Source organism: Anabrus simplex, chromosome 9 (assembly GCF_040414725.1).
Source record: "Anabrus simplex isolate iqAnaSimp1 chromosome 9, ASM4041472v1, whole genome shotgun sequence".
NCBI classification, from domain to species: Eukaryota; Metazoa; Arthropoda; class Insecta; order Orthoptera; family Tettigoniidae; genus Anabrus; species Anabrus simplex.
The window spans coordinates 118,735,209-118,807,297 of record NC_090273.1 but is presented as its reverse complement, the minus strand read 5'-3'; the positions used below and the strand labels follow the sequence as shown (position 1 = coordinate 118,807,297).

The following is a 72,089-nucleotide window of genomic DNA, read 5'->3' as shown; positions in this document are numbered from 1 at the left end:
TTCCAGGAAAGCGGGTCAGCAGTTCTCTGTGATGGAAACAAGGATGTTACGTTGCATGTCTTGTTTGACACTTCTTGATCATGGGACGGACGATGAAGTACGCGGGAGATGTGGAGTTTGCTCCTGTCATGGAGAAGATGAGGGAAGGCACTCTGGGATAGTACGGTCACGAACTTCGAGCAGAGTAATCAGCTGTGGAAAAGAGATCTTTCGCGCCGTAATTCGATGATAAGGGATCGGTAGGAAGATCGATGTAATGTTGACTTCATAATCTGAAAAACGACCTCAGTGTTGCAGGCCTACGCAGAGGCCAGGAGCATGATCGTACGAAATGGTAACACAGGGCTAAAGTAGTGAACCCCAACTCAGATTGGCATAAACGATAAATCAGAAGAAGTATTTTAATAATAATATTATAAATCGTACGTGCAGACATTTTGATTTTTCTCCATCTAGACTTCCTGTGTGTAAATTTGAAGTTCCACTTTGTTTTACCAGATGACAGGAAAACGGGTCTATGTTGGCTGAACTATGACTGGCTTTTAATTAATCTTGTTCGATAAAAACCAAATCCGTCACCAGAGATATTTCACATGCCGATATCGAACGGAATGGAATGTCGAATGGACTTTCTTTCTTAATCAATCCGTTTACGGTCCAGCATTGATTTTTCCTCGGACTCAGCGAGGGATTCCACTTCTACCGCCTCAAGGGCAGTATCTTGGAGCGTAAGAATTTGGAAAAGGGATGAACTGGGAAGGAGGACCAGTACATCATCCAGGCTGCCTCACCTGCTATGCTGAACAGGGGCCTTGTGGGGAATGGGGAGATTGGAAGGAGGGATCGACATGGAAGAGGGAAGGAAATAGCCGTGGCCTTAAGAAGTTAGGTACCATCACGGAATTTGCCTGGAGGAGGAGTGGGAAACCACGGAATACCACCTCGAGGATGGCTAAGGGGGGAGTAGAAACCCCCCTCCCTCTACTCACTTGACTTCCCGACGCTGAGTGGACCCCGTTCCAGCGCTCGTACCATGTTTACAAATTTCGAGGCAGAGCCGGGAATCGGACCAGGGCCTCCGGGGTTGGCAGCTTATCACTCTAACCACTACACCACAGAAGTGGACAAAAAGCTAGTATTGCTGCACTTAATTTGGTAGACCGTCGACCTTTACCTCTCTGTCTAAATGCACTCAGAGTGCGTCGAAGAATTTAACTTTTTGTAGCTCTATAGCCGCTATATCCCTCAGTCTTGTTTACTTTTGTTGTCCATACATTTTTCTAGAATTGGCTTTACGTCGCACTGACACACATAGGTCTTATGGCGACGATGGGATACGAGAGGCCTAGGAATGGGAAGGAAGCGGTAGTGGCCTTAATTAAGGTACTGCCCCAGCATTTTCCTGGTGTGAAAATGGGAAACTACGGGAAACCATCTTCAGGGCTGCCAACAATGGAGCTCGAACTCACTATATCCCGGATGCAAGCTCATTGTTGCGCGCTCCTAACCGCACGGCTAACTCGCCCGGTCAATTCAATTTTGCCCCCCACCCCGCGCTTTTAATTCCCAATCGCCGCTACTGCTGTTAGGCGAATTCATTCTCGTCTCTGCGAAATACCCGCGCAGGCTCGACTCGCCACTCTCGTCCTGTGCGCGTATACTCGCCAGATGTCGACTGGTTTGCGCCGGCATTGTGCTCATCACGCACCAAGGCTAAATGTTTAGGATGCTGCAATACACGATCCAAGAGGCCCTGAGTTCGGGTCAGTTACTTTAACTTTCAATAATTAATTCCTATGCCTCGGGGGCTGCTCACATTCCTAAAGGAGAGCCATGTTTCCATTCAAAGAAACAGTTTCCGGGTTCCTGAAGATAATTTTAAATCTATGTATCGAGCACATTTATAACATTGCTTGTCACTTCTGTACCTGTGCCACAAATGGCGCATGGTGGTAGGCGGGAATGGCATTATATCGAAACAGGTACTATACTGTCCACCTCTGTGGTGCAGTGGTTAGTGTGTTTAGCTGCCACCCCTAGAGGTCCCGGTTCGATTGTTGGCCTTGCCACGAAATTTGAAAAGTGGTACTAGGACTGGTACGGGGTCCATTTCGCCTCGGAAGGTCAACTCAGTAGAGAGGATTCGATTCCCACCTCAGCCATCCCCGAAGTTGTTTCACGTGGTCTCCCAGTTCTTCTCCAGACAAATGCCGGGATGGTACTTAAATTAAGGTCACTGCCTCTTCTTTCCCTCTTCCTTGACTATTCCTTCCGATCTTTTCATCCTCCACAAGGCCTCTGTTCAGCATAGGAGGTGAGGCCACCTGGGTGAAGTACCAGTTCTCCTCCACAGTTTTATGCCCAGACCGAATGTCTCACGCTCCAGGACACTGCCCTTGAGGCGGTAGAGGTGGGATCCCTCGCTGACCCAGGATTAAATAAATAATAAATGGAAGCTCATGTCACTCAGTAGAAAAGAGACTCCGTAATAATATTGTCAATTCAGGCTATACATGATATCATATTTAGAAAATTGCATCTTTTAACAGTCTGATATTTCATATTTTTTATACTAATAACAGTTACCCCGGGCTTCTCTCCGTAAGGTATCACGTTGTTCATGTTGCAAAGTTACACATTCTCGAGGTAATGGAATAACATGCATGATCTCTTGTGGTAATAGAATGTAACATTATATCAACAAAAAACCAAAAAACCAAACTCCATGGCACAATACAGCCCTCGAAAGGCCTTGGCCTACCAAGCAACCGCTGATCAGCTCGAAGGCCTGCAGATTACGAGGTGTCGTGTGGTCAGAACGACGAATCCTCTCAGCTGTTATTCTTGGCTTTCTAGACCGGGGCCGCTATCTCACCGTCAGATAGCTCCTCAATTCTAATCACGTAAGCTGAGTTGAACTCGAACAAGCCTTCAGGTCCAGGTAAAGATCCCTGACCTGGCGGAAATCGAACCCGGGGCCTCCGGGTAAGAGGCAGGCACGCTATCCCTACACCACGGGGCCGGCAACATTATAGCAACAAACACTTGAAAATGTATCAAAAATGAAAACTGGAATTACATTTTGTCTGTGCGGTGACGTTTTAAACGTATGGCCTGTTACCGTGTTATGGTGGATCAGCAGAGGTGAAAGAAGGTGCGGGCTGGAATGGGTCTAACTACAAGGCCGAAAGATGAATTAAAATTTCAATAAAGGTTATATTTTCAAAACTTAACAATTTTCACATAAAAACTTCAGATTTTAACAAATAACAACAAGTCAAATCAGGTACAAGACCAAGAAAGCCGAGATTTAGAGAGACTTTAACAATCTGGGCCACAAGCCCTAATTTTTACAGTTCCTGAGCTCTCAGCTCGCAACCACATATTACCAAAAGGGCAGAAAACCCCTCATTACATGGAGCACTTGCTCCCAACTTTAACCTCAAGCCTCCCAGAGGCACTTTTCAAACACAAGAAAGAGCTGACCCGCTCTCAGTCTTTCAAGCCTATTAAAGGCAATACAATGCTTTACAATCACTTGCCATAGAGGCGCAACTTACAAGAATTAAACAGGGGTACCTCGTACCCAATCTACTGGGCCTTCGTGGAAAAGGAACAGATTAATTAAATGGCCCAAAAATATCAAGATGAATGGAGGCTTGTACTAGCACTCCTACATGAAAGCTTGTAAAAACCTAAGTGGCGCTAAGCCGATACACAGGGGCTATTCCCATACTATAGAGGTTACTCGTATAAGAAAAATTTTAACACATTAGGGAAGAGTAGAAAATAAGTTAAGAAAACATAGTCACCTCAACTCAAAAATGAAGGGGAGCTCGAGAGGGTAAAGCACTCTCTATCCCCGATTTACATTTAAAGATATATGAAGTCTTACAAAGATGGAAAAAATTAACATGTTTTAAGTTATATGTTACATGTTAAAGGTTTCGGACCTGCCCCTCGGGTTAAACTGCTGAGCTAACAACGAAAAAAGAAAGATGTTAAAAGGCCATTACCTTGTTGAAGAGCTGCTGGCGGATGAAAGAGGCGCTTCCCACCTCCTGCAATACTTCCATACACTAAGCTAGATGTTATACGAGTGGCCGAGAGACAAGAGAATCAGCAGTTTTTATACCCTTGTGGAAGATTCGAGACCTTTCATAAATAATTAAGACACACCCACATGCGTTTATTGGTCGGCTAAAGTTTACACATCAAATGTGAAGAAGAAGGACACGATTGGTCAAAAATTAATTAAAGAAATTCGGGATTGGCTAAGTTCAAAACTGGCGGAAAGAAAGATTACTATTATCAACCTACAAATGAAAGAACGAAATTTAGTTATAGGAAAACTTATGAGTATAAAATATCTTCAAGCAAAGTTCCATCACTTCGCACCAGGGTGCATGATCATAGTTTTTGGTAGAGACATCTGTGAGAGAATGTCCACACTTCTTGATAATTAGTGAACAAACACAATTCGAAATTAACACAGTGACATCTTCTGATAAACGGTTGAATTAATTCAGTTTTAAAGTTCAGACTTTCAGCTGTAGAGGAGTACTTTAAGGCGGAAAATTCGAATGTGCGGCGTATAGGTGTACCAACCGGTAGATGGCCAATTATTGATTTCCTTATTCGTTTCTTAATCTGTTTACCCTCCAGGGTTGGCTTTTCCCTCGGACTCACCTTTACCGCCTCAAGGGCAGTGTCCTGGTGCGTGAGACTTTGGGTGGCACATACAACTGGGAAGGAGGACCAGTACGTCACTCATGCGGCCTCACCTGCTATGCTGAACAGGAGCCTTAGTGGGGGATGGGAAGACCGTAAGGGATAGGTATGGAAGAGGGAAGGAAGCAGCTGTGACCTTAAGTTAGGTACCATCCCGGTATTTGCCTTGAGGAGAAGTGGGAAACCATGGAAACCCACTTCGAGGATGGCTGAGGTGGGAAACGAAACCCCTTCTATTCAGTTGTCCTGCCAAGGCCGAGTGAACCCCTTTCCAGCCCTCGTAGCAAACTTCAAATTTCTTAGCAGAGTCGGGAAATGAAGCCGGTACTCCGGGGGTCGAAGGTAATAATACTAACCACAACATCACAGAGGCGGACCATTATTGGATTCGATTCGTTTTTATTATTTTTCCTAACTGCAAAGCATTAATAATGTTATTGTGTTTTTACGTCCCACTAACTACTGTTTTCTGAGACACAGAGGGGCCAGAACTTCGTCCTGCAGTTCTTTTATGTGCCGGTAAATCAACCGAGCATTTGAGCACCTTCAAATACCACCGGACTAAGCCGAGATCGAACCTGCCAAAGTGGAGTCAGAAGCCCAGCGCCTCAACCGTCTGAGCCATCCAGCCCGACGTATATTCATTAATCGGTGCCAAAAGATAAATAACATGTCAGACTATTGGGAGTGCAAATGTGTAAATTCCTCGGAGTCCCAACCCTGGAGGAAACTACATATAATTGACAATGAGAGAAACACGGAGTTTCCAAATTAATCCCTACTATGATTTCCCCTAATATAGTTGAGGTGACAGATTCAGAGCACACATCCCAATTGTTACAATGTACGGCTATGGTAAAGATACTGTCAAGAGGAAATAATTGCAGGATTGCTTTGATTGTTACTTACATGAGTTCAGAATTCAATTTTGAAGGTAATCTGGTTGCATTCGGTTGATTTATCCATTTGCAAATGACATAAATTATGAAAACAAAATGCTTGTAAACATCCATATATTCATTCGACTCATTCAAAATGTATGTAGTTACTGTAGGATAACTCCATAAAGACCGATGACATAAAAGTAAGCACTAATACAATTTAGGTAGGGTAAGATACATGTTTCTCCTAGACTATATAACTCTGTTTACGTCCAGAATAAAATAAACAAGTAAATTTAAAAGGAACTAAAATTTAGAAATTGGAATGAAATGGTTAATCAGTTTAATGGTAAATGTTTAATGTTGTAATAGGGAGAAGAATGCATGTATCAAAACACATTTTGGATTGTCCCTACTTGCACCACGTGATATGAACCTGTATGTAATTGGAATAGAGGAAATGTAGAGTGTTGAATGTGAGGAAAGGAACGTTAAGGACGACACAAACACCCAGTCCCCAGGCCAGAGATATTAATCATTTACAATTAAAAACTCCTGACCCGGCCGGGAATCGAACTCGGGGCCGCTGGGTGACAGGCGGACGCGTTGCCCCCTACACCGCGGGGCCGGACTACAATAAATGATTACCCCCTCCCCAGTTTCAGGTGTTTCAAAACTGGGTGTTGGGAGTATTCTATTCTATTTTGTTCCATGAACTAACATATTCCTTCTACTTCTTACTCTGCTTACCCTCCAGGGTTGGCTGTTCCCCCGGACTCAGCGAGGGATCCCACCTCTACCGCCTCAAGGGCAGTGTCCTGGAGAGTCAGGCATTGGGTCGGGGGATACAACTGAGGAGGATGAGCAGTAGCTCGCCGAGACGGACTCACCTGCTATGTTGAACAGGGACCTTGTTGGGGGACGGGAAGATTGGAAGGGATAGACAGGGAAGGGGGAAGTAAGCGGCCGTGGCCTTAAGTTAGGTACCATCCCGGCATTTGGCTGGAGAAGTGGGAAACCACTTACAGGATGGCTGAGGTGGGAAACGAACCCACCTCTACTCAGTTGACCTCCCGAGGTTGAGTGGACCCCATTCCAGCCCTCGTACCACTTTTCAAATGTCGTGGCAGAGCCGAGAATCGAACCCGGGCCTCCAGGTGTGGCAGCTAATCATAATAACCACTACACCACAGAGGCAAACTAACAATCATTATTTGACAATCATATATGGAATTGAGTATAATTTTCCAGAGAATAAATCGCTAGACTGTATAATTATATTCCTTGATATTTTAAGTTCGGGGCCGATGACCTAGATGTTAGACGCCTTCAAACTACAACAATCATCATCATCATCATCATCATCATCATCATCATCATCATCATCATCATCATCATCATTTATTTTAAGCTGAGTGCTATTGTCCAGTTTATCTGTTACGAGTTTTGGTATCAAAATGGCGTTAACACATAAAAGCTTCTACCCGTTTATCACATATTATGACCAGTTTTATGAAATATTCGACGATATAACTACCTCTATGACCCGTCCGATTATCTCATTAGCCTTGGTCCAAATTTTGGTACTGGTCAGTGGAGGCGTATAGATTTATATAACAAAGTTACTTTTAATTTTATAGATGTGGACACGTCCTCCTCTGTGATGTAGTAGTGAGTGTGATTAGCTGCCACTCCCGGAGGCACGTTTTCGACTCCCGGCTCTGCCACGAATTTTGCAAGATGGTACGAGGACTGGAACCGGATTCATTCAGCGTCAGGATGTCAACTGAGTAGAGGGGGTTCGATTCCTACCTCAGCCATTCTCGAACTGGTTTTCCGTGGTTTCCAAGTGCTCCTCGAGATAAATGACAGTATGGTACCGAACTTAAGGCAACAGCCGGTTCCTTCCCTCTTCCCTGCCTCTGTCTTCCAACCTTCCAATCCTCTCCCTCCCCACAATAAAGCCCCTGTTCAGCATAACAGATGAGGCCGCCTGAGCGAGGTACTGATCCTCCTCCCCAGTTGTGTCCCCGATCCAAAGTCTCACGCTCCAGGATACTGCTCTTGAAGTGGTAGAGGTGGGATCCCTCGCTGAGTCCGAGGGAATCCGTTTACCCTCCGGGGTTGATTAAGAAAGAAAGAATGAAAGAAAGGAGAAAGGAATAAAGAAGGAAAGATAGCAATAAATAAATAAATAAATAAATAATTAAATAAATAAATAAATAAATAAATAAATAAATAAATAAATAAATAAATAAATAGATTCTCTATCCCTTGTCACATGAATGATCTTGTTTGTTAAGGAATATTTCCTATTTCCTTGATGTCTGACTACAAATCATTTGCTAAATTTGTGATGAAAAACTGAGGAGTCTATCATACAGGGTGTCCAACAACTAACTGTGCAGTATAGCGTAGAGAAAATTTAGGATTGCTATAGTGGTTTTATTTGTCTGGATACGTTAACAATCGGAACACTTGTCTGGATCACTGGCAACCCTCAAGAGTAGAAGGAAACACCTCTAAACTAGTCCCGCTTACTCTGGGCTTTACGTATATGAAAATAAAATTGTAACGTGTAAGAGTGTAGACGGGTGAGCGAACAGTGTGCGTGTGCTTCAGCTACAGTGACGTTGGGGTTACGTCACAGCCCATAAATGTCAATGGAGAGCGAAGACTGACAAACTATCTCGATCATTGTAGCGATAGCCCACTTCCGAATGGAGGCGAAACAAAGAAGGCTTCGCCGAATCTGAAAGCTGGGAGCCAGTGGGAAGGACCGGGACAAGCAGGAGACCGTGCAAAATGTGGGTAATCTGTTGTATCGAAAAGTATAACGTAGAACGCCACTACAGAACCCAATGAATAAGGAAAATCCCATAACGCTACAACGCTCTGTAAAATCAGTTATCACCGGGCAAGTTGGCCGTGCGGTTAGAGGCCCGCTGCTGTGAGCATGCATCCGGAAGTTAGTGGGTTCGAATTCCACTGTCGGCAGCCCTGAAGATGGTTTTCCATGGTTTCCCATTTTCACACCAGACAAATGCTGGGGCTGTACCATAATTAAGGCCACGGCCACTTCCTTCCAACTCCTAGGCCTTTCCTATCCCATCGTAGCCATAAGACCTATCTGTGTCGGTACGACGTAAAACCACGCAAAAAAATCAGTTATCGAACTTGTTGAATTATATTACTGCATTACATTTTACTGAACGAATAACACGAATTGTACACATCTTTGAGGAAACTGAATCATTCCCTTCCAAGAAATTGTAAATCCGAAGCTTGCACGCTTAAACCCAGTATCTTTCTACCTACACATTCTAACAATAAAACTGTAACGTGTCAATTTTCTTTGAATGTGTGAATATAGTAAATTAATATGAAGTTTATGAATATCGAGCTCAGTATAAATAAAACAGAAATATTTAATATATATAGATTTTCTTGAGATAATAGTGTCTGTCCTCATGCTGTACTCCAATTGAAATTTCGTTGAAAATGTTGCGAGTGGAGCTTCGTGATCACAACCGAACTTCACTGCTCCTGTGCCGTAACGAGTGCGTTCATTCCCTCACTTGACTGTGACGTGCGCCTGGCACGTAAGCTGCCCGCGTTTCAATCAAGCTAGACCTGTCACATTGGGCTTGTTTCAACGGGACCTCAGCTGAGCAACTGTGCTCGCACTATCACAAGATCAAGGTATGGTGTGATTTAAATCGGCACCATCAACGCATAACGTTACTGCACTGAAATTCTGGAACCTTTGACGGCCGAAATCAATGAGCTTGAGATTGTAGAGTGCTGGTTCCAAGTGTACGCTTCAGAAAGTGTTCAGCAATATGCAGCATCGATTGTAAACATTTCTGCAGGCCCCAGGAGGATATTTCCATCATCTCCTGTAGAGAAAACTGTACTGTCGTAAGTACCACTCCAAAATTTTAAATGCCAAATTTCTAACGCACAGTTACTTTTTGGTTACCCTGTACTTTCTCATTTTCAGCCTTTTTACTTTGCACTCCATATTGTGCTGTGTTATACTTCGTTCTATTGGATTGTATTGTTCATGTGATGCCCTACTGCACGGTAGTGTATAAGTTTATCACCTATTGTATTGATATGTGGTGATCATTTTTCTGGTAGGAAATACAAATTGGCATCCCTCTTCTCTTAACACTAATCAAATTGAAAGATAAAAAGGCCCGACCCTTCGAAAGATGAAGGTATCATCAAAGGAGAGAGAACGACAATGAAGGGGGGTGAAAATGAAATTCCCTAAGTCTCGCAAACCTAGTAGCGACGGGATCAGGTAAAGGTAAGAATTGACCGAAAGAAAGGTTAGATGAAAGTGAGGAGACTGCCACAAATAAGTGGGAGAAGTGCTATGTCGCATCTTAAGACAGGCAGGGAATGTTGTGTAGGCCTACGTATTCTACCGTGGATTATACACAAGAAATAGGACTTCTTAAGGATATATATGTAATCCTAAAATATGCAATAAATAAATAAATAAATAAATAAATAAATAAATAAATAAATAAATAAATAAATAAATAAATAAATAAATAAATAAATAAATAAATAAATAAATAAATAAATAAATAAACTCAGACACTACCAGAAAATGATCCGCCCTGACAAAAACAGGATAGGTCAAGAAGTTCTAACTGGTGGATAGATTCTGGGGACCGGGCGAGTTGGCTGTGCGGTTAGGAGCGCGCAGCTGTGAGCTTGCATTCGGGAGATAGTGGGTTCGAATCCCACTGTCGGCAGCCCTTAAGATGGTTTTCCGTGGTTTCCCATTTTCACACCAGGCAAATGTTGGGGCTGTACGTTAATTAAGTCCACGGTCGCTTACTTCCCATTCCTAGGCCTTTCCTATCCCATCGTCGCCATAAGACCTATATATGTTGGTGCGACGTAAAGCAAAACAGCAAGATAAAAAGATACTGGGACCCCAAAGAACAGAGGATGGGCCATACAGAAATTCAGGAAACCAAGAATTATATCTCAGGATGGAAAATATCTCAGATAGTATCCAGAAGAGGAGAGCCACGTTTTTTGGACATATCTACAGAATGAACCCGGGCAGACTGACAAATTAGATAAGATTTTTTGAGATCAGGAAAACTACGGTGCACTGATACCAGGAGGTGAAGAAGGACCTCGAAGAAACCGGAATACAAGGAACGGAATTCAGCAACAGGGACGCTTACAAGTCGAGGATCAAGGCCACAAAGAAGTTTCGAGAAATGATAGATCCCGTACCGAAGCGCCCGCACAGAAGAAAGGAGGAGATTGCAGATTGAAAGGATGAAGGAGTACTGGACGAGGATTAAAGCCCAGAAGCAGATGAATTCGAATTAACATTGTCTTTAGTAGGCCAAAACGAAATAATAATAATAATAATAATAATGACCTGTTTTGTGTCAGAAATGGAAGAGGATAAAAAAAATCGAAATGGATCCTACAGTGCTTCAAGTAATTTCCGATATAGGAAAGCCTCTTCGAAGGCGAAAGACCTGCCTAACAAGACAAAACACACTGTTTTTCCTTCAGGCAAATTGAGTTAAGTCGTTTATAAATACATGACATGTAAGAAAACTTTGCCTCCAAATCATTTTAAAATAACTTATGGTGCCTCGTTAAAAAGCTGTAATTACGGTACATGAGCACACTGAGCGCAGTAATTACACTGCCTGGAGTAACGAGTTAGACTACCAAGATATTATGATTAAGAGATACAAATCTGCTAATTAGTGTCGATATAGCCTCTTAAATGGTTAAATAAAAATATTTCCATAGAAATTCCCGAGGATATACTGAATATACGTACCAGTAGATGTGTTATTAAAAGCAACCGTGTGGAGTTGAGTGGTTCAGACGGTTAAGGCGCTGGCTTTCTGAGCCCAAGTTGGCAAGTTTGATCCTGGCTCAGTCCGATGCTGATTGAAGGTGCTCGAATATTTCAGCCCCACGTAAAAGAACTCCTGCGGGACAAAATTCCAGCACCTCGGTGTCTCTGAAAACTGTAAAAGTAATTGTTAGTGGGACGTAAATGAAATGAAATGCCGTGTGGCTTCCGGAGGAGCCTGGTGCAGGTCTTTTCATTTGACTCCCGTAGGCGACCTGCGCGTCGTTATGAGGATGAAATGATGAGGAAGGCGGCACATACATCCAGCTCTCGTGCCAGTGGAATGAACTAATTATGGTTAACCCCTGTTAACAAAGGCCAGCCCGCTAACCACTTAGCCATGGAGCCAGACAGTGGAAAACAATAACATTGAATGTAGCCGATTATTGAGTCAAAAATGAAAATAAAGATACAAGCAAAGTTTACAGCGTATTTCCTTGCGTATAAGACAAAATCGCCTGTGTGGTCTACTGGTTGGTGTGATTAGCTGCCACTGCCCGAAGGCGCGGATTCAAATCCCGGCTCTGCCACGAAATTTAAAATGTGGTACGAGGACTTGAACGGGGTCCACTCATCCTCGGGAGGTCGACTGAGTAGAGGGGAGATGTTCGATTTCCACCTCAGCCATCCTCGAAGTGGTTTTCCGTGGTTTGCCACTTCTCCCGCAGTCACATGTCGGGATGGTACCTAACATAAGGCCAAAGCCGTTTCGTTTCCTCTTCCTTGTCTATCCCTTCCAATTTTCCCATCCCCCACAACGCCCCTGTTCAGCAAAGCAGATGAGGCCACCTGGGCGAGGTAATAGTCCTCCTGCCCAGTTGTATCGCCGTTTCAAAGTCTCACCCTCCAGGAAACTGCCCTTGGGGTGGTAGAGGTGGGATTCCTCGCTGAGTCCGAGCGATAAGCCAACCCTAGACGGTAAACGCATTAAGGAAGGTTATTATTATTATTATTATTATTATTATTATTATTATTATTATTATTATTATTATTATTATTATTATTATTATTATTAGAGGGATTGATCGTGAGATGCAAGGTAAGGAAGCGCCTGAGGTGAATGGCCGGACAAGGTAGCACCTAGAATAAAAATTCCACGAACAAATGAATTGGAAATTTTATTCCTTTACTCTCTTAAAACCCAAATAGCGTAAGTGAACGATTTAACAAGAACCAGAAACACATATGAGTTCAAAAATTCCTTGATGATAATATATAACACAGAGCTAGTCAGCTCCCACATTACAGTGGAATTAGAAGTCCTTAATCAGGTACAAGTTTAATGGGAAGAAACTTCTAGTTATTAAACATGTCGAATAGCATAATTGGTCCTAACGGGTACAACATTACCGAGTCTGAGCTCTAATTTCATAGAGGTTATCCTAAATAAAGTGATATGTGGCTTGCTACCTTATAAATTACACCGGTAACACATTTTTGTGGTAGCATTTAGTAGTGTTCATAAAGCAATTTGCCCGATGGTGGGCTTATCGTTTTCAAAATTCACGAACAGTTGGAGTACTGTTCCACAAGGGAACCTAAATTTGACACGGTTATTCGAAAAACCATAGTGCGAATACAGGGGCATATTTCCCATCCTACTAGGCCTTACGAAGGAAAATAAAAAAGGTTCCAAAAATACAGGCCGTTAACAAAAGGCAAGGTGGCGAAACACCAGTACTACTTAAAATAATATTCTGGAGACGACAAGAACCTAAGTGGCTTTAAGACCCAATAACTCAGAGGATAATCACATGCTAAAAGTGTGACTAAAAGGGTAACATTAAAGGCCGAGACTAATTTCCAAATTTAGAGGTTGAAAATCTTTTGTCACCCGGCTCAACGATAGAAGGTGAAAGTTCCGAGGGTAATCACTCGTGCTCCCTTACATTAAATAATTTTCCCAGTAAGGAATAGAAATTGAGTTTGAAGACTGCGCAGAAGGATATAAATTACAGCGAAAAACGAAAGCTTACATATTACATTTTAAAGAAAAATGCTTGATTCTTACCCTCAAAACACACGCCGGCACAATCACATTTAGGTACAATATGTCATTACCTGCAAGCTCTGGTTCTTCTTCAAGCCGGCTGTCCCATGCCGCCTGCCCACTATAACCTCCGTCAAGTCGTGCGCACAATAACCTGAGCAATATCAACCAAGACTTAAATAATTTTCCCAGTAGGATATATATTGAGTTCGAAGACTGCGCAGAAGGATGTACATTAGAGCGAAAAATGAAAGATTACATATTATATTTTAAAGAAAAGTGCTGAAATCTTACCCTCAGAACACACGCTGGCAAAATCACATATTTAGGTTTCATCTGCCGTTACCTGTTAGCTCTGGATCTCCTTGAAGCCGGCCGTCCTATGCCTTCTGCCCATTCTAACCTCCGTCAAGTCGTGCACACAATCACCGGAACAATATCATACAAGACGGCCCTAATGCGCTCGGCTTAAATAGATCCCCAGGGGAAAATTCTAGACTATATTATAACATAGAGCGCAGATAGACTTATTCACTGACCTGAGTTCTGATTGGTTACGAAACTTCATTACCGACACCTGATAGGCAGGTTACATTAGAGGAGGAAACAGGTGTAGAGTTGACAACTTCAGCACATAAAAGAACAATAACAAGAAAAAATTATCAACTATAACAAATTAAATTTCTCCGTAGATTCATAATGTACACTCCGGTACAGAGATCGCTAGAAAATAAATGCCAGAGCCATCTAATCATCGGAGAAACAAGTTTTACAAAGTCTTAATACTTCTTAATCACTGTCAGAGATGGCCATACTGGAGAAGACACTCAATTTAAATAGTCGTAGGGAAGGTGCACCCCTGGTACAATTATTTTTTTTTTGCTAGGGGCTTTACGTCGCATCGACACAGATAGGTCTTATGGCGACGATGGGATAGGAAAGGCCTAGGAGTTGGAAGGAAGCGGCCGTGGCCTTAATTAAGGTACAGACCCAGCATTTGCCTGATGTGAAAATGGGAAACCACGGAAAACCATCTTCAGGGCTGCCGATAGTGGGATTCGAACCTACTATCTCCCGGATGCAAGCTCACAGCCGCGCGCTTCTACGCGCACGGCCAACTTGCCCGGTGGTACAATTATTATTATTATTATTATTATTATTATTATTATTATTATTATGATTATTATTATTAGCGGAGGACATATAACACATTCTCTTCTTCTATGTGTGAGGAATGTGTCCTCAAAGTTTGGCCCCACCTGCATATTCTGTATTGTAGCTCATAAGGTTAAATTGTATCAGTCAGTAACCAAAGATTGGATATTAGATTTCCAATATATCGATAGATATTTGTATCAATCCCGAATATCTGTATTACTATTCCTCGAACGTATACAACTTTTGATAGGTAACAGATTGGAAACCAGATTTTTATTACTTGCTGTGTTTTAGTACAGCAAATAATAACGAGGAAATTCCATAGTTTGTTTTGATCTCGCTGCCACAGTTACGCCACGTAATGAAGCAATGTACAGCCGGGTACATACCCCGCCTATCGCTGAACTTAAAACACCGTGTTTCGAGAGATTCTGTTCAGCAATTTTATTGTGATGTCACAAGTGAAGATAGTCCAGCTCCATGGCAAAATGGTTAGCGTGCTGGCCTTTGGCCACAGGAGTCCCGGGTTCGATTCCCGGCGGGGTCGGGAATTTTAACCATAATTGGTTAATTTCGCTGACACGGGGGCTGGGTGTATGTGTCGTATTCATCATCATTTCATCCTCATCACGACGCGCAGGTCACCTACGGGTGTCAAATCAAAAGACCTGCATCTGGCGAGCCGAACTTGTCCTCGGACACTCCCGGCACTAAAAGCCATACGCCATTTCATTTCAAGTGAAGATAGATAGACAGATCGACAGATAGAGAGGCAAAATTTCGACTGAGCCCACCATGGATTTATTTATAGCAATAAACGAATTATGAGAGAATATTTTCAAGTGTATTTTATAGAGAAACTTTATGTAACAAGAAGAGAACCCTAAGATAGACGAATATTTTTCACTTTTAGAAAGCTAATTTCTTCATTACATTAGGCCTACTATCACTTACCGAGCGATTTGGCTTCTTGGTTAGGGTCGCGTAGATGTTACCTTGAATTAAGATGATGGTGGATTCGAATTCCTTTGTCACCAGCCCTGAATACAGTTTTCCGTGCTTTCCCATTTTCACACCAGGCAAATGCTCGAGCCACTAATACTTGGTGTTTCTTATCTTTGCGTAGCCGAGAACTTTCGATGTGTTAGTGCGACTTTGAACCTCTAGCAAAATAAATAAATAAATAAATAAATAAATAAATAAATAAATAAATAAATAAATAAATAAATAAATAAATAAATAAATAAATAAATAAATAAATAAATAAATAAATAAATAAATAAATAAATAAATAAATAAATAAATAAATAAATAAATAAATAGTGGTAATGATGAATGCTAATAATCTCCTTCCAAACTTCATGTCTATGATTAATATTCCTACACTTCAGAGCTCACTTCCACCCCCTACCACGCCCACATCCCAGTAGCGGTAGTATGTCTGCCTCTTACACGGAGGCCCCGGGTTCCAAACCCGGCCAGTCAGGGATTTTTGCCTGTATCTGTGGGCTGGTTTTATGGTCCACTGAGCCTAAGTAATTACATTTGAGAAGCTATCTGATGACCACACGACACCTTATAATCTGCAGGCCTTCGGGCTGAGCAGCTGTTCCTTAGTGAGTCATGACCCATCAAGGTTGTAGCACCATCATGAGTTTGGGTTTCAGAGCACCCTCCTCCATGAATAAACTAAATAATTGTTAATGTATGCATGTGAAGTTCGTTTGTTGATCAAGAATTGAGAAGCTGGTAACTGTTTGGCAGTTCTACATAAACCACGAAATATAACGTATTAAATTAATTATCTTCCTACTACTAATTATGATCTATCACTAATCATACATACACATAAGCTAATAATATTATCCGACGTTTTCATGAGCTTCCTACAGTCCATTCAATTCATTAATTAATTGATTAATTAATTGTGCGTGTGTAACAAGAAAATAATTAAACTGTAGGACCACAATTGAAAACGCAACGTTAACTAAGGATAGCTTTTAAAAGTGATTCCAATTTGTTTAGAATTTTAAAATTTAATTGCTGAAGTTCTCACATAACCACCGAGGCTCGTAGAAATTAAATTTAAACTTTCTGAAGCCACGAATTATGGGAGATTATAATAATCTTTGCCGGTATGCTACTGGTTGGGAACCTAATTGTGATGTCCACAGACAATATATCCAAGAACCATCCAGTGAATACTGTGTTCTTAGCTTGTAGGTAGGTTATATCCTCAACAATCTCACCTTCAGCTGACAAAGAAAGTCCAGACAACACAAAAGAGAATGTTCTTGTTCGGTTCGACCCAGTTACGGTTTATCGTTATTTCAGCAGAGGGAATTTCTGACTTATTTCTCCCTCTCTATGTGAGGAGTTCCATCTCATGGGTGGGGGATGGCAGGTACCTATTCAGTCGGAGGTCCTTTATTACGAACACGTTTGTCTTGTCAGAAAACTCATAGACAAGTATCGAAGGCGTGCGGTATGACACTCCAATGGCTTTTATCAATAATAATAATAATAATAATAATAATAATAATAATAATAATAATAATAATAATAATAATAATAATACCGAGGAAGTTGCTGTGCGGTTAGGGTTACGCAACTGTGAGCTTTCATTCGAACCCCCACTGTCGGCAGCCCTGAAGATGGTTTTCCGTGGTTTTCCATTTTCACACCACACAAATAAATAAGTCCAAGTTCCCTTCCTTCTCACTCCGAGCCCTTTCCTATCCCATTGTCGCCATAAGACACATATGTGTCGGTGCGACGTAAAGCAAATTAAAAGACATAATAATTCCACCGCATGGTGCTAAAACTCCGATGAGCCTTGGCCACTGTATAGAACGAAATGGCGCGAGGTCAACGCGACGGTTCCCCTCGACGGGTAAGAAAGGGGACAATTTGTTTTCTTAAAGGTATCCATATTTCATGATTCATGTAAGTCTGAGAGGTGAAATTCGCCATATAAGCTTATCATAAAAAGTAATCAAACCCATTTTGAGCTTTTTTCCGAAATTAGACCCTAACAGGGGAGAAATATGGGTGTAGGAAGGGTAATTATTTTGTTTTCCGGGGCTGTTATCTCACCTGTCAGGTAGCCCCTCGTTTGTTCTTGCGGAAAATGGGTGGTCCTCGAACCAAGGTAGGAATAATAATAATAATAATAATAATAATAATAATAATAATAATAATAATAATAATAATAATAATAATAATTGAGGTTGAATTTGACGAAGATGGGAGTTCCGGAAGATTACGTCATGAACAGAAATCAATTTAGACAACTCGTGAAAAGGTTCCGTGGTTTCCAGGAGACTGGGGAAACGCTATTGTGGAAACGGAGGTCGTGTGTGAGATATATATGCAGTTTAAGAAAATATGACCACGTGTCACCATCTTTCCTAAATCTACAGTGGTCGCGGCTCCATGTTCATCGTAACCATCATACTTTGTCCCTCCTCCATCGAATTCTTACTATATCTTCCCCATCTTACCTTTCTTCGCGTTTCCATTACTTCTCAAATGTTCATGACAGACATACAAGGGCTCAAACATCCAACCTGCTCATCATCCTTCACCATTGAACTGCCGCATATAACAGCTCATTTTCGGTGTTTGCCGCACGAGAATGGAATCGTTTACCGGACGACTTCAGAGGAATACAAACTGCAGTGTAATTTAGAAGAGCGTTAAGAGGTACGGCAGGATACGAGTGAATCGTGCATTTCTGGCCTTTCATTGATCGTGCTACTACAGTATAATTACTGGCTATTATTATTATTATTATTATTATGATAATCATTATTCCTGTTGTATGTCTCACTGTGGTGGAATTTTATTTCAGTCATATTTTGATTGTGGTTTTTTTTGCTAGGGGCTTTACGTCGCGCCGACAGAGATAGGTCTTATGGCGACGATGGGATAGGAAAGGCCTAGGAATTGGAAGGAAGCGGCCGTGGCCTTAATTAAGGTACAGCCCCAGCATTTGCCTGGTGTGAAAATGGGAAACCACAGAAAACCATTTTCAGGGCGGCCGATAGTGGGATTCGAACCTACTATCTCCCGGATGCAAGCTCACAGCCGCGCGCCTCTACGCGCACGGCCAACTCGCCCGGTTTGATTGTGTTTAATTGTGTCTTATCTAGTATTAATTACGGTAGTATTAATTATGACTTTAATGTATACTAATTGGTTTAGTGTAAGAGAAGGCCCAATGGCCTTAACTACGCCAATAAAGACATTTATCTATCTATACGGAAGAGCAGAACAAGGAAGTTGGAGAAAGGATGAAAAGATACCGGCAGAGAGTGAAGGAAGGGATGGCTGAAAATGCTGCAAAGATTGTCAAACGTTGTCCATAGACAGCCGAAATTAAAAATTAATAATAATAATAATAATAATAATAATAATAATAATAATAATAATAATAATAATAATAATAATAATAAAGACATCAAATATAGTTTAGTCACAGTGGAAGAGTAACCATTCTATTCGTCAATCTGGCTAACGTTTTAGGAAACATTCTATATTGCAACGGGAACATCTTGACTGACAGAAATGTGGCACACACTAGACACTATATCACTCTATCGGACGGCATTGCCTAGCTTGTCTGGATGATCGATATTGTAGTGCTATGTTGCTGAAATATTTAATCAAATTCAGAAATGAAGCATTAGCACCAACAGTTAAAGATCAGTGGGGAGTAGGCTTGGTAACGACAGTTCCTGTAGAAGTTGACCTAAGAAGGAGAGAATAAATCAATCAAAAGATCATGGTTGCTACACCTTATTCAGCTGTAGGTTAAAGGTGAAACTCCAAGCAGTAGGACATGCTGGAGTATCGGACTTTGCATGCTCACTTCACGAGGCTCAACATTTTGCTCTCTCTGACAGTTCAGCACCGCCTGCCTACTTAGTCACGCATACCGACGTGCTTCTCTCCCTGTTCTCGTTGCACAGATCTGTCTTCCTGTCATTAACTACACCAACAGTAAGTTACTTGGACCATACAGCAACATTCAACTGCTGGAAAAGAGATGAGGGATAAGAAATTATTTATTTTTGTGATCCCAAGAGGGTGAAAAAGAGTTTAATCCTCCTTTTAAGGAATATCCATATCTCACCAGTCGTTCAAGGGGAAAGATGACTGAAATTTCGTGATTTGTTTACAAAAGTCGATTTTCGGAATTATTATAAAAAATAACATCAATCCTTCTATTATTATAAGATGGCAGAATATTTTTATTTCCGCCATGTTTAAAGGTCGTACAGACATTATAATGGGCTGCCGTGAGGGTGTCTTTGCCACGCCCACCTCGCAGAGTTTGGCAGTATTTTGCCGTTTCCATTTGAATTTGGCTCCACGGTTTGATAAATGACATTGGTATGGTGTCAGCGCTTTGCTATGTTTCACTGTTTACCTCATAATGTTAAAAAAATAACGGATGAATTTTTTTCACCTTTCACTTTTTCACTGCTTTGTTTTCTGCGAAAAGCTCCATGTGCTGCAGTTCTTGTCTGACTGATATGAAATTTTATGTAGTTATAGTAACATCTTCAACTAACAAAACATATTTATAAAGAATGTTATTTGTTGAATGGAAGCAACGTTGCATGCATTTGATTACGACAGCATATTCTTTTCGTGTAGAAATTAGCAAACCAGCAATTTTAAAATTTCTAGTCTGATGCATATTTGGGCAGAAATACAATTTTTTTAGTAAATTATGTTTATATATGTACGTAAACACCATTATCAAAGTTTGAAGTTATATAAACCCAAATTGTGGCTCAGGTTAGACTTTTCAGTAACTCATTACTAAATAGCAAAAAATAATAATTGAAGACGATTGAATAAACCCACTGCTTTGAAACTTGGTATAACAGGTAATATTTACTTCATAAACGTGCTTACAAAATTTCATGCTGTTATCTGCAAAATTGTAGATGTTGAAAATTTCAGCCAACGCTCCCCTTCATCTGGAGAAGTGAAATTCATCATATGAACTCACCTTAAAAACTAACAAACCTGTCCTTTAGCTCTTTTCAGAATCCAGCGTTAATACGGATGAGACAGATATCCATATCTCCTCAATCAGAGAGGTATAAATAAATAATTAATAATTTCGTGTGGCTATTTCTAGCCGGGTGCAGCCCTTGTAAGGCAGACCCTCCGATGAGGGTGGACGGCATCTGCCATGTGTAGGTAACTGCGTGTTAGTGTGGTGGAGGATAGTGTTATGTGTGGTGTGTGAGTTGCACGGATGTTGGGGACAGCACAAACACCCAGCCCCCGAGCCATTGGAATTAACCAATTAAGGTTAAAATCCCCGACCCGGCCGGAAATCGAACCCGGGACCCTCTGAACCGAAGGCCAGTACGCTGACCATTCAGCCAGCGAGTCGGACAATCAGAGAGGTGAAGTTCGTCTTTTAAACTTATCATTAAAAATAAACAAACATTTTGAGCGTTTTTCGAAATTTGACCTTAACATGGGTGAAAAATGGGGAAAGTTGTTTGCTAAGATGTATCCATATCCCATGATTTATTGAATTTGGAGAGGTAAAATTCGACATTTAAACTCACCATTAAATGCTGGCAAAAAAGTGCTCGAACGTTTTTCGAAATTCAGCTCTAACAGGTTTTAAACTTCTTGTCACAACGTAAAAAACACAAACATATTAAGCTTCTTATGGACTTTGTATTGTTTCTCAAGAATGAGGAAGTCCTAATAGAGCCAAAACATGTATCTTTAATTGTGCTTTTATCAACATTTGTGTACTGACCATTTGGATTAATTGAAATTATATCAATTCTTAAATATAACACCTATTCAAACATTACTTCAAACAAAAACACTTCTAATGGAGTACCCATATTAATGAATTACTCAATCATGCCCCCCCCCCAATTTTGTCGCAGATAATTTACAATTTCTTTTACTGGAAAAAAGTAGAATTTATCGTTGGCGGATGCAGAGTAAGTCTCGGCCTACAAGTGTTCACGGTTGGTCCGTGGACCGACAGCTCTACACTCTGATCACCGACCAACTGTGCGGAGAAGGGGTGGCTACGGCTCTACCGTGGCTCTACACCTCTGCTTCGAGAGACGGAGAGGGGCACGTCCCCAATGTTAGCTGACCTGAGAATTGTTTCCCTTGGTTTTTCATTCTCCTGCACTAAGGCGAATGTCGGGACAGTTCTTAGAATAGGCCACGGCCGCCAACCCTCTCACTTCCTCCACACCTCTCCATCACCACCACAAATCTCCTGGCCTGAGAGATGGCGTCACTGTCTAAGAGGCCGGATTCCTTCTTCAGGGGAAAACAATTTGGTAGTAGTAGTAGACAAATTCATTACTGTGTGTCTATCTCACGGATGAAAGAAGTAATTACGAGCGGTTATTTCCGGCCATTTCTCATTCGGGTTGGTGTGTTAAATGTGTTTGGCCGCTGACCGAGGTGTCAGGTGACCACTTAAATGAGAAAAGGATTTTAATGCAGGCTGAACGGGGAAATGAATTGGTTCTGGCGGAAAATAACAGCTTTTTAAGATGATCACTAAGTGGAAGTGGCTGTATGGACAGTTTTCATTGTACGTGGCATCCTCCTAATTTCAGCAGATAGGGAATTCGAGGTGCTGCTTAAGGAAACAATATATGACTTGCTATAGCCAGCTGAATGGTGAATGCGTATGCATAACATAATTTCTTTATCATTGAAGCGGTGAGACTAAGAAGAGGAAGATTCCATTTGACCCTACTTTTGAGAAAGAAAAGAATATGTCAACAAGCGAAAAGGGCGTTTATTTCTTTCATTTCTACCGAGGTCTATTTTAACGCAGTATAACATAATGATAAAGGGATACGCATTCTGGCACTGTATGCTGCGGTAACTACACGAATGTGTAGCCTAAGTACAGAAACTGTCGGCTACTGTAGTTACACACCTACCTTGATACTAGAGGTGGGCATTATTCGAACTCGAGTCGGGGCAAGATGCGCCTTTCTGCATATGCAACCACCATTACTTATGAGTGGAATGTGCAATCTAAAATGCCTGAGTTTGTTCCAGTTCTTTCGATAGGGTAGTGATGGGCAATGCTCGTGAGATATTTACCGGGTTACTGGTGTATAATGATTGGTGGAATGTTTTCATTTTTCAGCTCAACAGATGCGATTTAAAACGAAACAACATGGCTATTTCAGCTCAGCTTTTTCCAAAAGTGGAATTTTTTCATTCTTGGTCTTACCGATTCAATTGTGTGATGTGCTGTATGCTAAATAAATCAATAAATAAATAAATAAATAAATAAATGAATAAATAAATAAATAAATAAATAAATAAATAAATAAATAAATAAACAAATAAATAAATAAACTTCTTACTTTACGTGAATGATCGATCCTACGTATGTAACAGAGCTACTCTAAAACTCAGTGACAGTTGCTGCCTCCAAAGATATTTACGACTTCAAAATTTAAAAAAATGCCTCTCGAAGCTGGGCAACATCCAAGACACTCACAAATCATACATTTCCCTAGACACCTATATCATACTGTAGAATATGGGAACCTATTCCCATTCACGCTATCCTCGCTCCAGAAAAAGTTTCAACCAAGTCGTACCATATTTTCAGTGATCATCGACTCATCGCATTACAAAAGTACGTGACCTGTACACTGAATAGAGCAACTTGTGCATGCAATTGGCCGGGGGTCGTAAAATTGATTTCCTTCTTCTCAAAGCTTAACTTTCAATACCGTATTATTTGTAGCTTGAATCCCCTCGCCTCGCCGCCGGAAATATGTGCAAGGCTAAAAACTTTAAACCGGCTTCCTTCCCGTTGCTTTTCACTGCCGGCTTTTGATATGATCCATCCGAGAAGAACTAGAAGTCAATAAAATATAGAGAAATGAACTGGGTGGCTTTGTTATGTCTTGTTTTATTTGTGTGAGCTGCGTCTGCTGAGAAATAAGTAGGTACTTGGATGCTGCGAATTCAGAAGCAGAGTGAGTAAGCAGCAATGAATATTTCAAATAAGCATCATAAAGCTGGTGTTGAAATTGACGTCTGTTGTTATAACAGTATATTATCATTTTCATACGATACCAAAGTGATGAGTTTTTACAATCTATTTTATCTTGTTATTTTATTGAATTTTCTTTGTATATGGTCGATTGTGGTGAAGGTGTTGGGGGGTGTGGGGGGGGGGGGAGGAGTTGGAAGCTTTTATCCCGTTCCCTGACAAGACACGGTGGGCCTCCTAAGCTGTAGCGTCTTCTCTCAGGCCAGGGGGATTTGTGGCATTGGTGTGATGTTAGGAGAAGGGATGGAGGTGCTGCTCTGGCTTTAGTGAAGGAGAATAGAGAACCACGGAAAACCATTCTCAGGGCAGCCGACACTGGCGATCTGCCCCACTGCGCCTCCCGAGTGCAGAGCTGTAGAGTCAAAGATCCAGCCGACTCTGCATCCACCGTCTTTGTTTATTTTTTGTTTTTGGCGAATAAATGGAAAGTCCTAGGGCCAAAACTATGTCCTAGGATAATCCGATGACTCGTCGGTAAAACTCAATTTAACTGCACTGGCGGGGGAACAAGTGACCTATATTGGAGGCGGTATTTTTCTCCAAGTGAGAGGAAGGGGAAACCTCTCTTCGTAACAAACGAGTGAATTCTGTGTTATTTACTGAGATAGTAGTTTAAATTTGTAAAAGGCCGAAAGAGGATTTAAACCAGGTCATAAATGAATCATGTGCCACGATGTTTATAACGTGTGTTCGGCTTCTTGGCCCTTATGCGCTGTTTAAGAATGGATATGCCCTGGTCGATCGACTGAACATGGAGAATTCTAGCCTTGGTCATCTTAGCTATTTTGTTTATCTGAGTTATAATAGTCGGAATACGAACTTCAGTTCGTATCTTTCCATTAGATCTCAACAATGTGGCTCTGGTCATTCTGTCTAATAATTTCTTTTGAAACATTTCTAATTTTGAAAGATGAATTTAAGGAGTATAAGCACAAGGACTCGCAGCCATACAGCAGTACTTTCAGATCTCTGAGCACGCCCCTGCCAAGTGAGCTATTGCGAGGCTTAACCCATACAGCATTATCGGCCTTATACAAACTAAATAAATATTTATCTTAATTGAGTTAGAGAACAGATAATTATAATCCCTAAATGCAACATTGTTTATGTACCGTATACGAGTACCTTCATCAAATCTAAGTTCAAGCAATATATACAAGAAATACCTACTAAAAAGATGTATAGGCCGCTTGTGTGGTGTAGTGGTTTGCGTGATTAGCTGCCGATTCCCGGCTCTGCCACGTAATTTGAAAAATTGTACGAGGGCAGGACGGGGTCCACTCAACATCGGGAGGTCAACTGAGTAGAGGGGGGTTCGATTCCCTCCTCACCCTTACTCGAAGAGGTTTTCCATGGTTACCGACTTCTCTTCCGGACAAATGCCGGAGTGGTACCTAACTTAAGGTCACGGCCGCTTCCTTCCCTCTTCCTTGTCTATCCCTTCCAAACTCCCCCCCCCTCCTTCACAAGGCCCTGTTCAGCATAGCAGGTGAGGCCGCCTGGGCAGGGTACAGGTCCTCCCCTCCATTTGTATCCCAACCCAAAATTTCACGCTCCACGACACTGCCCTTCAGGCGGGGTAGGTGCGATCCCTCGCTGAGTCCGAGGTAAAAACCAACCCTGTAAATTGAACGGATAATGAAATAAAAATTAAATAATATACATGAAATGTAATTAATGGTCTATATCTTAAATTGCTAAATGATCCAACAGAGTGGAATACAGACAGTGTCTCATTCACTGGTAAGACCCCAATTGAAATACGGTTCCATTGTATGAAATACTTTCCAGGAAGTTTTGATTCCAGGAGTGTAAAAGATCCAAAGGAAGGGAGACCGATTTGTTCGGTGTGATTTCCGAAAATAGTAATGTTAAGAAAATGTTACGAGCTTTGAGCTGAGAGAACTTGCAAGTAAGGAGAGGAGTTACTTGACGACGCGGTGTGTTCGGAATTGTCACCGAAGAGATGGCGCGGAATGACATTAGTAGACGAATAAGTTTGGATTGAATTTTGTATATGAAGATAAATTTGGAATTTAAGAAAAGTTGACAATTATTCGTTTATAGGAAGAGGAATTAAGGTTAGGAATAAATAATTAAGGGATTTGTTGGAAATATTTCTACAAAATCATCCAGGAAAAACTAGGGGAGTGAAATGAAATGGCGTATGGCTTTTAGTGCCGGGAGTGTCCGAGGACATGTTCGGCTCGCCATTTGCAGGTCTTTTGACTTGACCCTCGTAGGCGACCTGCGCGTCGTGATGAAGACGGAATGATGATGAAGATGACACATACACCCAGCCCTCGTGCCAGCGAAATTAACCAATGATGGTTAAAATTCCCGACCCTGCCGGGAATCGAACCCGGGGCCCCTGTGGTCAAAGGCCAGCACGCTAACCATTTAGCCATGGAGAGTGACTGATCAGGATTCTGCTATCCGGGCGACTACCGTACATTCCTGATGGCAATGCTGGAAAATGATCTCCGGTGTTGATAACTGGAAAATTGTGAATGTAATAATTACCGTCCGCCTCTGTGGTGTAGGGGATTGAGTGATTACCTGGCACCCCTGCAGGCCCTGGTACGATTTCCGGCCCTGCCACGAATTATGAATAGTCGTTGGAAGGCTGGAACGGTGTCCACTCAGCCTCGGGAGGTCAGCTGAGTAGAGGTGGTTTCGATTACCACCTCAGCCATCCTCGAAGTGGTTTTTCGTGGCTTCCCCATTCTCCTCCAGGCAAATGCCGGGATCGTAACTAACTAACTAACTAACTTGAGGACACGGCCGTATCCTTTCCTTTACCTTATCCATCCCTTGTAATCTTCCCATTCCCCACTAGGCCACTGTTCAGCATAGCAGATGCTGGCCCTCCTCCCCAGTTGTATCCCCGAACTAAAGTCTCACGCTACACGACGCTGCCCATGAGACGGTAGAGGTGGGGTCCCTCGCTTAGTCCGAGGGAAAAGCCAACCCTGGAGGGTACACGCGAAACCTACGCGTCCATGAAGCCGAATGTTATCCGATTGGGAAGAGCCTTAAAGGAAGTGAAAGTTAGTGACATGATTTTCTGCTCGGAAATCATTTCAGGGAGACTTGGAATGAAAATGAAGATCTTGCCTTCTATAACAATCTAATCGATCCTCGAAGAGCCGGGAAAAATGCAGAGCAGGACTCAGAGTTTGAAATGCATCCAGAAGACAATGAGTAGACCGTGTAATATAGATGGGGAGGAGGCCCAGTATTTCGCCCAGGCGTGCTCACTTGCTATGCTGAACACAGTCCTTACGGCGGTTGGCAAGTTTGGAAGGGATTGAGAAGAAAGCGGCTGTAGCCTTAAGTTAGGTACCATCCTTGCAATTGCCTGGAGGAGGAGATGGAAACCACGGATATCAATGTCGAGGATGTCTGAGGTTGGAATAGATCCGGCCTTTACTCAGTTGACCTCCCGAGGCTGAGTTTACACCGTTCCAGCCTTCCTACCACATTTCAACTTTCGTGGCAAATCCGGGAATCGAACCAGGGCTTGCAGGAGTGCAAGGTAATCACTCTAACCCCTTCACCACAGTGGCGGAAGGTAATTAGTACATTCACACTTTTCCAGTTATCATCCCCGGAAATTATTTTCCAGCATTGCCATCAGGAATGTAAATGGTAGACGCCCAGGTAGCAGAATCCTGATCAGTCACTCCCCTAGTTTATCCCGGATGATTTCGAAGAAATGTATCGAACAACTCCCTTAACTTTTTATCCCTAACCTTAATTACTCTTCATATAAACGAATAATAGTCCATTTTTCTTAAATTCCAACTTTGTCTTCATATGACGACCTTACCTACGATAAAAAATTCCATCCAAACTTATTCGTCTACTAATGTGATTCCGCGCCATCTCTTCGTTGACAATTCTGAACACACCGCGTCGTCAAGTAACTCGTCGGCTTACTCGTAAGTTCTCTCAGCTCAAAGTAAGCAACATATTCTTAACATTACTATTTTTACGAAATCAGACAGAACAAATCGGTCTCTCTTCCTTTGGATCCATAACAGCTCGAATAACACATCCTTTTAAGTATTTCATACAATGGAACCATATTATATCTGGGGTGTTACCAGTGACAGGACGGCTTAATAGCATTTCTGAAACTCTGTTTTTATGTTCAGGTTCTGCGTGAGGCAGATTGTGTCTAGCACTGGAAAACTCTTAGTGTGGTTAGCTGCCAATCGCGGAGGTCCGGATTCGATTCCGAGCTCTGCCACCTAATTCGAAAATTGGTACGAGGGCTGGAACTAGGTCCACTCAGACTCCGGATGTCAACTGGGTAAATGTGGGTTCGATGTCCCCTCAGCCATCTTTGAAGTGGTATTCTGTGTTTTCCCATTTCACCTCCAGTCAAATGCCGGGATAGTACCTGACTTAAAGCCACGGTCGCTTCCTTCCCTCTTCCGTACCTGTCACTTCCAATAATCCTGCCCCTGCCAAGGATCCTGTTCAGCGTAGCGGGTGAGGCAGCCTGGGCGAGCTACAGGTCTTTATCCCCACGGTCATCTCCCCGATCCAAATTCTCACGCTCCAGGACAATGCCTTTGGGACGGTAGAGTTGAGATCTGAGGGAAATACCGACCCTTTCAAGAAAGGAAGAAAGAAGGAGAGAAAGGAAGAAAGAAAATAATTTTCGGAAAACTCCTGAAAATCAGGGAACTTTCAACATTAGGTAAAAATTAAAAAGACGAACAACTTAATTAAGAGCCAGTGACATTTTTCTTTCTTGAATGTAGATCACCATATCCCATAGAATCATACCTTTCCGCCCACCTCTGTGGTGTAGTGGTTAGTGTGATTAGCTGCCACCCCCGGAGGAGCGGGTTCGATTCCCGGCTCTGCCACGAAAATTGAAACGTGGTACGAGGGCTGGAACGGGGATCACTCAGCTTCGGGAGGTCAACTGAGTAGAGGTGGGTTCGATTCCCACCTCAGCCATCCTGGAAGTGGTTTTCCGTACTTTCCCACTTCTCCTCCAGGCAAATGCCGGGATGGTACCTGACTTAAGGCCACGGCCGCTTCCTTCCCTCTTCCTTGTAAATCCCTTGCAATCTTCCCATCCCCCGCCAAGGCCCCTGTTCAGCATAGCAGGTAGGCCACCTGGGTACTGTACCATCTCCCCAGTTGTATCCCCCGACCCAGGGTCTGAAGCTCCAGGACACTGCCCCTGAAGCGGTAGAGGTAGGATCTCTCGCTGAGTCCGAGGGAAAAACCAAATAATATCAGTCCTTTCATTAATATAAGATTTAATATTTTGATAATAATTTTAGAAGGGTTTTAATCATCATCATCATCATCATCATCATCATCTGTTTACCCTCCAGGTTCGGCTTTTCCCTCGGACTCAGCGAGGGAATCGAACCCGGACCTCCGGGGGTGGCAGGTAATCACGCTAACCACTACACCACAGAGGCGGACAGGAAATTTTAATACAAATCATTAAACTAACTCTCTTTCGTTCTTTCCTTCTTAACCCGTTTACCTCCCAGGGTGAGTTTTCCTTTGAACTCAGCGAAGGATCCCACCTGTACCAACTGGAGGCAGTGTCCTGGAGCGTCCTGGAGTACATTGGGGTGTAGGACTAATACCTTACCCAGGTGGGCTCACCTGATGTACTGAACAGCGGCCCTGTTGTGAGATGTGAAGGTTGGAACGGAAAGACAAGGAAGAGGGAAAGAAGGGGCTGTGACCTCAAGTTAGGTACCAACCCGAAATTTTCCTGGAGAAGAAGTGGAACACCACCGAAACCCACTTCGAGGATAGCTGAGATTTGAATCGAACCAGCATTTACTCCGTTGACATCCCGAGGCTGAGTGGACCAAGTTCCAGACCTCGTACCAATTTTCGATTAACGTGGCAGAACCCGGAGTTGAATCATGACCTCTGGGTGTGGCAGCTAATCACACTAAGAGTTTTCCAGTACTAGGCACAGTCTGCCTCACGCAGAACCTGAACATATACATAGAGTTTCAGAAATGCTATTAAGCCGTCCAGTTCAAGGAACAACAAACACATAAACAAACAAACAAACAAACAAAATCAAACAAACAAACAAATGAAAAATTGTACTGAACCTAGTCTTTTACATCTTAATGCGAGACAGGAACGACGTGACTTTTGAGGAAAAGCATAAAGTGTACAGGTGAAAATAGAGCTTTCTTGTTTCTCACACCACAGTGTGCAGTTTCAGTCTCAGTCGTTTACTCTGCGCAAGAGCCCGGATGGCTCAGCAGGTAGAGCATTAGGCTTTTAACCTAAGGGTCCAGGGTTCGAGTCCCTGTTCGGGCGGCTATTTTTATTAGGGTTCTAATCATCTTTGAAACACTTATGCCATTCTGTTCTCCAGTCTGTCGAAACTAATTTACGATTAATACGATTTTTAGAAGTTAGCCTCTATGGAGTAGTGATTAGTGTGACTAGCGGCCACCTACGGAGGCCCGGGTTCGATTCCCGTCTATTCTACGTACTTTCAAAAGTCGAACGTGGGCTGGAACTGGGTCCACTCAGCCTCGGGATGTGAAGTGAGTAGAGAGGGGTTCGATTCTCTCTTCAGCCGTCCTCGAAGTGGCATTCTGTGGTTGCCCACTTCACCTCCAGACAAATGTTTTGTAGGTACCTGTCTTAAGGCCGCGACCGCTTTCTTCCCTCTTCCTCGTCTGTTCCTTCCAATCTTCCCATCGCCTACCAAGGCCCCTGTTCAGCATAGCAGGTGCGGCAGCTCTGGCGAGGTACTGGTCTTCCTCCCCATGTGGATCTCCCTGACCCAAATTCTCACGCTACAGTACACAGCTCTTGAGGCGGTAGAGGTTGGATCCTAGGGAAATACCGATCCTTTCAAGAAAGAAAGAAAGAAAGAAAGAAAGAAAGAAGACAATTTTCAGAAAACTGCTGAAAAATAGAACCATCAACAACACTAGGTTAAACATAAAAACTTCTTCTTTTTTATCTGTTTACCCTCCAGGGTCAGTTTTTCTCTCGGACTCAGTGAGGGATCCCACCTCTACCGCCTCAAAGGCCGTGTTTTGAAGCTTCAGACCCTCGGTTGGGGTACAACAGAGGCGGATGACGAGTACCTCACCCAGGCGGCCTCACCTGCTGTGCTGAACAGGAGCGTTGTGCGGGGATGGAAAGATTGGAAGGGATAGACAAGGAAGAGGGAAGGATGCGACCGTGGCCTTAAGTTTGTCCCGGCATTTGCCTAGAGGAGAAGTGGGAAACTACAGAAAACCACTTCCAGGATGTCTGAGGTGGGAATTGAACCCACCTCTACTCAGTTGACTTCCCGAAGCTTAATGGACCCCGTTCCAGCCCTCGTTCCACTTTTCAAATTTCGTAGCAGAGACGGGAATTGAACCCGGACCTCCGGGTGTGGCAGCTAATCACACTAACCACTACACCACAGAGGCTGACAAATGAAAACACAAACAACTTAATTAAGAGACAATGAAATGTTTCCATCTCTAAAATAGATCCATTGAATCATTCCTTTTCTTTCATTGATATATGTTATAATATTGTGACCATTTATTAGAAGAGTTATGTTCATCATCATCATCATCATCATCTGTTTACTCTCCAGGTTCGGTTTTTCCCTCGGACGTAGCGAGGGATCCCACCTCTACCACCTCAAGGGCAGTTTCCTGGAGCTTCAGACTCTTGGTCGGGGGATACAACTGGGGAGTATGACCAGTACCTCGCCCAGGCGGCCTCACCTGCTATGCGGAACAGGGGCCTTGTGGAGGGATGGGAAGATTGGATGGGACATGCAAGGAAAAGGGAAGGAAGCGGCCGTGGCCTTAAGTTAGGTACCATCCCGGCATTCGCCTGGAGGAGAAGTGGGAAACCACGGAAAACCACTTCCAGGATGGCTAAGGTGGGAATCGAACCCACCTCTACTCAGTTGACCTCCCGAGGCTGAGTGGACCCCGTTCCAGCCCTCGTACCACTTTTCAAATTTCGTGGCAGAGCCGGGAATCGAACCCGGGCCTCCGGGGGTGGCAGCTAATCACGCTAACCACTACACCACAGAGGCGGACGAAGAGTTTTTTAAGAAGTTTTATTGTGAATTATTTCACATTCTTTCTTTCGGTCCTTACTTCTTAATCGGTTTACCATCCAGGGTTAGTTTTCTCTTGGACTCAGCGACGGATCCCACCTCTACCACCTCGAGGGCAGTGTCCTGGGATTCACTGGGTGGGAGGACCAGTACTTGACCTAGGTAGCCACACCTGATGTGCTGAACAGTGGTCCTGTGGAGAGATGTGAACGTTGGAACGGATAGACAAGGAAGAGGGAAAGGAGAATCTGTGACCTTAAGTACCAGTACGGATATTTTCAGGAGAGGAAGGGGAAAACCACGGAAACCCTATTCGAGGATCGCTGAGGTGTGAATCGACCCCCTTCTACACAGTAGACCTACCCATTTTGAATGAATCTCGTTCGAGTCCCCGTACCACTTTTCAAAATTCGTGGCAGAGCCTGAATCTAGTCCGGGCTCCGAGGGTGGCAGCTAATCACACTAAAAACCACAGCACACAGGCGGCATTTAACACTACAGTATTTTACCGTGCGGAATTTCAACAGTTGGCTTTTTCTGGCAATAGTGCCATTTCATAATGGCAGCTGCATGGTAACAGTCAACGCACGGATTCCCCAGTGGCGCAATTGGTTAGCGCACGGTACTTATATGACAGTAGCCGAGAGATGCCGGGGTTGTGAGTTCGAGCCTCACCTGGGGAAAATTTTCTGTAATTTCTTCTGAAATGAAAGGTACAATCGAATAAAAGGTATCATAGGAGGGAAATGTGGACCGGATTGGAGGTAATTATCCTGGACGCTCAACCTTTACCAGTGGCTCGATATCCAAATCACAGGAGTGTTCATGTTCCTTTCTTCCTTCAAATGATAATCCCCTCACGGTGGCCAGTGTGATGAAATTTGACAATTGACACCCGGGTGTTTTTAAAATACTGACAAACCAATCCATCCTCTCCAATCCATTTTCGATCATTTTGTAGCAATTTGTAGACTATCTATTTATTTAGTGAAAGGAAGAAGTCCGCCTCTGTGGTGTAGTGGTTAGTGTGATTAACTGCCACCCCCCGGAGGCCCAGGTTCGATTCCCGGCTTTGCCACGAAATTTCACAACGGGGTTCACTCAGCCTCGGGAGGTCAACTGAGTAGAGGCGGGTTCGATTCCCACCTCAGCCATCCTGGAAGTGGTGGTCCGTGGTTTTCCACTTCTCCTCCAAGCAAATTCCGGGATGGTACCTCATTCAAGGCCACGGCCGCTTCCTTCCCTCGTCCTTGTCTATACCTTCCAATCTTCCCATACCCCCGTAAGGACCCTGTTCAGCATAGCAGGCGAGGCCGCCTGGGCGAGATGCTGGTCATCCTCCCCAGTTGTATCCCCCGACCCAGAGTCTGAAGCTCCAGGACACTGCCCTCGAGGCGGTAGAGGTATCCGAGGGAAAAGCCGACCCTGGATTAAGAAGAAGAAGAAGAAAGAAAGGGAGAAATTTTCGCACTTTTCATGCCATGATTTTCTCTGATATTTACTATTTGATCTATTTTTGCATTATGTCTGAGGAATTCAGAAGCGAACTGAAGTAGTCTAAATTCTTTTTTCTCGAAAATGAATTGTTCTCTATGCTGTCGTTTGTTGCTTAGGCCCTAAAAAAAAGAAAGAACTCCTTCAGTCTGTTCTAAAACTCATCTGGAAGACAGCCTACAGATGCAGTGTTTATCCGCTTCTGATGGCTAAGCAGAACTGAGTGAATACTATACATTTGCACCATTAAGAAGCAGAATTGGTGTGCACTTACCAAGCGCTATTACCCAAGGTGGTTTGCAGGTGCAAAACTAGCTAAATACACATTGTGTCCTTGATTTGTATAATGTTGTATGCCCAGCTTTTCTCTTCACGTACGTTAGTTCTAAACTGCACAGAGCAGTGACACAGAAGGAAACAGTAACCTAGTCCTACGCGTCCTTGAAGCCGAATGTTATCCAATTGGAAGAGCCTTAAAGGAGGAGAAAGTTAGTGACATGATTTTCTGCTCGGATCATTTCAGGGAGACTTGGAAAGAAAACGAAGTTTTAGCTTTCTATAAGAATCTGATCGATCTTCAAATAGCCGGCAACAATGCAGAGGACGACTCAGAGTTTAAAATGCATGCTGAAGACAATGAGTTGACTGTATGATTTAGATGAAGATGAGGACCTGTACCTAGCCCAGGCGGGCTCACCTGCTATGCTGAACACGGGCCTTATGGGGAGATGGGAAAATTGGTGGGGGATAGACACGGACGAAGGAAGGAAGCGGCGGTGGCCTTGAATGAGGTACCATCCCGGCATTTGCCTGGAGGAAAAGGCGGAAGCGACGGAAATCACTTCGAGGACGGCTGAGATAGGAATCGAACCCACATTTACTCTGTTGACATCCCGAGGCTGAGCGGACTCGGTTTCAGCACTCGTGCCACTTTCCAAATTCCGTGGCAGAGCCGGGAATCGAACCCGGACCTCCGGGGTTGGAAAATAATTACACTAACAATTTTTCAGTACTAGGCACAATCTGCCTCACGCTGAACCTGAACATAAACATTGAGTCGTAGAAAGGCTATTAAGCCGTCAATTCCATTATAAAACGAACACACAAACAAAGAAAAGCAAGCAAACAGAAAGGAAAATTGCGCTGAATCTAGTCTTCTACTTCCTAATCCGAGACAGAAAGGATGTGACTTTTAGGACAAGTGTAAAGCGTAGGCCTACAGGCGAAAATAGAGCTTGTTTGTTTCTCACACCACAGTGTGGAGTTTCAGTCTCAGTCGTTTACTCTGCTTACGATCCCGGATAGCTCAGCTGGTAGAGCATTAGGCTTTTAACCTAAGGGTCCAGGGTTCGACTCCCTGTTCGGGCGGAAATTTTTCTTAGGGTTCTAATCATCCTTGAAACACTTACGACCTTCTGCTCTCTAGTGTGTCGAAACTAATTTACGATTAATACGATTTTCAGAATTCCACCTCTGTGGTGTAGTGGTTAATGAGATTAGCGGCCAACCCCGGAGTCCCCGGATAGATTCCGGCTCTGCCACGTACAGTGAATTGTCATAAATAGGTTGGAACTGCGTCAGCTCAGCCACAGGTGGCGAACTGAGTAGAGTTATTTTCGACTACCACCTCAGCCATCCTCAGCGTGGTTTATAGTGATATCCCATTTCTCCAGGCAAAGTGCGGAATGGTACATAAGAAGAAGGAAGGAAGGAAGGAAGGAAGAAATTTTCTCACTTTTCATACCACGATTTTCTCTGATATTTATTATCTGATCTCTTTCTTCTCCTTCTCTTCTTAATCTTTTACCCTCTAGGTTTAGTTTTTCCCTCGGACTCTGCGAGGGATCCCACCTCTACAGCCTCAAGGGCAGTGTCCTGGAGTTTCAGACTCTGGGTCGTGGGATACAACTGTGGAGGATGACCAGTACCTCGCCCAGGCGGCCTCATCTGCTATGCTGAACAGGGGCCTGGGTGGGGGATGGGAAGGTTGGAAAGGGTAGACAAGGAAGAGGGAAGGAAGCGGCCGTGGCCTTAAGTTAGGTACCATCACGGCATTTGCCTGGAAGAGAAGTGGGAAACCATAGAAAACCACTTCCAGGATGGCTGAGGTGGGAATCGAACCTACCTCTACTCAGTTGACCTCCCTAGGCTGAGTGGACCCCGTTCCAGCCCTCGTAGCACTTTTCAAATTTCGTGGCAGAGCCGGGAATCGAACCCGGGCCTCCGGGGGTGGCAGCTAATCACATTAACCACTACACCGCAGAGGCGGACTTGTCGGTAATCACTCAGAACAAATCGAGCTGCTTTTCTTTGAATTTTTTCCAGTTCTTGAACCAAGTAATCCTGGTGAGGATCCCATGCACTGGAACCATACTCTATTGGGGTCTCACCAGAGACTTATATGCCATCTCCTTTACATCCTTATTACAACCCCTAAATAACTTCACAACCAAGTGCAGAGATATGTACCCTTTATTTACAATCCCATTTATGTGATTACCCCAATGAAGATCTTTCCTTATATATACACCTAGATACCTACAATGGTCCCCAAAAGGAACTTTCACCCCTTTCAACGCAGTAATTAAAACTGAGAGGACTTTTCCTATTCGTGAAACTCGCAGTCTGACTTTTAACCCCGTTTATCATCATACCATTGCCTACTGTCCATCTCACATCATTACCGAGGTCATTTTCTAGTTGCTCACAATCTTGTAACTAACAGTATTTATTACTCTGTACAGAATAACATCATCTGCAAACAGCCTTATCTCTGATACCATTTCCTTACACATATCATTGATTATATAAGAAACCATAAACGTCCAGTAATTTAGCGTTGAGGAATTCCCCTCGAATTACTACAGGGACAGATTAATCATCGCCTCCTGTAATGATACGAGTTCCACTTTCTAGAAACGTAGTCACCCAGTCAGTTTCTCATGCCTTCAGGACACAAAAAAACTCCTTCAGTCTGTTCTAGAACGCATCTGGAAGACAGTCTACAGATGCAGTGTTTATCCACTTCTGATTGCAAAGCAATACTGAGTGAATACGTTTTCAACATATAGAAGCGGAATTTGGTGTGCACTTACCAAATGCTATTACCTCAGGTGGTTTGCAGGTGCAAAACTAGCTTAATACAAATTGTGTTCTTGGTTTGATAATGCTGTTCTTCCCAGCTTTTTTTCTCCATGTACGTTAGTTCTAAGCTGCACACAGCCGTGAAGCAGAAAGAAATAACCTAGTAGAAAAGCGTACGCGTCAATGCAGCCTAATGTTATCCGAACTGGAAGAGCCTTAAAGGAAGTGAAATTTAGTGACATGATTTTCTGCTCCTTGGAAAGAAAACGAAGGTCTTGCTTTCTATTGATTCTGATCTATCCTCAGACAGCCGGGAACAATGCAGAGGAGGACTCAGAGTTTGAAATGCATCCAGAAAACAATGAGTTGACTGTGTAATTTAGATGGGGAGGAGAATCAGTATCTCACCCAGCTGGGCTCACCTACTATGCTGAACAGGGGCCTTGCGGGGGATGGGAAGTTTGGAAGGGATAGACAAGGAAGAGGGAAGGAATCGGCTGTGGCCTTTAGTTAGGTACCATCCCGGCATTTGCCTGGAGGAGAAGTGGGAAACCACGGAAAACCACGTCCAGTATGGCTGAGGTGGGAATCGAATACATCTCTACTCAGTTGACCTCCCGAGTCTGAATGGATACCGTTCCCAATCCTCGTACCACTTTTCAAATTTCCTGACACAGACTGAATCGAATCCGGGCCTCTGGGAGTGGCAGCTAATCACTCTAACCACTACACCGCAGAGGCGGACTTTATCAATGGAGTACAGTACAGCGTGGAAAATCAACAGTTGCCTCTATCTGGTGAGAGTGCGACTTTATATCAGCTGCATGGTAACATCCAATCCGCGGATTCCCCAGTGGCGCAATTGGTTAGCGCACGGTACTTATAAGACAGTAGCCGAGAGATGCCGGGGTTGTGAGTTCGAGCCTCACCTGGGGAAAATTTTTCTGTCACTACTTTTGAAATTTTTTTTTTTTTTTTTTTGCACCGACTCAGATAGGTCTTATGGCGACGATGGGATGGAAAAGGCCTAGGAGTTAGAAGGAAGCGGCCGTGGCCTTAATTAAAGTACAACCCCGGCATTTGCCTGGTGTGAAAATGGGAAACCACGGAAAACCATCTTCAGGGCTGCCGATAGTGGGATTCGAACCTACTATCTCCCGGATGCAAGCTCACAGCCGCGCGCCTCTACGCGCACGGCCAACTCGCCCGGTACTTTTGAGAAATAGAGTCTGATAACATTTATCATAGAAGAGAAACGTGGATTGGAGGGGATTATCCTGGACGCTGAACCTCAGACTGTAGCTTGGTATCCAAATCATACGAGTGTGGATTTCCTTCTTATTTTTTTAATGTTAACCTCCTCAGACGGGCCAGTGTGAAACTTTTTGACATTAGATATTCTGACAAGCCACTTTCTCCTCTCCAATGCATTTCCGGTCATTTTGAAGCCATTTGTAGACCATATATATCATGATATTTATTTAGTGAAAGAATGGAATTTTCGCACTTTTCATACCATGATTTTCTCTGATATATACTATTTGATCTATATTTGCATTATACCTGAGTGATCCAGAAGCAAACTGGAGTACTGTAAATCCATGTTTTCTCCAAAATGATTTATGCAACCATTATGTTCTCTATGCTGTTGTTTAGATCCTCAAAACACAAGAAAAACTGGTTCCGTTTGTTCTAAAACCTAGAAAACCTACAGATGCAAAAGTTTGTGTACTGATTGCAAAGTAAAATTGAATTAATCCTTTTTCATAATAAAGAAGCAGTACTTGGTGTACACTTACCAAGCGCCATTACCTAAGGTGGTTTACAGGTGCAGAATTAGCTTAGTATGTTCGGAGAATGCTGTTTTTCCAGATTTTATACTCCATGTACGTTATTTCTGAGTTTCACACATTCGTGGAACAGAAAAAGAAACAATATATTAGGAAAGCCTACTCGTCTATGAATCCGAATATTATCCCAATTAGAAGATCCTTAAAGGAAGTGACAGTGACACTGATTTTCAGGTGAGAAAGCATTTCGGGAAGACTTGGAGAGAAAACGAAGATCTTGCTTTCTATAAGAATCTGATCGATCCTCAAACAGCCGGGAACAATGTAGAGGACGATTCAGAATTTTAAATTCGTGTGGGGGGTGTGGGGAGGAGAGGAGTTGGAAGCTTTTATTCCGTTCCCTGACAAGATACGGTGGGCCTCCTAAGCTGTAACGTCTTCTCTCAGGCCAGGGGGATTTGTGGCATTGGTGTGATGTTAGGAGAAGGGATGGAGGTGCAGCTCTGGCTTTAGTGAAGGAGAATAGAAAACCACGGAAAACCGTTCTCAGGGCAGCCGACACTGGCGATCTGCCCCACTGCGCCTCCCGAGTGGAGAGCTGTAGAGTCAAAGATCCAGCCGACTCTGCATCCACCGACTTTGTTTATTTTTTGTTTTTGGCGCATAAATGGAAAGTCCTAGGGCCAAAACTATGTCCTAGGATAATCCGATGATTCGTCGGTAAAACTCAATTTAACTGCACTGGCGGGGGAACAAGTGACCTATATTGGAGGCGGTATTTTTCTCCAAGTGAGAGGAAGGGGAAACCTCTCTTCGTAACAAACGAGTGAATTCTGTGTTATTTACTGAGATAGTAGTTTAAATTTGTAAAAGGCCGAAAGAGGATTTAAACCAGGTCATAAATGAATCATGTGCCACGATGTTTATAACGTGTGTTCGGCTTCTTGGCCCTTAAGCCCTGTTTAAGAATGGATATGCCCTGGTCGGTCGACTGAACATGGAGAAGTCTAGCCTTGGTCATCTTAGCTATTTTATTTATCTGAGTTATAATAGTCGGAATACGAACTTCAGTTCGTATCTTTGCAATAGATCTCAACAATGTGGCACTGGTCATTCTGTCTAATAATTTCTTTTGAAACATTTCTAGTTTTGAAAGATGAATTTAAGGAGTATGAGCACAAGGACTCGCAGCCATACAGCAGTACTTTCAGATCTCTGAGCACGCCCCTGCCAAGTGAGCTATTGCGAGGCTTAACCCATACAGCAAATATCGGCCTTATACAAACTAAATAAATATTTCTCTTAATTGAGTTAGAAAACAGATAAGTATAATCCCTAAATGCAACATTGTTTATATACCGTATACGAGTACCTTCATCAAATCTAATATCAAACAATATATACAAGAAATACCTACTAAAAGGATGTATAGGCCGCTTGTGTGGTGTAGTGATTTGCGTGATTAGCTGCCACCCCCGAAGAATCGGTTTCGATTCCCGGCTCTGCCACGTAATTAGAAAAATTGTACGAGGGCAGGACGGGGTCCACTCAACATCGGGAGGTCAACTGAGTAGAGGGGGGTTCGATTCCCTCCTCACCCTTACTCGAAGAGTTTTACCATGGTTTCCGACTTCTCTTCCAGACAAATGCCGGAGTGGTACCTAACTTAAGGTCACGGCCGCTTCCTTCCCTCTTCCTTGTCTATCCCTTCCAAACTTCCCCCCTCCTTCACAAGGCCCTGTTCAGCATAGCAGGTGAGGCCGCCTGGGCAGGGTACAGGTCCTCCCCTCCATTTGTATCCCAACCCAAAATTTCACGCTCCACGACACTGTCCTTGAGGTGGGGTGTTGGGATCCCTCGCTGAGTCCGAGGTAAAAACCAACCCTGTAAATTGAACGGATAATGAAATAAAAATTAAATAATATTCATGAAATGTAATTAATGGTCTATACCTTAAATTGCTAAATGATCCAACAGAGTGGAATACAGAGAGTGTCTAATTCACTGGTAAGACCCCAATTGAAATACTTGTCCATTGTATGAAATACTTACCCGGATGTTTTGATTCCAGAAGTGTAAAGGATCCAAAGGAAGGGAGACCGATTTGTTCGGTGTGATTTCCGAAAATAGTAATGTTAAGAAAATGTTGCGAGCTTTGGGCTGAGAGAACTTGCAAGTAAGCAGAGGAGTTACTTGACGACGCGGTGTGTTCGGAATTGTCACCGAAGAGATGGCGCGGAATGACATTAGTAGACGAATAAGTTTGGATTGAATTTTGTATTTGAAGATAAATTTGGAATTTAAGAAAAATTGACAATTATTTGTTTATAGGAAGAGGAATTAAGGTTAGGAATAAATAATTAAGGGAGTTGTTGGAAACATTTCTACGAAATCATCCGGGATAAACTAAGAGAGCGAAATGGAATGGCGTATGGCTTTTAGTGCCGGGAGTGTCCGAGGACATGTTCGGCTCGCCAGATGCAGGTCTTTTGACTTGACCCCCGTAGGCGACCTGCGCGTCGTGATGAAGACGGAATGATGATGAGGACGACACATACACCCAGCCCTCCTGCCAGCGAAATTAACCAATGATGGTTAAAATTCCCGACCCTACTGGGAATCGAACCCGGGACCCCTGTGTTCAAAGGCCAGCACGCTAACCATTTAGCCATGGAGAGTGACTGATCAGGATTCTGCTATCCGGGCGACTACCATACATTCCTGATGGCAATGCTGGAAAATGATCTCCGGTGTTGATAACTGGAAAATTGTGAATGTAATAATTACCGTCCGCCTCTGTGGTGTAGGGGATTGAGTGATTACCTGGCACCCCTGCAGGCCCTGGTACGATTTCCGGCTCTGCCACGAATTATGAATAGTCGTTGGAAGGCTGGAACGTTGTCTACTCAGCCTCGGGAGGTCAACTGAGTAGAGGTGGTTTCGATTACCACCTCAGCCATCCTCGAAGTGGTTTATCGTGGCTTCCCCATTCTCCTCCAGGCAAATGCCGGGATCGTAACTAACTAACTAACTAACTTGAGGACACGGCCGTATCCTTCCCTTTACCTTATCCATCCCTTCCAATCTTCCCATTCCCAACAAGGCCACTGTTCAGCATAGCAGATGCTGGCCCTCCTCCCCAGTTGTATCCCCGAACTAAAGTCTCACGCTACACGACGCTGCCCATGAGACGGTAGAGGTGGGGGCCCTCGCTTAGTCCGAGGGAAAAGCCAACCCTGGAGGGTACACGCGAATCCTACGCGTCCATGAAGCCGAATGTTATCCGATTGGGAAGAGCCTTAAAGGAAGTGAAAGTTAGTGACATGATTTTCTGCTCAGAAATCATTTCAGGGAGACTTGGAATGAAAATGAAGATATTGCCTTCTATAACAATCTAATCGATCCTCGAAGAGCCGGGAAGAATGCAGAGCAGGACTCAGAGTTTGAAATGCATCCAGAAGACAATGAGTAGACCGTGTAATATAGATGGGGAGGAGGACCAGTATTTCGCCCAGGCGTGCTCACCTGCTATGCTGAACACAGTCCTTACGGCGGTTGGCAAGGTTGGACGGGATAGAGAAGGAAGCGGCCGAGCCTTAAGTTAGGTACCATCCTTGCAATTGCCTGGAGGAGAAGAGCGAAACCACGGATATCCATGTCGAGGATGTCTGAGGTGGGAATCGAACCGGCCTTTACTCAGTTGACCACCCGAGGCTGAGTGGACACCGTTCCAGCCTTCCTACCACTTTTCAAATTTCGTGGCAAATCCGGGAATCGAACCAGGGCTTGCAGGAGTGCCAGGAAATCACTCTAACCCCTTCACCACAGTGGCGGAAGGTAATTAGTACATTCACACTTTTCCAGTTATCATCCCCGGAAATCATTTTCCAGCATTGCCATCAGGAATGTAAATGGTAGACGCCCAGGTAGCAGAATCCTGATCAGTCACTCCCCTAGTTTATCCCGGATGATTTCGAAGAAATGTATCGAACAACTCCCTTAACTTTTTATTCCTAACCTTAATTACTCTTCATATAAACGAATAATAGTCCATTTTTCTTAAATTCCAACTTTGTCTTCATATCTTAGAAGTGAAGCTTCCACGGTGTGAAGAATTATTTAATTTATTTTCCGGGTTGAACCGTGTTGTACTTGTACGCATATCACGTACAGTTTGCCGACGTTTCGAATACATTGCAGTATTCATTGTCAAGGCGACTGAAATACCCCTACTCGATCCGAGGTAATCAGTCTCCCAGGCAGAGTTACACTACTAGAGTGGCCTTGATCTTGGCCTTTTATATCCTAGCCTATCTGGCTGGCGTAAGCCCTGGCTGTCTCGCGAGGCTTCTGGAAAGTTTATGTCACAGCCAGGTAGCGGGGGCTTGCCCGCGCTGTTATGTAATGGGGTTGCGGCCCGTGTGTTTATGTTGTGGTCTGTATGTCTTAAACTATGAATGATGGGCATCCAAGAATTACTGATTTTGTATCCTTCTTCTAAATTAATGTTATTCGGATGTTTCTTGATTTCGATAGCCTCGCGGATTTTTCTTTCCAGATTCCAAGGGATAGCTGCTAGGATCTTGGTCTTGTCAAATGATATTCCGTGCCTAGTTTCGTAGGAATGCTTGGCTACTGCTGAAATATCTGTGTTATGGTTCTTGGTGTGACGGATATGTTCTTTTAGGCGGGTGGAGATCAGACGTTTTGTCTCACCTACATAACAAGCTCCGCAGCTACATTCAATGTGATACACTCCAGGGGCCTGTAATTCTATTGTGTCTTTTACTGGTGGTAGATAGCGGGCTAGCTTACGGTGAGGTTTATAGATAGTTTTTATGTTGTATTTGTCCAGTATCTTGCCGATCCTGTCTGTAGTGTTTTTAATGTATGGCAGTATCGCTGTTTTCTGGCGGGTCAGTTCTTCTTTCCCGTTGTTTTCTCCTGCGGCGGTCTTTTCTTTCTTCTCTTCTGATTTTTTAAGGACTCGCCGGATGTTATTGAGCGAGTAGCCATTTTTCCTAAGGGTTTCCGTGAGGTGTTCTTTTTCTTCCTCGAAGTGCTCTGCGTCAGATATCGCTATGGCCCTGTTTACTAGTGATGTTAGGACAGCCTGCTTTTGTGATGGGTGATGATGAGACGAGGCGTGTAGGTACCTGTCTGTGTGAGTGGGTTTCCTGTATACTGCGCGACTCAGCGTCCCATTGGGGTTACGTATTACTAGCACATCCAGGAACGGTAGTTTTCCGTCTACTTCTATTTCCATGGTGAACTGAATATTTACGTGTATGGAGTTGAGATGGTCGAGAAATAGCTGTAGGTTATTGCTCCCGTGAGGCCAGATTACAAAAGTGTCGTCAACAAAACGGAGAAAACATTTCGGTTTCAGGGCAGATGTAGCTAAGGCTTTCTGTTCGAAGTGTTCCATATACATGTTTGCTATTATTGGAGAGAGTGGCGACCCCATCGCGGCCCCTTCAGTCTGTTCGTAGAACTCCCCGTTGAAATCCATAACACAGATATTTCAGCAGTAGCCAAGCATTCCTACGAAACTAGGCACGGAATACCATTTGACAAGACCAAGATCCTAGCAGCTATCCCTTGGAATCTGGAAAGAAAAATCCGCGAGGCTATCGAAATCAAGAAACATCCGAATAACATTAATTTAGAAGAAGGATACAAAATCAGTAATTCTTGGATGCCCATCATTCATAGTTTAAGACATACAGACCACAACATAAACACACGGGCCGCAACCCCATTACATAACAGCGCGGGCAAGCCCCCGCTACCTGGCTGTGACATAAACTTTCCAGAAGCCTCGCGAGACAGCCAGGGCTTACGCCAGCCAGATAGGCTAGGATATAAAAGGCCAAGATCAAGGCCACTCTAGTAGTGTAACTCTGCCTGGGAGACTGATTACCTCGGATCGAGTAGGGGTATTTCAGTCGCCTTGACAATGAATACTGCAATGTATTCGAAACGTCGGCAAACTGTACGTGATATGCGTACAAGTACAACACGGTTCAACCCGGAAAATAAATTAAATAATTTGTCTTCATATGACGACCTTACCTACGTTAAAAAATTCCATCCAAACTTATTCGTCTACTAATGTCATTCCGCGCCATCTCTTCGTTGACAATTCTGAACACACCGCGTCGTCAAGTAACTCGTCGGCTTACTCGTAAGTTCTCTCAGCTCAAAGTAAGCAACATATTCTTAACATTACTATTTTTCCGAAATCAGACAGAAAAAAATCGGTCTGTCTTCCTTTAGATCCATAACAGCTCGAATAACACATCCTTGTAAGTATTTCATACAATGGAACCATATTCTATTTGGGGTGTTACCAGTGACTGGACGACTTAATAGCATTTCTGAAACTCTGTATTTATGTTCAGGTTCTGCGTGAGGCAGATTGTGTCTAGCACTGGAAACCTCTTAGTGTGATTAGCTGTCAATCGCGGAGGTCCGGATTCGATTCCGAGCTCTGCCACTTAATTTGAAAATTGGTACGAGGGCTGGAACTTGGTCCACTCAGTCTCTGGATGTCAACTGGGTAAATGTGGGTTCGATGCCGCCTCAGCCATCCTTGAAGTGGTATTCTGTGTTTTCCCATTTCACCTCCAGCCAAATGCCGGGATGGTACCTGACTTAAAGCCACGGTCGCTTCCTTCCCTCTTCCGTACCTGTCACTTCCAATAATCCTGCCCCTGCCAAGGATCCTGTTCAGCGTAGCAGGTGAGGCAGCCTGGGCGAGCTACTGGTCTTTATCCCCACGGTCATCTCCCCGATCCAAATTCTCACGCTCCAGGACAATGCCTTTGGGACGGTAGAGTTGAGATCTGAGGGAAATACCGACCCTTTCAAGAAAGGAAGAAAGAAGGAGAGAAAGGAAGAAAGAAAATAATTTTCGGAAAACACCTGAATATAAGGGAACTTTCAACATTAGGTAAAAATTAAAAAGACGAACAACTTAATTAAGAGACAGTGACATTTTTCTTTCTTGAATGTAGATCACCATATTCCATCGAATCATACCTTTCCGTCCACCTTTGTGGTGTAGTGGTTAGTGTGATTAGCTGCCATCCCCGGAGGAGCGGGTTCGATTCCCGGCTCTGCCACGAAAATTGAAACGTGGTCCGCGGGCTGGAACGGGGTTCACTCAGCTTCGGGAGGTCAACTGAGTAGAGGTGGGTTCGATTCCCACCTCAGCCATCCTGGAAGTGGTTTTTCGTGGTTTCCCACTTCTCCTCCAGGCAAATGCCGGGATGGTACCTGACTTAAGGCCACGGCCGCTTCATTCCCTCTTCCTTGTAAATCCCTTGCAATCTTCCCATCCCCCGCCAAGGCCCCTGTTCAGCATAGCAGGTAGGCCACCTGGGTACTGTACCTTCTCCCCAGTTGTATTCCCCGACCCAGGGTCTGAAGCTCCAGGACACTGCCCCTGAAGCGGTAGAGGTAGGATCCATCGCTGAGTCCGAGGGAAAAACCAACCCTGGAGGGTAACCAGATTAAGAAACAAATAATATCTTTCCTTTCATTAATACACTGACTGACAGAGCAAATGCAACACCAAGAAGGAGTGGTCAGAACTTTATGCCAATTGCAGGGTAGACTGACGTCACTGAGGTATGCTCATGATGTGAAATGCGCCGCTGTGCTGCGCACGTAGCGAACGATAAATGGGACACGGCGTTGGCGAATGGCCCACTTCGTACCGTGATTTCTCAGCCGACAGTCATTGTAGAACGTGTTGTCGTGTGCCACAGGACACGTGTATAGCTAAGAATGCCAGGCCGCCGTCAACGGAGGCATTTCCAGCAGACAGACGACTTTACGAGGGGTATGGTGATCGGGCTGAGAAGGGCAGGTTGGTCGCTTCGTCAAATCGCAACCGATACCCATAGGGATGTGTCCACGGTGCAGCGCCTGTGGCGAAGATGGTTGGCGCAGGGACATGTGGCACGCGCGAGGGGTCCAGGTGCAGCCCGAGTGACGTCAGCACGCGAGGATCGGCGCATCCGCCGCCATGCGGTGGCAGCCCCGCACGCCACGTCAACCGCCATTCTTCAGCATGTGCAAGACACCCTGGCTGTTCCAATATCGACCAGAACAATTTCCCGTCGATTGGTTGAAGGAGGCCTGCACTCCCGGCGTCCGCTCTGAAGACTACCATTGACTCCACAGCATAGACGTGCACGCCTGGCATGGTGCCGGGCTAGAGCGACTTGGATGAGGGAATGGCGGAACGTCGTGTTCTTCGATGAGTCACGCTTCTGTTCTGTCAGTGATAGTCACCGCAGACGAGTGTGGCGTCGGCGTGGAGAAAGGTCAAATCCGGCAGTAACTGTGGAGCGCCCTACCGCTAGACAACGCGGCATCATGGTTTGGGGCGCTATTGCGTATGATTCCACGTCACCTCTAGTGCGTATTCAAGGCACGTTAAATGCCCACCGCTACGTGCAGCATGTGCTGCGGCCGGTGGCACTCCCGTACCTTCAGGGGTGCCCAATGCTCTGTTTCAGCAGGATAATGCCCGCCCACACACTGCTCGCATCTCCCAACAGGCTCTACGAGGTGTACAGATGCTTCCGTGGCCAGCGTACTCTCCGGATCTCTCACCAATCGAACACGTGTGGGAGCTCATTGGACGCCGTTTGCAAACTCTGCCCCAGCCTCGTACGGACGACCAACTGTGGCAAATGGTTGACAGAGAATGGAGAACCATCCCTCAGGACACCATCTGCACTCTTATTGACTCTGTACCTCGACGTGTTTCTGCGTGCATCGCCGCTCGCGGTGGTCCTACATCCTAGTGAGTCGATGCCGTGCGCATTGTGTAACCTTCATATCGGTTTGAAATAAACATCAATTATTCGTCCGTGCCGTCTCTGTTTTTTCCCCAACTTTCATCCCTTTCGAACCACTCCTCCTTGGTGTTGCATTGTCACTGTCAGTCAGTGTATAAGATTTAATATTTTGATAATAATTTTAGAAGGGTTTTATTAGGAAGTTTTAATACAAATCGTTAAACTAACTCTCTTTCGTTCTTTCCTTCTTAACCCGTTTACCACCCAGGGTGAGTTTTCCTTTGAACTCAGCGAAGGATCCCACCAGTACCAACTGGAGGGCAGTGTCCTGGGGTACACTGGGGTGTAGGACCAATACCTTACCCAGGTGGCCTCACCTGATGCACTGAACAGCGACCCTGTTGTGAGATGTGAAGGTTGGAACGGAAAGACAAGCAAGAGGGAAAGAAGGGGCTGTGACCTCAAGTTAGGTACCAACCCGAAATTTTCATGGAGAAGAATTGGAAAACCACGGAAACCCACTTCGAGGATAGCTGAGATTTGAATCGAACCAACATTTACTCGGTTGACATCCCGAGGCTGAGTGGACCAAGTTCCAGCCCTCGTACCAATTTTCGATTAACGTGGCAGAACCCGGAGTTGAAAGATGACCTCCAGGTGTGGCAGCTAATCACACTAAGAGTTTTCCAGTACTAGGCACAATCTGCCTCACGCAGAACCTGAACATATACATAGAGTTTCAGAAATGCTATTAAGCCGTCCAGTTCAAGAAACAACAAACACATAAACATACAAACAAACAAACAAAATCAAACAAACAAACAAATGAAAAATTGTACTGAACCTAGTCTTTTACTTACTAATGCAAGACAGGAACGACGTGACTTTTGAGGAAAAGCATAAAGTGTACAGGCGAAAATAGAGCTTTCTTGTTTCTCACACCACAGTGTGGAGTTTCAGTCTCAGTCGTTTACTCTTCGCAAGAGCCCGGATGGCTCAGCAGGTAGAGCATTAGGCATTTAACCTAAGGGTCCAGGGTTCGAGTCCCTGTTCGGGCGGCTATTTTTATTAGGGTTCTAATCATCTTTGAAACACTTATGACATTCTGTTCTCCAGTCTGTCGAAACTAATTTACGATTAATACGATTTTTAGAAGTTAGCCTCTATGGAGTAGTGATTAGTGTGACTAGCGGCCATCTACGGAGGCCCGGGTTCGATTCCCGTCTATTCTACGTACTTTCAAAAGTCGAACGTGGGCGGGAACTGGGTCCACTCAGCCTCGGGATGTGAAGTGAGTAGAGAGGGGTTCGATTCTCTCCTCAGCCGTCCTCGAATTGGCATTCTGTGGTTGACCACTTCACCTCCAGACAAATGCTTTGTAGGTACCTGTCTTAAGGCCGAGACCGCTTTCTTCCCTCTTCCTCGTCTGTTCCTTCCAATCTTCCCATCGCCTACCAAGGCCCCTGTTCAGCATAGCAGGTGCGGCAGCCCTGGCGAGTTTAGTGGTCTTCCTCCCCATGTGGATCTCCCAGACTCAAATTCTAACGCTCAGTACACTGCTCTTGGGACGGTAGAGATTAGATCCTAGGGAAATAACGACCCTTTCAAGAAAGAAAGAAAGAAATAATGAAAGCAAGAAAGAAAGAAAGGAAGTGAGAAAGTAAGAAAGAAGACAATTTTCAGAAAACTGCTGAAAAATGGATCCTTCAACAACACTAGATTAAACATGAAAAACTTCTTCTTTTTTATCTGTTTACCCTCCAGGGTCGGTTTTTCCCTCGGACTCAGTGAGGGATCCCACCTCTACCGCCTCAAAGGCAGTGTTTTGGAGCTTCAGACCCTGGGTTGGGGTACAACAGAGGCGGATGAACAGTACCTCGCCCAGGCGGCCTCACCTGTTATGCGGAACAGGGGCCTTGTGGAGGGATGGGAAGATTGGATGGGACAGGCAAGGAAGAGGGAAGGAAGCGGCCGTGGCCTTAAGTTAGGTACCATCCCGGCATTCGCCTGGAGGAGAAGTGGGAAACCACGAAAAACCACTTCCAGGATGGCTGAGGTGGGAATCGAACCCACATCTACTCAGTTGACGTCCCGAGGCTGAGTGGACCCTGTTCCAGCCCTCGTACCACTTTTCAAATTTCGTGGCAGAGCCGGGAATCGAACCCGGGCCTCCGGGGGTGGCAGCTCATCACGCTAACCACTACACCACAGAGGCGGACGAAGAGTTTTTTTAAGAAGTTTTATTGTAAATCATTTTCACATTCTTTCTTTCGGTCCTTACTTCTTAATCGGTTTACCATCCAGGGTTAGTTTTCTCTTGGACTCAGCGACGGATCCCACCTCTACCACCTCGAGGACAGTGTCCTGGGATTCACTGGGTGGGAGGACCAGTACGTGACCTAGGTAGCCACACCTGATGTGCTGAACAGTGGTCCTGTGGAGAGATGTGAACGTTGGAACGGATAGACAAGGAAGAGGGGAAGGAGAATCTGTGACCTGAAGTACCATTACGGATATTTTCAGGAGAGGAAGGGGAAAACCACGGAAACCCTACTCGAGGATCGCTGAGGTGTGAATGAACCTCGTTCGAGTCCCCGTACCACTTTTCAAAATTCGTGGCGGAGCCTGAATCTAGTCCGGGCTCCGAGGGTGGCAGCTAATCACACTAAAAACCACACCACACAGGCGGCCTTTAACACTACAGTATTTTCATCATCATCATCATCTGTTTACCCTCCAGGTTCGGTTTTTCCCTCGGACGTAGCGAGGGATCCCACCTCTACCGCCTCAAGGGCAGTGTCCTGGAGCTTCAGACTCTTGGTCGGGGATACAACTGGGGAGTATGACCAGTAACTCGCCCAGGCGGCCTCACCTGCTATGCTGAACAGGGGCCATGTGGAGGGATGGGAAGAATGGAAGGGATAGGCAAGGAAGAGGGAAGGAAGCGGCCGTGGCCTTAAGTTAGGTACCATCCCGGCATTTGCCTGGAGGAGAAGTGGGAAACCACGGAAAACCACTTCCAGGATGGCTGAGGTGGGAATCGAACCCACCTCTACTCAGTTGACCTACCGAGGCTGAGTGGACCCCGTTCCAGCCCTCGTACCACTTTTCAAATTTCGTGGCAGAGCCGGGAATCGAACCCGGGCCTCCGGGGGTGGCAGCTAATCACGCTAACCACTACACCACAGAGACGGACACTACAGTATTTTACCGTGCGGAATTTCAACAGTTGGCTTTTTCTGGCAATAGTGCCTATTCACAATGGCAGCTGCATGGTAACAATCAACGCACGGATTCCCCAGTGGCGCAATTGGTTAGCGCACGGTACTTATATGACAGTAGCCGAGAGATGCCGGGGTTGTGAGTTCGAGCCTCACCTGGGGAAATTTTTCTTTCATTTCTTCTGAAATGAAAGGTACAATCGAATACAAGGTATTATAGGAGGGAAATGTGGACCGGATTGGAGGTAATTGTCCTGGACGCTGAACCTTCCCCAGTGGCTCGATATCCAAATCACAGGAGTGTTCATGTTCCTTTCTTCCTTCAAATGATAATCCCCTCACGGTGGCCAGTGTGATGAAATTAGACAATTGACACCCGGGCGTTTTTTAAATACTGACAAACCAATCCATCCTCTCCAATCCATTTTCGATCATTTTGTAGCCATTTGTAGACTATCTATTTGGTTAGTGAAAGGAAGAAGTCCGCTTCTGTGGTGTAGTGCTTAGTGTGATTACCTGCCACCCCCCGGAGCCCCGGGTTCGATTCCCGGCTCTGCCACGAAATTTTAAAAGTGGTACGGTGGCTGGAACGGGGTCCACTAAGCCTCGGGAAGTCAACTGAGTAGATGCGGGTTCGATTCCCACCTCAGCCATCCTGGAAGTGGTTTTCCGTGGTTTCCCACTTCTCCTCCAGGCAAATACCTGGATGGTACCTCATTCAAGGCCACGGCCGCTTCCTTCCCTCGTCCTTGTCTATCCGTTCCAATCTTCCCATCCCCCCGTAAGGCCCCTGTTCAGCATAGCAGGTGAGGCCGCCTGGGTTAGATGCTGGTCATCCTCCCCTGTTGTATCCCCGACCCAGAGTCTGAAGCTCCAGGACACTGCCCTTGAGGCAGTAGAGGTGGAATCTCCCGTCGAGTCCGAGGGAAAGGCCGACCCTGGAGGATAACCAGATTGAGAGGAAGAAGAAGAAGAAGAAGAAAGGAAGATATTTTCGCACTTTTTATGCCATGATTTTCTCCGATATTTACTATTTGATCTATTTTTGCATTATGTCTGAGGAATTCAGAAGCGAACTGAAGTAGTCTAAAATTCTTTTTTTCTCGAAAATGTATTGTTCTCTATGCTGTCGTTTGTTGGTTAGGCCCTCAAAAAAGAAAAAAAAAAGAACTGCTTCTGTCTGTTCTAAAACTCATCTGGAAGACGGCCCCCAGTGTTTATGCACTTCTGATGGCTAAGCAGAACTGAGTGAATACATTTTCACCATTAAGAAGCACATACCAAGCGCTATAACCCAAGGTGGTTTGCAGGTGCAAAACTAGTTAAATACACATTGTCTCCTTGGTTTGTATAATGTTGTATGCCCAGTCTTTCTCTTCACGTACGTTAGTTCTAAACTGCACACAGCAGTGACACAGAAGGAAACAGTAACCTAGTCCTACGCGTCCTTGAAGCCGAATGTTATCCAATTGGAAGAACCTTAAAGGAAGTGAAAGTTAGTGACATGATTTTCTGCTCGGATCATTTCGGGGATACTTGGAAAGAAAACGAAGTTCTAGCTTTCTATAAGAATCTGATCGATCTTCAAATAGCCGGCAACAATGCAGAGGACGACTCAGAGTTTGAAATGCATCCTGAAGACAATGAGTTGACTGTATGATTTAGATGAAGATGAGGACCTGTACCTAGCCCAGGCGGGCTCACCTGCTATGCTGAACACGGGCCTTATGGGGAGATGGGAAGATTGGAGGGGATGGACAAGGAAGAGTGTAGGAATCGCACGAGGCCTCAAGTTGGGTACCATCTCGGCATTTGCCTGGAGGAAAAGGCGGAAGCGACGGAAATCACTTCGTGGACGGATGAGATAGGAATCAAACACACATTTACTCTGTTGACATCCCGAGGCTGAGCGGACTCGGTTTCAGAACTCGTGCCACTTTCCAAATTCCGTGACAGAGCCGGGAATCGAACCCGGACCTCCGGGGTTGGAAAATAATTACACTAACAATTTTTCAGTACTAGGCACAATCTGCCCCACGCTGAACCTGAACATAAACATCGAGTCGTAGAAAGGCTATTAAGCCGTCAATTCCATTATAAAACGAACACACAAACAAAGAAAAGCAAGCAAACAGAAAGGAAAATTGCGCTGAATCTAGTCTTCTACTTCCTAATCCGAGACAGAAAGGATGTGACTTTTAGGAAAAGTGTAAAGCGTACAGGCGAAAATAGAGCTTGTTTGTTTCCCATCCCACAGTGTGGAGTTTCAGTCTCAGTCGTTTACTCCGCATAAGAGCCCGGATAGCTCAGCTGGTAGAGCATTAGGCTTTTAACCTAAGGGTCCAGGGTTCGACTCCCTGTTCAGGCGGAAATTTTTCTTAGGGTTCTAATCATCCTTGAAACACTTACGACCTTCTGCTCTCTAGTGTGTCGAAACTAATTTACGATTAATACGATTTTCAGAATTCCACCTCTGTGGTGTAGTGGTTAGTGAGATTAGCGGCCAACCCCGGAGTCCCCGGATCGATTCCGGCTCTGCCACGTACAGTGAATTGTCATAAATAGGTTGGAACTGCGTCAGCTCAGCCACAGGTGGCGAACTGAGTAGAGTTATTTTCGATTACCACCTCAGCCATCCTCAGCGTGGTTTATCGTGGTATCCCACTTCTCCAGGCAAAGTGCGGAATGGTACATAAGAAGAAGGAAGGATGGAAGGAAGGAAGGAAGAAATTTTCGCACTTTTCATACCACGATTTTCTCTGATATTTATTATCTGATCTCTTTCTTCTTCTTCTTCTTCTTCTTCTTCTTAATCTTTTACCCTCTAGGTTTAGTTTTTCCATCGGACTCTGCGAGCGATCCCACCTCTACCGCCTCAAGGGCAGTGTCCTGGAGTTTCAGACTCTGAGTCGTGAGATACAACTGGGGAGGATGACCAGTACCTCGCCCAGGCGGCCTCATCTGCTATGCTGAACAGGGGCCTGGGTTGGGGATGGAAAGATTTGAAGGGATAGACAAGGAAGAGGGAAGGAAGCGGCCGAGCCTTAAGTTAGGTACCATCCCGGGATTTGCCTAGAAGAGAAGTGGGAAACCACGGAAAACCACTTCCAGGATGGCTGAGGTGGGAATCGAACCCACCTCTACTCAGTTGACCTCCCGAGGCTGAGTGGACCCCGTTCCAGCCCACGTACCACTTTTCAAATTTCGTGGCAGAGCCGGGAATCGAACCCGGGCCTCCGGGGGTGCCAGCTAATTACACTAAACACTACACCACAGAGGTGGACTTGTCGGTAATCACCCGGAACAAATCGAGTTGCTTTTCTTTGGATTTTTTCCAGTTCTTGAACCAACTAATCCTGTTGAGGATCCATACACTGGAACCATACTCTAGTTGGGGTTTTACGGCAGACTTATATGCCATCTCCTTTACATCCTTTTTACAACCCGTAAATAACTTCATAACCATGCGCAGAGATCTGTACCCTTTATTTACAATCCCATTTATGTGATTAACCCAATGAAGATCTTTCCCTATATAAACACCTAGATACCTACAACGATCCCCAAAAGGAACTTCACCCCTTTCAACGCAGTAATTAAAACTGAGAGGACTTTTGCTATTCGTGAAACTCGCAACCTGACTTTTAACCCCGTTTATCATCATACCATTGCCTACTGTCCATCTCACAACATTACCGAGGTCATTTTGTAGTTGCCCCCAATCTTGTATCTTACAGTAGGCCTATTTATTACCCTGTACAGAATAACATCATCTGCAAACAGCCTTACCTCTGATACCATTTCTTTACACATATCATTGATTATATAAGAAACCATAAACTTCCAGTAATTTAGCGTTGAGGAATTCCCCTCGAATTATTACAGGGACAGATTAATCTTCGCCTACTCTAATGATATGAGTTCCATTTTCTAGAAACGTAGCCACCCAGTCACTCTCCCAGGCCTTCAGGACACAAGAAAAACTCCTTCAGTCTGTTCTAGAACGCATCTGGAAGACAGTCTACAGATGCAGTGTTTATCCACTTCTGATTGCAAAGCAATACTGAGTGAATACGTTTTCAACATAAAGAAGCGGAATTTGGTGTGCACTTCATCATCATCATCATCTGTTTACCTTCCAGGTTCGGTTTTTCCCTCGGACTTAGCGAGGGATCCCACCTCTACCGCCGCAAGGGCAGTGTCCTGGAGCTTCAGACTGTTGGTCGGGGGATACAACTGGGGAGTATGACCAGTACCTCGCCCAGGCGGCCTCACCTGCTATGCTGAACAGGGGCCTTGTGGAGGGATGGGAAGATTGGAAGGGATAGGCAAGGAAGAGGGAAGGAAGCGGCCGTGGCCTTAAGTTAGGTACCATCCCGGCATTCGCCTGGAGGAGAAGTGGGAAACCACGGAAAACCACTTCCAGGATGGCTGAGGTGGGAATCGAACCCACCTCTACTCAGTTGACTTCCCGAGGCTGAGTGGACCCCGTTCCAGCCCTCGTACCACTTTTCAAATTTCGTGGCAGAGCCGGGAATCGAACCCGGGCCTCCGGGGGGGGGGGGGGGCAGCTAATCACGCTAACCACTATGGTGTGCACTTACCAAATGCTATTACCTCAGGTGGTTTGCAGGTGCAAAACTAGCTTAATACAAATTGTGTTCTTGGTTTGATAATGATGTTTTTCCCAGCTTTTTTTCTCCATGTACGTTAGTTCTAAGCCGCACACCGCCGTGAAGCAGAAAGAAATAACCTAGTAAAAAAGCGTACGCGTCAATGCAGCCGAATGTTATCCGAGTTGGAAGAGCCTTAAAGGAAGTGAAATTTAGAGACATAATTTTCTGCTCCTTGGAAAGAAAACGAAGGTCTTGCTTTCTATTGATTCTGATCTATCCTCAGACAGCCGGGAACAATGCAGAGGAGGACTCAGAGTTTGATATGCATCCAGAAAACAATGACTTGACTGTGTAATTTAGATGGGGAGGAGAATCAGTATCTCACCCAGCTGGGCTCACCTACTATGCTGAACAGGGGCCTTGCGGGGGATGGGAAGTTTGGAAGGGATAGACAAGGAAGAGGGAAGGAATCGGCTGTGGCCTTTAGTTAGGTACCATCCCGGCATTTCCTGGAGGAGAAGTGGGACACCACGGAAAACCACTTCCAGTATGGCTGAGGTGGGAATCAAATCCACCTCTACTCAGTTGACCTCCCGAGTCTGAATGGATACCGTTCCCAATCCTCGTACCACTTTTCAAATTTCCTGACACAGACTGAATCGAATCTGGGCCTCTGGGGGTGGCAGCTAATCACGCTAACCACTACACCGCAGAGGCGGACTTTATCAATGGAGTACAGTACAGTGTGGAAAATCAACAGTTGCCTTTATCTGGTGACAGTGCGACTTTTTATCAGCTGCATGGTAACAAGCAATACGCGGATTCCCCAGTGGCGCAATTGGTTAGCGCACGGTACTTATAAGACAGTAGCCGAGAGATGCCGGGGTTGTGAGTTCGAGCCTCACCTGGGGAAAATTTTTCTGTCACTACTTTTGAAAAATAGAGTCTGATAAAATTTATCATAGAAGAGAAACGTGGATTGGAGGGGATTATCCTGGACGCTGAACCTCAGACTGTCGCTTGGTATCCAAATCATACGAGTGTGGATTTCCTTCTTTTTTTTTAAATGTTAACCTCCTCAGACTGGCCAGTGTGAAACTTTTTGACATTAGATATTTTGACAAGCCACTTTCTCCTCTCCAATGCATTTCCGGTCATTTTGAAGCCATTTGTAGATCATATATATCATGATATTTATTTAGTGAAAGAATGGAATTTTCGCACTTTTCATACCATGATTTTCTCTGATATATACTATTTGATCTATATTTGCATTATACCTGAGTGATCCAGAAGCAAACTGGAGTACTGTAAATCCATGTGTTCTCCAAAATGATTTATGCAACCATTATGTTCTCTATGCTGTTGTTTAGATCCTCAAAACACAAGAAAAACTGGTTCCGTTTGTTCTAAAACCTGGAAAACCTACAGATGCAAAAGTTTGTGTACTGATTGCAAAGTAAAATGGAATTAATCCTTTTTCATCCTAAAGAAGCAGTAATTGGTGTACACTTACCAAGAGCCAGGTGGTTTACAGGTGCAGAATTAGCTTAGTATGTTCGGAGAATGCTGTTTCTCCAGATTTTATACTCCATATACGTTATTTTTGAGTTTCACACATTCGTGGAACAGAAAAAGAAACAATAGTAGGAAAGCCTACTCGTCCATGAATCCGAGTATTATCCCAATTAGAAGATCCTTAAAAGAAGTGACAGTGACACTGATTTTCAGGTGAGAAAGCATTTCGTCTGGTCAGAAAGCATTTCGGGAAGACTTGGAGAGAAAACGAAGATCTTGCTTTCTATAAGAATCTGATCGATCCTCAAACAGCCGGGAACAATGCAGAGGACGATTCAGAATTTGAAATTCATTCAGAAGACAATGAGTTGCCTGTGTAATTTAGATGGGACTCGACAGGACTTGTAATGTAGTGGCGTTTTTACTTGTTGCAAGCTTTCATTTGACGTAATATACTTTTTAATCATGGTTACTTGCAGTTATTAAATAATTTATTTTCTCCTTTGAACCGGCATTAAGGCATCTCTTTCCTGTCACGTTATGGTAATATCTCTACAGAAGCAAACCTCTGTAGATCCATGAGAACAGGAGCAAAACTCGTTGAATACAAACCATTTTAGACAATAACTATAGCTCATTCCATGTTAAGAAAACAGTATTGTTCTTATGGCAACAGGGGTGCCATATCGAATGGCTCTGGTAAACACCATCACGGGAAAATGGTGGCACATAAATTTGTGAAATTCAGTATTTAAGTTCAAGACAAAAAGCGGAAGCATCTAAATTATTTTCATGAACTGAAGGGGACGGGGGGTTTACAAGGGATACTTTTGGTTTGTACAGAATCAGAGGTAAACTACGGCACATTAAAAACCGCTACATTGAAGTGTAAGCCATATTGGGGGAGAAAAATAGACAAATAATTTATTTTTGGCTCGAGGGCTGAGGGATGCATTTTATTGCATTTACTAAATTTCTCCAGGCAATAAAGGATAGAAAACAGACACGACAAATAAATACTGCAGATGACTCTACAGAAGATCACAGAACTATTGTTAAATAAAAATCACACACGTAGGCTTATGGCGTAACTCTCACTCAACACAAGACAGTTTCGCACTGATTTAAAGCTTAAAACCACACACGCAACAAATAAGTACTGTTGATGGCTTCACTATAGAAGTGAACTGCCGGAGCCAGAGTTTCACACAGTGAGGGACTACATGATGCTTGTACCACAGCGACACAGAAGAAGGAAAATGGAGGAAGGCAACGAAGCGATGGCTATTCCCGCCAGTGTGCACCTTCCCTACAAATGTATTTATGGAAAAGAAAATATGATGCAGTTATTTTAATAACTCACGGGCAAAAAAGCCCCATCCTTTGTATCTATCTTTCATAATACATTACAAAGTGCAGTATAATATCCCTTAATCGCGAGGAATTATGGATGTCTAAGAGGGGGCGTATTCACTCCTTGTAGGTCCATAAGAACAATACTGTTTTCTTAACGCGGAGTGAGCTATAGAGGCATGATTTTTTCGCATTAATTTATGTTCGATTTCGTGAAAAAGAAATAATTTTTCGCCTTATTTAGCGAAATAGGACTGACCCCTTCGCTTTCATTTTGCTTTAATCCTTTCCTAATATTATTCATTAAAAGTGTAATTCGTGAGATTTGTGAATTTTTTTTTTTTTTTGCTAGGGGCTTTACGTCGCACCGACACAGATAGGTCTTATGGCGACGATGGGACATGAAAAGGGCTAGAAGTGGGAAGGAAGCAGCCGTGGCCTTAATTAAGGTACAGCCCCAGCATTTGCCTGGTGTGAAAATGGGAAACCACGGAAAACCATCTTCAGGGCTGCCGATAGTGGGATTCGAACCTACTATCTCCCGGATGCAAGCTCACAGCCGCGTGCCTCTACGGGCACGGCCAACTCGCCCGGTTTGTGAATTATTTATGTGAAGGATAGCTAAATAAAGATACGAATAATTGCTAAACATTCATTATTCCTTATGTAATTTTAACTATAACCCTAATGAAGACTACATAACAAATTACCCTTTCACCCTATACGGCCGTAGCTTTCACCTTATATGGCCATACTATTAAGGGATTTTTTAAAAATATTAACACGAAGAGATACTTCTTTTAGAAATGAGAAATCCTTATTCTGTCTTCAGTTTCCCTTTACACACGTGATATTGGAATTATTTCAAGTTCGTCATTTTCTATGAATTTCGCCGCATTTTCACACTTATCGCAAAATAAGTAAATTTCGCTTTAAACTAGCCTTGTCGTTTTAATTCGCTGTAATTCGCGTAAACAAAATCATTGATTTCTTAATCAGAATTATAATACGTTGAGATATTTCAAAATCGCCTCAAAATATTTTTTGTCGCGTTTATCGTTAATGCGAGAAAATCATACTTCCAGTATTAACTAAAGAAATAAAACTCGAATATTTTGATCAGAAAATTAGTCCCAAAAATAACATAAATCTACAATGAAAAGGAATTTTGAATATCTGCCAGTCAAAGGAAGTAATAAGTGTTCGCGTATCCCGAAAAACAAATGTTCTGTTGCTCTCACAGAGTTCTGCTTCTGGACACCGCACTTGTTGAACTCACTCAGACAAATCGAACGATTCTCACTATACGCGCTACACCAATTGTTATCCTCGCGGCATGGCAATTTTAGCATCCCAAAATGTTAGCGCTGTTGCATCACCCGATGACATTGTAACTTATTGTTTAGTACATTAGCTCTTCCACTTTAAAACGAGATACAAAACATTGTCATCATACGTGTTTCCTAGAAATTATTGTTTCTTGGTTTGTTTTGGCCTACTAGGGACCACGGGGCTCTTCTTAACTCTTAGCTATGATCTCCTGCTTTTTCTTGGCCCAGTACGCTTCAATTTTCTGGCTGTGTGTTTGCCTCCTTTCGTCCGTCCACTTAGGTCTGGTGGCCGCCGTACACTTTTTGTTTGTGAGTGAGAGAGGGAAGACTCCCTGTAGGATGGCCTGTCGGTACTGAGATCGGTTCTCTGTGGTCTCTAATGGGATCTGCAGTTCCTCTAGGTCTGATTTTACTTTGGTGATCTACTTGGTCTTTGCCGTACTTGTCACTGTGAGGATTCTGTCGGTGAGTCTGCAGGGTTTCAGGCGGGTCATGTGCCCATACAAGCTCAGTCGCCTTTTCCTCACCCATGTGAATACGTCTTCCTGATGTTCGCTGTGCCTGATCCTATAGGTGTCAACCTTCTCTATTATGGGTCCTGGGTAGTATCCTCCTCAAGATTTTCCTCACTTTAAGTTCCTGAGGGGGCCATTTCGATTGATAAATAGGCACTCAGAGGCCTAGAGTACAGAGGATCTTTCTACTGAGTTTTAGTGTTTCAGCTTTAGTTTTTGTTATGTTGTTTGATTTTTACGTCAAGTGGCCGTGGCCTTAATTAAGGCACAGCCACAGCATTTGCCTTGGCTGAAAATGGTAATCCACGGAAAACCATTTTTTTGCTATTTCCTTTACGCCGCACCGACTCAGATAGGTCTTATGAATACGATGGGACAAGAAAGGCCTAGGAATGGGAAGGAATCGGCCGTAGCCTTAATTAAGGTACAGCTCCAGCATTTGCCTAGTGTAAAAATTTGAAACCACGGAAAACCATCTTAGGGCTGCCGACAGTGGGATTCGAACTCACTACCTCCCGGATGTGAGCTCACAGCTGCGCGCCCCTAACCACACGGCCAACTCGCCCGATGAAAAAACACCATTTTCAGGGCTTCCGACAGTGAGGCAGCTAACGGAAAGATGCCCCGAACCGCGTGGCCAACTCACTCGGTATTCATGTTTTTATGTTGAAACCATTTCTTACCACGCAATGTATGGGTCCCCATACTACGAAAAACGCAAAATTATCCTCAATTTTACCAGAGGTTGAAAGGCTAAAGGGCCCGGAAATTTTTGAAATTGTCAAACAAAAAATAAATTCGAAAATCAATTACGGTATAAATGCTGTTCCAGGAAAACAGCCTAACCCTTAGTTTACTCGTTTTCTCTTTTATTCAAATCCTAGCCAAATTAACTTATTCTGTAATGTGTTCTTTGGTTCACTACCCTCAGGCATTTTTTGATTTTTTTGAAAAAATGTCCACACCGAATGTGGTTTTAAGGGTTTAAGTGAAACTCTGCATTGACTCACATTAGCGCTCGTAGTGGTAGAAAAATGCAAACTGCTAACATAATCGACCAGATAACTATGATTGAGAAAAGGGTTGTAAATTTTAGGGCTAGAACGGGTTCCAATCAGCCTTGGTAGGTCAACTGAGTAGAGATGGGTTCGATTTCCACCTCAGCCATTCTGGAAGTGGTTTTCCGTGTTTTCCACTTCTGCGCCAGGCAAATGTTGGGATGGTATCTAACTGCAGGCTACGGCCGCTTCCTTCCCACTTCCTTATCTATCCCTTCCAATCTACCCATCCCTCCGCAAGGCCCCTGTTCAGTATAGCAGGTGAGACCGCCTAGGCGAAGTACTGGTCATCCTCCCCAGTTGTATCCCCGACGCAGAATCTGAAGCTCCAGGACACTGCCCCTGAGGCGGTAGAGGTGAGATCCCTTGCTGAGTCCGAGGGAAAAACCGACCCTGGAGGGTAAACAGATAAAGAAGGAGAAGAAGAAGAATACGTTTCTTGTAACGCTCTCTGGTCCAGTTACTCTTCTGAAACTGTTGGCCTATTCTTCGTAATTGAGGGTACCTGGATATGACACATGGAGACTGTAAGCCTGAAAAAACAATTTTCAAACAGTTTTATTCGTTCGGTGCTAATAATGTCCATCTTCAAAAATTCATTTAAAAAAAGAAATACCTTCATAAATGATATTCAGTATTTTGAGGCGCAGGATTTTATCTAGACCCGTAACAACCGCCGCCCATTCTACAGGATATATACCGTGGAAGCTGATTTGTTCACGCTGATGACACAAGAGATAGGATACCATATCCCCTCAATTAATTTTGCGGCAGCATAAAAACCCGACGCATTTAATCCTACGAGATTGTACGTAGTTCCAACACTAAACTGTGGGTGAAGTTGAGAGTATTGAATAGACGAGAGAGCTTATGACGTCTACGAGAGAAGTCACAAAAAGTTAAGTTCCACGAGGATTAATTTTAGATTGAGGAATTACTGGGTCGAGTTTATTACTACGTATTAACTCTCATCAGCGTTGTATTCAGAACGAGCGGATTACTCTGCTGCTTCTCATCAGACTTACGTCACTGGAAGGACTTAGGAATGAAACTGTGTACTTTCAGAACGTTAAGCTATTACGCCAACTTTCGCAGCGATAACATTCATCAAAAATAACCTCTACTAACATAATTCATGTGCTTGGATTTTTGTCTGACTAGCACATCCGAACGACTTGATGCATTTGCATTCAATTTCAGGCACGATCAGAGTATGAAACACTTCCTAAACCGTTAGCCTAATGAACACCTTAAGTAGAAATGTATCCTTCAGGGCCAATATTTTATTTCCTATTTTTGAATATGAAGTAGTGCATCTCATCGCAGAAGCTTGCCAAAATTGGACTAAAATTGTGGTCATATCATTATGTTGAAATTGTGGTGACACATTGGTCTTTACAGCTGAAAGGTAGTGTCGCGAGAGACCAACGTGTCACTACGTATTCTATGATAGTTCCCGCCTTCCTGATCCTCTTGCCTTTACTCAACTGTGCACAGTAGTGGGGCTGGGCGGGTTCTAAACCACCTCGTCAGCATTTTTTGTGCTGAGTCTGCACCTGAGGTCATTGGCACCTGTCAAAAACACGTGGCTTTGTTTACAAACAACAGCACGTGGCCGCTCACGTTGTCATACGTCATGGGGTCAATGACCTCGGGTGCTGACTGCAGAACAAATGCTGACGAGATGGTTTAGAACCTGCCCAGCCCTGCTACTGTGCACAAGTATAATAAACGCCATCCATATTTACACTGTGTCTCCGTGGCTCAGGCAGCAGTGCGCCGGCCTCACACAGCTGAGTTCCGTGGTTCAAATCCCGGTTACTCAATGTGAGATTTGTGCTGGACAAAGCGGAGGTGGGACAGGTTTTTCTCCGAGTACTCCGATTTTCCCTATCATCATTCATTCAAGAAACACTCTAGAATATCATTTCATTTCTTCCGTCAGTCATTAATCATTGCCCCAGAGGAGTGCGACAGGCTTCGGCTGCCGGCACAATTCCAATCTTCGCCGCTGGATTATGAACAAAACCCAGTTTAAAATATGTGTTCCTTCAGACTGTCAGATTTTATACTTTGAATTAATTTACATACGTGGATCGATCTGTGGTGTGATTGTGAAGAGGACAACGGTACAAAAATGTCCACGTAATTTTCCCCGTAATTTTTATGTTTTCAGTTCATCTATAGATCCAGATTTTAGACAATGAATAAAAAATACCGGTGTGTAGTCAGCTCAATATTGTGTTATTTGTACGAATGAGATGATCTGAAAACAATAAATAATGTTGTCGTAATTTGTTTTTTTTTGCTAGGGGCTTTACGTCGCACCAACACAGAGAGGTTTTATGGCGACGATGGGATAGGAAAGGCCTAGGAGTTGGAAGGAAGTGGCCGTGGCCTTAATTAAGGTACAGCCCCAGCATTTGCCTGGTGTGAAAATGGGAAACCACGGAAAACCATTTTCAGGGCTGCCGATAGTGGGATTCGAACCTACTATCTCCCGGATGCAAGCTCACCGTAATTTTTTTATTGTTGTTGAATTGTTACAGTGACGTAGAGGCCACGTTATGCAATATGGGCTGTAAAATGAACAGGCCAAGAGCAGATCCATGATGTACTGGCCACTTACTTTCATTTAACACGTATCAACATGTCATGAGTGATTCCCGTATGACAGCACGGGGCCTGAAACTTGGAGATTGTATGTGAATCTATAGCGAATGGCATTAAACCCTATGAGTCAATGCTGGTCTCACTTGGCACTCGAGGAGCCTGCCTACTGTACTTAGCATTCATTTTCTTGCAACACAATATCTCCGAACATTTTCTTCCAACCACTAACACGTCTGTATTTTGGCGAATGCCTTATTGGATAAAATGTAGGGTAAATTGTTAGGATTTTGATAAAAAGGAGAGTATATTCATGGTTTAAAAATTTATTTCCTATGGACATTTGCATATGAATTTTTTGCAACTGTTTTGGTTTTTCAGAAAATTGTACTTTTATCGAGTTAAAGGAGAATTTCTAACATGAGATCCTCATCGCTCACACGTCGAATGAAGTACAAGTGGGTGGATGGGAGTGAACCATTAATGATGCCAATCCAAGGATCGTCATACATTTTCGCACTCTGAGAGAAATTTTGTGACAGAAGACGGGGTCAATGAAATTAAGCCCGGCTTCGCCGAGTATAACGCTGTCCAACTGATATCAAGGGCAATAACAACCAGTGACAGAGTCAAAGTGATACTGTATCTTGAGCTAAACCATGGTCAGAATGAGACCGGGAACGCTTGTCTATAGATAGTGTAGCTGTAGCGCTTCATTACAACATTAAGGCGTTCACTCAGCCTACAAATCCGACATTAAATGGATTTTTCGATCATCTCAGAAAAGAACGCTAGAAGATGGTCAGACATAAGTGTCTTCAAGAAACTTTTGGAAAAACACGTCATCACATTTTGAAGTGTTACGTGCTTTTTGCGACATCCAACAATTTTATAATAATAGGACGAGTTTATAGTCTCTCCTATAAATGTGAATATACTTTAATGTCATAATGATAACGAAGTTGATAGACGTGCATTTCTATGCTCCTAGTGTTCAGTGAAAAAATTGTATTCCGTATTAGTTTTATCTTTCTTATGCATAACTATTATATTTTTATTCAAACTTAATAATTTCGTAAACGTAACCATAGTGTGATAATTATAAATATTAGTGTTTCAAAAATGAAACACTTGCTTTGTTATGATGGTAGAAGTTTAACAACCTCAAGATATTTTCAAACAGCATATTTCGGTTTGGTGTTTGCTGTCTCGTTTTCGGTTTATGCCAGTAATGATTTTTATATATTTACTTATAATTCACTTTTTATATAGGAAACACCTAGTGGAGGATATAAAAACATAAAATAAATAAATAAATAAATAAATAAATAAATAAATAAATAAATAAATAAATAAATATTACTACTAATAATGAAACATACAACATCAATCAAGTTACAGAAAAAATCGCAGATACAATCAGGAAACGGTGATTACAATTTTGTGGTCACTTATATAGATGGATAATAACAGTGAAGACCTAAATGAAATTGGCATTAATGGAAGTTGCTTTACGTCGCACCGACACAGATAGGTCTTATGGCGACGATGGGAGAGGAGTCGGAAGGAAGTGTCCGTGGCCTTAATTAAGGTACACCCCAGCATTTACATGGTGTGAAAATGGGAAAGCACGAAAAAAACTTCTTCAGGGCTGCCGACAGTGGGGTTCGAACCCACTATCTCCCGAATACTGGATACTGGCCGCACTTAAGCGACTGCAGCTATCGAGCTCGGTTGGCATTAATGAATAAACAATTCAAGATAGAGTAAAATTCGGAACCTTAATTCACAAAAACAAATTTTCTGTAAAGCCCACCCGACTAAATACAAGTTGTAGCATACAACGTGAAAAGGACCACAGCGAGAGGATGAAGAAATGTTGGGGGGAGAAGAAGAAAAAACCAATAAAGTGCTAAATAGTTCAAAAGCGCTCAATAGTTAGGCATTACGAATTCATAATAATAATAATAATGTTATTATATTATTGGCTTTACGTCCTAATAACTACTTTTAAGTTAGCGACATCTGTTGAGAAATGTTCAAACTTCTTGTACTAGTTGTTTCCAAGTTTATGATGCAGATGGCATAATCCAAGGTTGTGCCCTCTGGGGTGAAGATGAACTATTAAATTTCAAGAGTAATTTGGTGTGTTAAGGTTTCCGAAATTGGAATTTTTAGTGTTTGGTTTTGATGTTCAAAAGTTATCAACACTTCTATCTCTTCCCGCCAATTTAAGGCGTTGGTCAATAAAAAATGTCGTAATTTATTTATTCGCCAATGGTAAAAGTTTGATGTTTATTTGATTATCCAGTGAGAATTGGGGGTGTGTCAGGGCCTTGGCCCAGAGTTTTCTGGAAACTTCCCCTCTGCCATAAAAGCTGGCACATTTTCGGACCAGCTTGTCTTAGTGACCGCTCCAGTCTAGTGTGTGTTCGCAATGGAGGGGGGAGGGCGCCTCATCCATCTTCGGGAGGACCACCAGCTCTAGGTAATGGCATATCTGTGATAGTACTTCAAGGCGAGCTCAAGGGGAACGTTTCAAATCTTTAGTTACGTAACCTTAGTTTCTAAAATGTAAATTTCAAACTCTAACGTAAATTCCAATCAAGCCGAAAGAACTTAACCAAAATCAGGAAACAGGGAGTGAGGTACCCTCTCGCGTTCCCTCTCAACTTGATTTCGAGGTGACTATGATATTGTAACATTTCCTACGTTGTAATTTCTGTAACTTAAATATTGTTCTCCATCTAGTCACCTCCGTAGTATAGGCTTAGACTCTGTAACGCCGGGCCATAAGTTCAAATAGGGTTATATGCATTTAATGTAAATTCTCAGGAGAGTAAGTGTTTGCCTCCTCACCATTTTGGTTTTAGGGCCAGTAAATTTAACCTTTTGTTTTTACCAAAGGCCTTGTAGAATGGGTACTTGTTACCCCTGTTAAACTCTATCCTTTTCAAGTTAAAGATACCTGACTGTTGACCAGATGAGACAGTGAGTAGGCCTACTGTTTAATTTTGTTAAATGTAGATTGTGCCTTTGATAGGCCTGGAAAGTGTGAATATTCGGAAATACATTCCAAAGTGTCAATTCGTAGAGCAAGGATGCTGCTCCATTGATTGAAAGGGGCGATTGTGCTCAGGTAAAAATTGTAATTGGGAGCTTCAAACTCAGCCTGTAAATTTGTTATCTGATTACTCTAGTCCTCTATAAAAGGGCTTTTTCAAGATTACGAGCTAAATATCTGTAACTGATTGTTAATTAATTACGAAATAATTAAGATTTGAAAATAAGAAAAGGGAAAGGTTAAGAAAGGAAATAAAACTGCCAATTTTAAATTTTTGATTCAATCTTTCGATTTTCGTTTATGTACCCATTCATATTCGCTTCTTTCAACTCTGTGTTCCACTATATCTCCGTAATAGAGACAAACGGTTTTCATACTTTGAATCCACCTGTTTCAGTTGTCTTAGAACGCGTATTGGATACCAAGATTTGTACCGCAAGTCATTTTTTGTTGTTTATCAGTGTAATTAATTGAAAATAAAAGAGATTAGGAAATTAATATTTTTCACTGTATATTTCCATATTTATTCCCACAATACTTCTTCAGCGGAATTCATTATCTACCTAAATCTTCTCGGATCGATTCCTCGAAATATTGTCTGACTTTGTCCACAATAGTTCTGAGCCCCGTAAATAATTAAGTCATCGTGTGTGTGTACCACAGTATCTCACCTGGTATTCGGAAGTTAGTAACCTAATCTAAATTGCTCTTGCATGACTTCCTGCGTCTGCAGATAACACTTCTCACCACTCAGATGAAGCAGAATAAATTTCGTCTATACTGTATGCTGTTTGTATTTTAGTTGTTAATATTTCCATCCGGTGAAAGGGGTGTATATGAAATAAAAGATTCATGTTTGCTTATTAGCGAGCTCCGGAACGACAACTTGAATGGTTCTCGATCAGAAAACCGCACTCTAATTTGAATTGATCCTAAAGCCATCGGTATGATTTTATTTCCAGTAATTATAATTGGCGATGAACACGCAGTGATTCCAATAGGTACATTCGATATACAACTGAGAAAACGAGCAGCACTCTCTCGCAATTCTTTCCAGTGAATGAGTTTTAATTAACTTTGCTATTTCTAGCGGTCCATTTCACGAGCCAGTGACAAATTAGGGAGATAAAAAACCAAACAGAGTAGATTTTGTACTGAACAGGCACAGAGCGCTATGAGTCACTGTGTAATATTTATAAACAAACTGACTCTTCTAGTCATTAAGGGAGTAGTTCCAGAAGTGACACCCTGGGAAATCATGGTGCCCTTAACGGGGCACCGCAGTAAAGTACAATATTAATACAGGTATTTGGGCTCGGGGTCTACCTGGATATGATGTTATAAATTTCTTGACACTACTGTAACCACTGCACTTTCTTCCTGTAAGTGAGTGATTGAGAAAATCTCGTTTCAAGTGAACCCTGTTCTAGAACTTAGTCAAGAATTAAAATCCTTGAACTGACAGGAAACCGAACCCATGCCTTGTAATAAGAGATAGGCCTCTACACCAGGGGGCTGAATAATAATAAAAAATAATAATAATATCGCGTAATACAAATATACGACAGTACAAGACAGTTGAGTGCCTGAGTAAGAGGAGGGGCTAACCCACAAAAACAAAGTTTCGAGATAAATAACGTTTTATTAGATTATACAAAACTCAAAACAAAATTGAAAATTTTATATCAATTTATGGTCTTTAAATTAATTACGACCGGGTGAGTTGCCCGTGCAGTTAAGCGCGTGCGGCTGTGAGCTTGCATCCGGGAGATAGTGGGTTCGAATCCCACTGTCGGCAGCCCTGATGTTCGTTTTCCGTGGTTTCCCCATTTTCACACCAGGAAAATGCTGGGTTTGTACCTTAATTAAGGCCACGGCCGATTCCTTCCAACTCTTAGGCCTTTCCTATCCCCTCGTCGCCGTAAGACCTATCTGTGTCGGTGAGACGTAAAGCCACTAGCAAAAAAAAAAAAATTACTTATCAGTGTAATTCAGAAAATGAAGAGTAGAATACCTTTTTAAGTGTAATCGTTAATAAAATTATATTAGTTTAAAATAATACTATATGCTAAGAAGATAATACTGTAAATTAGGATCCCCCCCTAGTTGGTTTTCGGTGTCAAGATCTTCGTTCACTTTCTTAGTATTTGGTTTGAGCTTTAAATATAGTCCGTGATGCCCTGCTGGAATATATGGTAGTAGACGCAGCAAATCTCTGTGTTTTAAGTGATTAATATCCCTTCCTGATGTATACAGGGTAGCCAGGTTTTCCAGTGCTTGTTTCAACACTTCGTTTGTAAGTAACACTTTCATCGTTTGTTCTTTTGTGGTTGTTTGGGAACACCTATCGAAGGATAACCCCTAGCTACACTAGAAAGGGTGAACGCCATGTACCTTAATTAAGTTCTCTGCCTGGCAAGAAACGCTCCTTTGAGGCTAACCTATGAGCTCACAAGACAACCGTTCTATGCAGAAGAACTGTGATTAAAAATACCATGGCCTTCTATGACAGAATACCAAGCTTTACATCAAGAACTGCGGGATAAAAAAAAGCGAATATGTGGATAGAATTTGTTCCCAGATAATGTCCAGTGCGTATGTCAGGATGGAATCTGTTTGTACGTAGACATTTTTCTCTTCGCAGCATGTAAGTTATTAGGAATTCTCTCCATATCTTGAATGTATCTGGAAGCTGGGAAAGGGTGGAGAATCAAAGAATATTTAGCAGGGAATAAAATTCTTTCGTGATCAGAGGAAGTGTATACTCTCTGGCTTCACAGGTAGTAATCAAACACGGCTGCATGCAATGCTATTTCTAAGGATGAAAATCACTTATATCAGAATATTAATGAAAGTGTTAGTCGCTTAGCAAACTGCTAAGTACAGGATGTATTGCGGGTTAGGACAAGCTTTCACCTGCAATTATTGGAGTGATCATTTAATGATTTGACGTCAGAATGAAACTGCTGCACACCATAACGTGCTTCTTATTAAATGTTCATGAAATCACTGAAAAGGTCAGGCAAAACAATATGACTACAACAGGCATATCAAGATGATTTATCTGACCTACTTATGACGAATTCTGTGGAGCAGAACGCGTCCTCTAGTTATTAATAATAACAAAAGTAATAATAAGATTAGAACTATATTTACCGAGGTCTAGTATGTATTTCACTTTCTCACAATTCATGAGCCTTGCCATTTCTTTCTGGATACACTCAGTGTTTTCTCTCGATTTATCGGAACTCCTTTTTTCCCCCAGCATGTCGTAAGAGGCTACTGGGAGGGCAATAACCAAAATATTCTGCATCGCTACCTTAGCTTCTAAACCCAAAGACAATCGGCCGAGTCAACCATGCGGTTAGGGGCGTGCAGATGTGAGCTTGTATCCGGGAGGTAGTGGGTTTGAGCCCCACTATCGGCGGCCCTGAAGATGGTTTTCCTTAGTTTTCCATGTTCAAACTAGGCGAGTGCTGGGATGAACCATAATTAAGTCCACGGCCGCTTCATTCCCATTCCTAGGCCTTTCCTCTCCCATTGTCACCATAAGACCTATCTGTGTCGGTGCGACGTAAAGCAAACTGTAAAGAAAAGTATCCATGGTTCTAGGCTTTTCCGTTTAGCGGAGAATATGTACGAGTGTGGAAATTATTATTTTGACGGGTGAATGCCTATAAAATAAGGGAACGTACAATTCAACCTTAATTTACCCGGATAATGGGCTAATGTTCGGAATTATAGCTACTTAATTGACGGTCCGAACTGGATATTTGAGGTAACGTTTCATTGTATGTGTGGAATACAGAAGAAAATATGACACTTAGTGAGCCTAAGTTAAATACACGATATAGGGGAGGGGGTAGGGGGGATTTTAAATGATGGGGATTTTAAGGTATAAATTTGATTCTCGATTTATAATTCCGTATTATTCCACCCACGTTATGTACATATAATTTTGGGCTTCACATGGGGTGACCCAGTCAGTTATGAGAAAATTTTGTGACTCAGTGCCCACCAGGAATTTGGAAGATATTGTAGTGGAACGTCGAATGTGTCTAGCCGGTCATATTCTTCCCCTATCAGGCAGCCGATAGTCGGTGAACCTTGTAATATGGGAGCCACAAGGATGCCTGTGGAAGCCGGGCAGGCCACATAAAACATGGCGTCAATCGTTCAAAGAAGACCTGTGAATAATTAACAGCAGGTGGGACGATAACGGAAAAACCACTTTGCGTAGGACTCGATGGCGGAGACTTGCTGCCATATGCGATTAGTGCGGAAGGAACCATTGATGATGGTGAACCAACATTTGAAATATCTGAAGCCATCAGTTTCGACTCAGTTAATTTATAACTCCTAGGTTCTTAAGTTTTCCGAAAATAATTTTGAAAAATACATTTACTAACTACATGAAAAAGAAACATATGACAACAGCATTATACTTGAGAACGAAACAACTAGACTGACATGTTTCCTTCTTTAATGAACATCATCAGATTCTACCAAATCACACTCAAGTATTTAGAAAAGTATAGATATGCATGTTTATTTCTGTTTAAATACTTATGAACTTGAAATCTCTAACTTGTCTTAATGAAGACGTGCTTTCTTTCTATTCTAGCATAGAATGCGAGGTGTTGAATAGAAACGTTGCTCTGTCATTGACGCGAGTCCAGCTGGCTAGTCAGTCCATTGACCTTTCGCTCCGCCATGCCCCCCGCACTGGCTAAGTCAATGGCAGGCTGTGTTTTACTTTCAGGCGTTATATTCTATTTTAATTAAGTTGTTTCTTTTTCAAGTATAATATTGTTACCGTGTGTTTTATTTTTCGGTATTTTATACATGTCTTCTTCTTCTTCTTCTTTCCTAGCCTATTTCAATCCACTGCTGGATATAGGCCTCTTCCATACGCTACCATCGTCTTTTGAAAATTCGAAGTCATAGGAGTTTACGCTTGCCAGACGTGTTGGTGAGTTGTGATTCACCCGCCCCTAACATGGGGAACAGACGCTGTCGGGGTACCGCTACTAACATGTGGAACCGTCGTGCTCTTTGTGCATTTATACATTTACTACTCAAAATTAATTTCGGAAGACTGAAGAGCCGAACAGTTATAGATGAACCAAAATACAAGCGATACGTTAGTGCATCCGGGATTCAATGTCACGGCGGTTTGTTGCATGCATCAGTGCTAACGGAGGACATTTTGAACATTTCACATAGGAAATAATTTCATGTTGTTTTCTGGTACGTGTTCTTCCTGCGTGTTTCCTATGATTAATGCACTACAGTGAGTTTCTCTCATCGGTTGGCCGCTCAGCTTACCGTTAAAGAGCACAGTGGCAGCACGAGAATTCCCGCACTTCGCAGTTCAGGTCCGTGCTTAGAACGTGTATGAAGTGTTGATCTGTCGCTCCGAATGTTCTCGAGAGGCGTGAAGTGTTACTTCGGGGTATAATTCTCATAATGCCTACACACGTGTTCACGGTAGATGAAAGGGTATTTATGTACGATAATTATGTGAAAACAGAGTCTTGCAGGTGATTTGTAACACAATTTCTAGGTGTACGCCCTCCACATAGAGAAACCGTGCGGAAACTCGTAAACAAGTTAAGAGGAACTGGTTTTTTAGTCGATAAGAAGCGAAGTGTTAAAAAACACGTACTTAATGAGGATAAAGTAAATGAAATCGCAGAAAGATTCAAACATACGCCTACTAAATCCCTAAGACAATTTCGACAAGGAAC

General features: G+C 43.4%; 8 non-coding genes across 8 annotated transcripts; all 8 read left to right on the top strand.

Moving 5' to 3' along the window:
- The first annotated feature begins 30,028 nt into the window (after window positions 1–30,028).
- TRNAK-UUU (transfer RNA lysine (anticodon UUU)) lies at window positions 30,029–30,101 on the top strand. Its single transcript has one exon. It is a non-coding gene; the product is annotated as a tRNA-Lys (tRNA).
- Window positions 30,102–32,462: 2,361 nt separating this feature from the next.
- Window positions 32,463–32,552, top strand: TRNAI-UAU (transfer RNA isoleucine (anticodon UAU)). Its single transcript is given in 2 exon segments — window positions 32,463–32,500; window positions 32,517–32,552. It is a non-coding gene; the product is annotated as a tRNA-Ile (tRNA).
- A 2,106-nt stretch (window positions 32,553–34,658) lies between these two features.
- Window positions 34,659–34,731, top strand: TRNAK-UUU (transfer RNA lysine (anticodon UUU)). The gene has a single exon. It is a non-coding gene; the product is annotated as a tRNA-Lys (tRNA).
- Window positions 34,732–37,294: 2,563 nt separating this feature from the next.
- Window positions 37,295–37,384, top strand: TRNAI-UAU (transfer RNA isoleucine (anticodon UAU)). The gene is given in 2 exon segments: window positions 37,295–37,332; window positions 37,349–37,384. It is a non-coding gene; the product is annotated as a tRNA-Ile (tRNA).
- Window positions 37,385–48,038: 10,654 nt separating this feature from the next.
- TRNAK-UUU (transfer RNA lysine (anticodon UUU)) lies at window positions 48,039–48,111 on the top strand. Its single transcript has one exon. It is a non-coding gene; the product is annotated as a tRNA-Lys (tRNA).
- A 2,237-nt stretch (window positions 48,112–50,348) lies between these two features.
- Window positions 50,349–50,438, top strand: TRNAI-UAU (transfer RNA isoleucine (anticodon UAU)). The gene is given in 2 exon segments: window positions 50,349–50,386; window positions 50,403–50,438. It is a non-coding gene; the product is annotated as a tRNA-Ile (tRNA).
- A 2,131-nt stretch (window positions 50,439–52,569) lies between these two features.
- On the top strand, window positions 52,570–52,642 carry TRNAK-UUU (transfer RNA lysine (anticodon UUU)). Its single transcript has one exon. It is a non-coding gene; the product is annotated as a tRNA-Lys (tRNA).
- Window positions 52,643–55,713: 3,071 nt separating this feature from the next.
- TRNAI-UAU (transfer RNA isoleucine (anticodon UAU)) lies at window positions 55,714–55,803 on the top strand. The gene is given in 2 exon segments: window positions 55,714–55,751; window positions 55,768–55,803. It is a non-coding gene; the product is annotated as a tRNA-Ile (tRNA).
- The last annotated feature ends 16,286 nt before the right edge of the window (window positions 55,804–72,089 follow it).